At 38.3% G+C, this 72,089-nt stretch overlaps 1 protein-coding gene across 1 annotated transcript; it reads left to right on the forward strand.

Moving 5' to 3' along the window:
* Nucleotides 1-9,835: 9,835 nt before the first annotated feature.
* TM4SF18 (transmembrane 4 L six family member 18) lies at nucleotides 9,836-55,751 on the forward strand. The gene is made up of 5 exons (XM_053708996.1): nucleotides 9,836-10,012; nucleotides 38,665-38,760; nucleotides 44,853-44,995; nucleotides 55,295-55,475; nucleotides 55,677-55,751. Exons 1-5 carry the CDS (start codon nucleotides 9,836-9,838, stop codon nucleotides 55,689-55,691), a joined length of 612 nt encoding a protein of 203 aa, XP_053564971.1. The 3' UTR covers nucleotides 55,692-55,751.
* Nucleotides 55,752-72,089: the final 16,338 nt, after the last annotated feature.

Below are 72,089 nucleotides of genomic sequence, written 5' to 3' on the forward strand. Positions count from 1 at the left end.
AATGGGGGATTTTAGAGACAATGCTGAATCTAGTGCAAGGATATTGGGGCACTGGAATGAGCAGAACTGAGATCTACATGAAGGGTTGGTGAGTTTATTAGATTCTTAATAATAAGGAAAATGTCAGTTATACTAGGATGGCATTAGTTTTGACATTGAGGTGCATAAAAACAGAAGGTAAAAGTACTAGGTTAAAAAATAGATTTGGGTGTCATCAGTTTGAAGATTTATTGAAAACCAAGGGTACTTCTTAACCAAGTAAATATATTTGGGGACTTCATACCAAAAAAATAATATCTGTATTGCCATTTTAATAGTCCATGAGCCATAAATTACGATTGTGGAGATACCTACAATTTGTGGCTAGTGAGCTATTAACTGTATGTCTAATGAGCTAAACTCAAAGGGACACTGAACTCAAAAGGAATATTTACCATAAAATAATTATGAATAATTATAAAAAAAAACTTTGCAATATACTTTCATTATTTATTTTGCCTGTAAAAATGGTGGTACCCCTGAGCTGCTGTAGTGTATTTTAGGAAATGTAGAAACCTGACACCTGATACTCTCTGATGCATAAAAATAGGAATGTAAAAGACCATTAAATATAGTAGAATTGCCCATTCAACACATGTATAACAACAAAACAAGGCCATAGCACTTTTCAAATGAGCAGTATCTTTTTCTGACCAATTTTACAATTTGCTTATATTTTCTACCCCTTGTATCATGTGACAGCTATCAGCCAATCACAAAATGCATATACATATACACTATGAACTCCTGCACATGCTCAGTAGGATCTGGTGCCTTAGAAAGTGTAAAAATAAAAAGCTGGGGCACTATCTGATAATGGAAGTACATTAGAAAGTTGTTTGCCCTATCCATACATGAAGGTTTAATTTTGACTTTAGTGGTCCTTTAATGTTTCTTTAAAAACAGACATATTTTCAAACCATGGAATATTTTATATTTTTCAAGAAATTAAGCACCTTTATGTTTTCTAACAATGAGCAGGCTGTAGTGTGTTAATGCATAATTAACATTGTTTTTTTCTTCCAATTCTAGTCATACGTTTGCTGAGACATCACAAAAGAAGACAGAAGTTTCGCCTGAACCTTTCTGCAGATGAATTTGTTTAGTTGTAACATTTGTAAATTTAAATGTACAGATTTCTATATAGTTTTTTTTTTGCCAAACAAAGTTAACAATTCACATTGACATGACAACATGAAGTAGATTTTAAATGTACAAATAGAAATGTATTCCTAAGTTTTATACATATTATTATTATTATTATTATTATTATTAATAAACATATATGTAAAGAAAAAAAAAAGTCATTTTATTTTTTGTTGAAGATACAAAATAACATACTAATGCATATTGACATTTTTAAATAACTTTCTAATTTACTTCTATTATCACATTTGATTTGTATTCTTGGTATCCTTTGTTGATGAGTAAACCCAAATAAGCTCGGGAACAGCAATGTACTATTGGGTAGCAGCAGAAGGACAGGCACGCATTGCAGTTCATGATTTTACCTAGGTTTATTATTCAACAAAAAGATACTAAGAACAAAGCAAATTTGATAACAGAAGTAGAATGAAATGCTGTTTAAAAATGACATACTCTGTTTCACTGAATCATTAAAGTTTAATTTGAACTTAACTGCCAATTTATATCAACAATGGTATAAAACGGAACATAAAAGGTGCTGCTTTTGTTAATTAAAGATTGCATGTAAAATGTTACTCCTCTGTAGCTAGTTTTGTATTAATAAATCCAGACCTCCCAAGCATCTCAGATACTGCAGGATTGTCATGGGTTGGTAGGTCTTCATGCTTGCTTCAGCCAGGGTAAATGTCCAGGGTTTTAGGGACTGTCCAGGTTCTACCCAGGATCTGTGCCAGACTCAGCCCAGCCCCTCCCCACTCCATCCCGTTTCATACATGATGGTAGGTGGGGGTGACACAATGCTCCCCTAAAAATTCTTCCTTAGCCCCAACACTTCATCCCATATTTTTGCTACAACTGAGCAGCAATGTTACCCCTTGGCTGCCAGAAAAATACAGATGAATAATTTTATGCATTTTGCTGCCAGTAACATATATATATATATATATATATATATATATATATATATATATATATATATATATATATAAATATATATATACATATATATATATATATATATATATACAGAAGTAATTTAAGCCCCTTGACAGCCCATTATTTCTTTCTGCTCCATTTTTGTAATGTGTTAATGCACAGGATGACGTTTACATTTAGTAGCATTCAGTGGTTTTCAAAACTAGACATTTAAGTTTGTCTGAAGATTTTTCTGGACAGTTTGCTAAAATACTTAAACCTGGCAGCCCTTCCCCCAGTCCTTGGTCCCTCCCACAAAACGCTGGTGGGTCATCACCTACAAGGTTTGGTAAAGTGCCAACTTTGTACAATATTTCATAGTGTGCACTAATCTGTCTAATGACATCTCATCATGTACTGACACATAGACATCTATTGCAGTATACACTATCATATACCCTGCTTACAATTACAGTTGATGTCTTGGTGGATGTATTGCGCTATATGTTTATCATGATCTATTGCTTTTTATAAAGTATTAAACTTTACAACCCATATTCCTTTAACATAATATAAAATGTATGTGTTCCAGTAAAGAATTTGATGTTTGAATGTGCAGATTAGTATAACAGTTATGTTACTTGTGGTGCAGAGGAAGAGAGCAAAATAATCAAGGCAGGTGCTTGGATTTTTGGCTACACAGGCGACACATTTTGACAGCACACCAAATAAATTATATTACCAGAAAATACTGCTTTTTAACAAAATATTCTAAAGGTGTGTTAATCTGCTATTGATAACTTTATAACATCAGAGAAAATAGATTTTCGCTATCACAGCAAATTATTGTCTGTTAATCTGATTTATTATAACTATAATAGCTGGTGCAAAACATAGCAAATCAGTGGCAGCTCTGCACAACATAGCAAATCAGTGGTGGCTCTGCATAATAAATCAAACAGTGGTGATGATATATAAAACATAAAAACCTGGAGACAGGATGACCTATTTTCTTATTTTACAATTATACCTAGACTGATACTAGCATGTCTAACAGGAACATTTATCAAGCTGCAGAGAACTTGCCCAACTGCAACTACCAATTGGCAAAATGTAAGACTGCAGAAGAACTCTGGTGTTCAATCCTGCCCTTGCCTTTGGGCAACCAACTGCTTGAGAGCAGGGCCTGTCAATCACCCCAAACAAGTGAATTTGACGTAAATTATCTCTGCCATTATTATCTCGCTACATCTAATCATGTCCGCCCGGCACTTGTTAAATCTACCCCATAGTGTGACTTTATATCTGTATTGTACCACAAAGGGGACTAGCTGCTATTGAAAAGTATTTTGCAGTCCTGGTAATATCACCAATAACACGTGCACACATTATTACCAGTTCAAAAGCATATCCCTGTTTAAGAAAAAGCTATGGATTCCTCAATAATGTTTCTGATTAACAGAACCAGGCAGCTTATTTTTATTAAACAATATAAAATGATGATGAATATACTGCAATGTTTTATTGCTTGACCATGTAAACAACCAAGGGGTCGATCCGATATAAAGCGTCGCCCGCAAAAGCCGGCAACGCCAATATTTGCGCGGATTTGGTATCACATATACGGCGTAACCTAGAAGTTACGCGCGTATATTTCTGCCGTCGCCCGCAGTTTTTTGGGCCATAGGCAGGTATACCAAACCCGCGCAGTTTGGTATCCAATATGCAGCGTAAGGACTTACGTGGCGAAAATGGAGAAAACTTACTCCATTTTCACCTCGCCACAAAAAGCAGCCGTAAGAAGCCTTACGCTGACTATTGGAGCCCCGTAACTCCCTAAACTAACTAGAAAATAAACCTAACACCTAACACATGCGCAATGTCTATCTCCCTGTCAACCGCGATCTGCTAAAATAAACCTAACACCTAACGCATGCGCAATGTCTATCTACCTGTCAACCGCGATCCCCCCCCCCCCCCGAAATCCCTAATAAAGTTATTACCCCCTAAACCGCCGCTCCCGGACCCCGCCGCCATCTACATAAACTAACCCCCTACTGTGAGCCTCTAAAACCGCCGCCATCTACCTTATCTATCCCCTAATCTGACCCCTTACACCGCCGCCACCTATATAAAAATGATTAACCCCTAATGTAAGCCCCTTACACCGCCGCCATCTCTATTAAAATGATTAACCCCTAATTTAATCTACCTACCCCGCCGCCAGCTATATTATCTATATTAACCCTAAGTATATTATAGTTAATATAGGTATTACATTATATATATTAACTATATTAACCCTAATTATATTAGGGTTAATATAGTTACTATAGTATTTATATTAACTATATTAACTCTATCTAACCCTAACACCCCTAACTAAATTCTTATTAAATTAATCTAATTCATTTATAAACTAAAATGTTCCTATTTAAATCTAAATACTTACCTATAAAATAAACCCTAAGATAGCTACAATATAATTAATAATTACATTGTAGCTATGTTAGGGTTAATATTTATTTTACAGGTAAATTGTTAATTATTTTAACTAGGTATAATAGCTATTAAATAGTTATTAACTATTTAATATCTACCTAGTTAAAATAATTACCCAATTACCTGTAAAATAAATCCTAACCTAAGTTACAAATACACCTACACTATCAATAAATTAAATAAACTACAAACATCTATCTAAAAATACAATTAAATTAACTAAACTAAATTACAAAAACAAACAAACACTAAATTACAAAAAATAAAAAAAAGATTACAAGATATTTAAGCTAATTACACCTATTCTAAGCCCCATAATAAAATAATAAACCCCCAAAATAAAAAAAATTCCCTGCCCTATTCTAAATTCAACAAATTTCAAAGCTCTTTACCTTACCAGCCCTTAAAAGGGCCTTTTGTGGGGCATGCCCCAAAGAATTCAGCTCTTTTGCATACAAGAAATACAATACCCCCCCCCCCATTACAACCCACCACCCACATACCCCTATTCTAAACCCACCCAAACCCCCCTTAAAAAAGCCTAACACTACCCCCCTGAAGATCTCCCTACCTTGTCTTCACCACACCAGGCCGAACTCCTGATCCGATCCGGGCGATGTCTTCCTCCAAGCGGCAAAGAAGAATTCTTCCTCCGGCGATGTCTTCCTCCAAGCGGCAAAGAAGAATTCTTCCTCCGGCGACGTCTTCCTCCAAGCGGCAGCAAAGTCTTCATTCTTCCGGCGGCATCTTCAATCTTCTTTCTTCGCTCCGCCGCCACGGAGCATCCATCCCGGCCGACTGCTGAACTTGGAATGATGTACCTTTAAATGACGTCATCCAAGATGGCGTCCGCCGAATTCCGATTGGCTGATAGGATTCTATCAGCCAATCGGAATTAAGTTAAAAAAATCTGATTGGCTGATTCAATCAGCCAATCAGATTCAAGTTCAATCCGATTGGCTGATCCAATCAGCCAATCAGATTGAGCTCGCATTCTATTGGCTGATCGGAACAGCCAATAGAATGCGAGCTCAATCTGATTGGCTGATTGGATCAGCCAATCGGATTGAACTTGAATCTGATTGGCTGATTCAATCAGCCAATCAGATTTTTTTAACTTAATTCCGATTGGCTGATAGAATCCTATCAGCCAATCGGAATTCGGCGGACGCCATCTTGGATGACGTCATTTAAAGGTACATCATTCCAAGTTCAGCAGTCGGCCGGGATGGATGCTCCGCGGCGGCGGAGCGAAGAAAGAAGATTGAAGATGCCGCCGGAAGAATGAAGACTTTGCTGCCGCTTGGAGGAAGACGTCGCCGGAGGAAGAATTCTTCTTTGCCGCTTGGAGGAAGACATCGCCGGAGGAAGAATTCTTCTTTGCCGCTTGGAGGAAGACATCGCCCGGATCGGATCAGGAGTTCGGCCCGGTGTGGTGAAGACAAGGTAGGGAGATTTTCAGGGGGGTAGTGTTAGGCTTTTTTAAGGGGGGTTTGGGTGGGTTTAGAATAGGGGTATGTGGGTGGTGGGTTGTAATGGGGGGGGGGGGGTATTGTATTTCTTGTATGCAAAAGAGCGGAATTCTTTGGGACATGCCCCACAAAAGGCCCTTTTAAGGGCTGGTAAGGTAAAGAGCTTTGAAATTTGTTGAATTTAGAATAGGGCAGGGAATTTTTTTTATTTTGGGGGTTTATTATTTTATTAGGGGGCTTAGAATAGGTGTAATTAGCTTAAATATCTTGTAATCTTTTTTTTATTTTTTGTAATTTAGTGTTTGTTTTTTTTTTGTAATTTAGTTTAGTTAATTTAATTGTATTTTTAGATAGATGTTTGTAGTTTATTAAATTTATTGATAGTGTAGGTGTATTTGTAACTTAGGTTAGGATTTATTTTACAGGTAATTGGGTAATTATTTTAACTAGGTAGATATTAAATAGTTAATAACTATTTAATATCTATTATACCTAGTTAAAATAATTAACTATTTACCTGTAAAATAAATATTAACCCTAACATAGCTACAATGTAATTATTAATTATATTGTAGCTATCTTATGGTTTATTTTATAGGTAAGTATTTAGATTTAAATAGGAATATTTTAGTTTATAAATGAATTAGATTAATTTAATATAAATTTAGTTAGGGTTAGATAGAGTTAATATAGTTAATATAAATACTATAGTAACTATATTAACTATATTAACCCTAATATAATTAGGGTTAATATAGTTAATATATATAATGTAATACCTATATTAACTATAATATACTTAGGGTTAATATAGATAATATAGCTGGCGGCAGGGTAGGTAGATTAAATTAGGGGTTAATCATTTTAATAGAGATGGCGGCGGTGTAAGGGGCTTAGATTAGGGGTTAATAATTTTAATATAGATGGCGGCGGTGTTAAGGGCTCACTTTAGGGGGTTATAGATATAATATAGCTGGCGGCGGGGTACGGGAGCGGCGGTTTAGGGGTTAATAACTTTATTAGGTTGCGGCGGGGTAAAGGAGCGGCGGTTTAGGGGTTAATAGCTTTTTTATTGTTAGGATAGTGAGGGGGGAGAGCGGATAGAGGGTTAGACAGTGCGGGCTATGTTAGGGAGGCGTGTTAGACAGTGCGGGCTATGTTAGGGAGGCGTGTTAGACAGTGCGGGCTATGTTAGGGAGGCGTGTTAGACAGTGTGGGCTATGTTAGGGAGGCGTGTTAGACAGTGCGGGCTATGTTAGGGAGGCGTGTTAGACAGTGCGGGCTATGTTAGGGAGGCGTGTTAGACAGTGCGGGTGTTTTAGACTTTAGTCAGGTTTTATAGGCGCCGGCAGATTCTAACGTGGCGCAAGTCACTGGCGACGCCAGAAATTTGTACTTACGCAGATTTCTGGACATCGCTGGTTTGTGAGACTTACGGCACGTTAGCATCTGACGGCGACCTATATGGGATGGCTCGAGTTGCGAGCTGAAACTGCGGGCGACGCCGGTTCCCTCGCTTGCGCCGCAAACTGCGATCGATATCGGATCGCGCCCCTAGTTTTTCAAGAGGCCAAGCCTGCTACTCCAATCAAATGCTTTTAATGCTCAGAGATTTGCACCAAATGCTGTCTAAGCAGTGTTGTTTTATTTAACAGTATTGCAAGCTTCCTTAGCAAACTGTATAGCCCCTGAATAGTTTGCACTGGAATGTCCCTTTAATCTTGAATATGGTGCACTGCATGTGATTTTAGTGGGAGATAATGGGTCACAAAGCAAAAACAAACCAATGCTTAAAGGTACAGTGTACTGTAAATTTGTTTCCTATTAAAGGGACAGTCTACACCAGAATTGTTATTGCTTTAAAAGATAGATAATCCCTTTATTACCCATTCCCCAGTTTTGCATAACCAACACAGTTATATTTATATACTTTTTACCTCTGTGATTATCTTGTATCTAAGCCTCTGCAAACTGCCCCTTTATTTCAGTTCTTTTGACAGACTTGCAGTTTAGCCAATCAGTGCTGGCTCCCAGGTAACTTCACGTGCATGAGCACAGTGTTATCTATATGAAACACATGAACTAACACCCTCATGGTAAAAAACTGTGAAAATGCATTCTGAAAAGAGGCGGCCTTCAAGGTCTAAGAAATTAGCATATGAACCTCCTAGGTTAAGCTTTCAACTAAGAATACCAAGAGAACAAAGCAAAATTGGTGATAAAAGTAAATTGGAAAAATGTTTAAAATTACATGCCCTATCTGAATCATGAAAGTTTATTTTGGACTAGACTGTCCCTTTAATGTGTTTCTAATTACTTGTTATAGCAGCAGCAGAGTATAACATGTATGGGAAATTGTTCCTTTATGTTTATTTTAGTATGCAATGAAATTGATTATTTTAGTACCTATCTATCCCACCCCCATTGGGAGTGTGATTTCTTCTGCTGGTTTGTAGCCGTTACTGCAGTATTGAAATTGTCAGTAAAGGTGGCCATTCCAGCAGGCAAAAGTAGCTATCTCAAATGACAAATAAAACTAAATAATCTAATTGTGAGCTATTTGTAAATTCCTGCCGGTAAAATAGAGCATTGGGAACACATTAAAGGGAAGAACATTTTTACAGTACCATGTCCCTTTAAATCCCCTTAGAAAAGGGGATTACAGCCCTACTAAAGGAGTTTTAAACTACCCAAACTAGTTCTCTGCGATCTGAGATTTGAGAGAGATATAAATTAAAGGGACAGTCTAGTCAACATGAAACTTTCATGATTCAGATAGGGCATGCAACAAGTTTCCAATTAACTTTTATCATCAAATTTGCTTTGTTCTATTTGTATTCTTTGTTGAAAGCTAAACCTAGGTAGACTCATATGCTAATTTCTAATCCTTTGAAGGCCATCCCTTATCTCAGTGTATTTTGATAGTTTTTCACAGATAGACAGCACTAGTAAATGTGTGCATATAGCTAACATTGTGCTCACGCCCGTGGAGTTACCTAGGAGTCAGCACTGATTGGCTAAAATGCAAGTCTGACAAAAGAACTGAAAGAAGGGGGCAGTCTGCAGAAGCTTAGATACAAGGTAATCACAGAGGTAAAAAGTGTATTAATATAACCGTGCTGGTTATGCAAAACTGGGGAATCGGTAATAAAAGGATTATCTGTCTTTTTAAACAAAAAAAAACCCATCTTTAAGTATATTGTCCCTTCAAGTTGCTGTAACTTTAAGGTAAAAAGGAAAACATTGGATGTAATTACAATACAAGTATACCAGATACACAATTGTTATGCAATAAGGGGATATATCACTAGCACCTGCTTTTAATTGCCATTATTTTTAAAAAAAAAAAATCTTAACTTCTGAGGAATTACTTTGTGCAATATGTAAGTCATTATTACCCTTCCAAATAACATGTACTGCCTGGGCTGGAATTGGAAATCACTTTCATATTGTATCAGCCCATACATGGCAAGTACTTATTTTCCACTAGAAAAAGATTACAAAGCACTTATGTTAGCTGCACACACAATGCAGTTTTAAAAGGGTCATTGTGGTTAGATAATGTTTTGTTTGCAAGCTCCTGAAGAGTTTGTTTATTTACCGTATCCCAGCAACTAGCTGATGATCACTGTGTTCCACAACCAGTATAGAGAGACAGCACCAGCAGCAATTGAATTCATTTTCTACATACTATTTGCACCAAAAAAAATAATATATATATAATATAGGTAATTTATTTAAACCATTTTTACTCTCTTATGATGCCACTCAAGAACTGTTCAGATTATTTCAGTTTGGCCTTAATTCCTCTTGCTATATGTAGCATGACTGTGAATATTCTCTTATACTTTCCCAATGGGGACACTACATATGCAGCAAGCAGCCAGCTCACAAACTACGTGTGGTATTTTGAAGGGATTTGTTTTGGAGGTATTATGGTGAGTACTAAGAGGTAAAAATGATTGTTGTTTTTAAATGGTTAACCTTTTCACTACCAGAGGTCATGCATTAGCTCAATCTGCTGCAGGCCTATATGAGTTAAATTGAGTTTTGTTTTTTTAGTTGGGGGGGACCTCAATTATAGCAGGCAGTAACTATAACTAAGACTAGCTGGGAAGAGAGAGAACAAAATTGATCATTAAAGGGCTTTTTTCATATACATAGAATATTACTCCAAATGTTATAAACAAAAAATTATAATTAATAATCATTTATTAATACAAAATTTTTCAAAAGGGCTAGATTACAAGTGAGGCGCAAACATTTTTGCGATATTGTGTATCTGCAAGCAGTTTTAATTGTGCTAATATTACAAGTCAAGCGAAATACGCAATCACGATTTACTCTACAATTCTTACCGCAATCTCAGAGCTGTGGTTAACTGTTTTCCAAAACTAAAAATGGGTCATAAAACACATCAAAAATACATTACAAAGTACAGGTACACTCATATTAACACTGATGGCTTTAACATTGAGATACTTACATATTCATTGCTAAAGATGTATATGTATGTATATAGATATGTCTATATATATATATATATATATATATATATATATATATATATATATATATATATAAAAACATATGTATTTATGTTTATATAAGTATGTACAGACATATATACACATATAAACACATAAATATATAAGTACACATATATAGACATATATATAGAAGTGCATTGGAGCCCTTTGCAGTTGTGAGATGAAAACTTTATGCAATAGTCATATTTAATAAAGTTTTTAACTATGTTTTTACTGTAAATATTTCACATTCCAATGTTCTATAAGTATTTATAAACAGATATTCCCATATATATCTGTTTATATCTATACCTTTATATAATCACTTATATATATAAAGGTATAAATATATATTTGTTTTATAAACCATCAGATATATGTAGAAATATTTAATTATAAATAAATAGAACATTTTCTGTTAGGTAAAGAACATTGGAAAATGAAATATTCCTAAATTCATGTCAGGTTAGCGCTAATGAGAATATGCTATGTTGTTTGCGCGATATTGAGGTGTTAGGTTTTTTTACTTTTTACTTTTTCTTCTCCATTGATTTCTATGGGTAATGTGAATTTTATTGCAAGGACAGAGACTCCTATTTTGCTATGATCTTTTCACTTTACTGCAGACAACATTTTAATGAAAAGTAAAATTTACAGAACAAACAAAGAAAACAATAAATATAACATAGAAGCCAATGAGAACAAGGCTTGAGATGTAAGAGAAATAAAGGACCAATGAGAGAAGTCCAAATATCCATAAATTGACCAGTATGTAGCCTCTCTTTCTACCCAAAGGAGAAGATTAATTTTAAGGTGTATAGATCCTAAAAACACTGATTTCGTACCTACCAAGATGGGTCCCAAAGCGGACGGTTTATTATTTGGTGATGCTGGGCTTCAACAACTAAGCTCTTATGTTAATACTTTTAACTCTCTGAAAAAAAATAAGACTAATACAAAAAATATTTTTTACCAGTCTCAGCCTCAAATGGTTTTCAACAGGGCTGGAAAAGAAAGAGACTGCTTTTCCAGCCGCTATTCAAACATCTCCAGGGGGCCCATTTATCAAGCTCCAGATGGAACTGGAGGAACCGCTGCTCCATAACCCTGTCTGCCTGTTCTGAGCAGGCGGACACACATCACCGAAATTCAACCCGATCGAGTACGATCGGGTTGATTGACACCTCCCTGCTAGCGGACGATTGGCCGCGAATCTGCAGGGGGCGGCGTGGCATCAGCAGCTCACAAGAGCTGCTGGTGCAATGCTGAATACGGAGAGCGGACCTGATCCACACTGTCAGATCAGGTCCGCCAGACATTTGATAAATATCCCCCCAGGTCTCATTTCAATAACATTGCCCCCTGCACTTCTACGCATGCAAACTCTTTTCCATCAAGGCCTAGAATGTCAATCAGCATATCATTCAGATCTTTCAGGAATCCCAGGAGACCCTTCCAAGGTAAGTTCTCCCACCTTTCTTTCCACAAATTTTTATCATCAAAAAATAGGAGGCAGACTTATGTATTTTGTAATGGAATGGCAACAAATAACATCAGATCCATGGGTTCTTCAGGCAGTATCTGGCCTTCCTTTAGATTTCATTCAAATACCCTTTCAGAATTCCTTCCCTATACCAATAAAATTTTCACAAGAAGATCAAATTCTTTTAGACACAGAGATTTCAGATCTCATAGAAAAGAATGCTGTAGAAATTGCTCCTTCTCCAGAAGACTCATTTATTAGCAACATGTTTCTTGTAAAAAAGAAAGAAGGATCGTTCCGTCCTGTCATAAATTTAAGGGATTTAAATCAATTCCTGATTTTCAACCATTTCAAGATGGAGGGTATTCATCTTTTAAGAGATTGTCTTTACAACAAAGATTGGCTTGTAAGACTAGATCTAAAGGATGCATATCTTTCGGTACCCATTTATTAAGATTTTAGGAAATGCCTAAGATTTATTTGGAAAGATTCCCTTTGGCAATTTTCTTGTCTCCCCTTTGGTCTTTCGTCAGCACCTTGGGCCTTTACAAACATTTTAAAACTGATCACAGCTTGGTTAAAGAAAAGAGGAATTTGTCTGATAATTTATTTAAACAATATTCTTTTTATTCAGTATCAATTGTCCCTCACTATTCAACTTCTACAGAATTTGGGTTTTGTCATCAATTTAAAAAATGCAGCCTTAATTCCTTCCCAGAACTTGGTTTTCCTAGGTTTCAATATAGATACTATCTCAGCTACCCGCAGTTTTCCTCAAGAAAAGATCAAGAAATTTCAAGAAAGAAATTCTTTATCTTCTCAAGAAGGATTTATTTTCTATCCGTATTTTAGCCAGAGTCATCGGTCTTCTTTCTTCCTCCATTCAAGCAATCTTTCCAGCTCCTCTTCATTACAGAGCGCTTCAAAGATTGAATTTTTTTTTATCTTCTGAAGTTTTTTTTTATCATCACAAAATCTCCTTATTCGAGCAAGCTATGGATTGATTGAATTGATGGATCTTAAATATAGAAGCATGGAATGGGAAAGCAATTTTCGGAAATTCTACGGATCTTATAATAGAGTCGGATGCATGCAAATCCGGTTGGGGGGCAAGATGTGGTTACCTTATTACAGGAGGGAAATGGTCTCCTTTGGATGAAAACTTTTCATATCAATTGTCTAGAGCTTTTAGCAGGAGTCTTTGCAGTTCAGAGTTTTGTAAAACTCAACTATCCCATATTTGTTCTTCTTCGGATGGACAACATCATTATTATTATTATTATTGGTTATTTGTAGAGCGCCAACAGATTCCGCAGCGCTATAAACAAATGCGGAGTACAACAAAACAATTATATGGATCAAATGGGTTGTAGTCAGCTCTTAAGAAGGTGATCTACAAACAACTGGACTCTTAGGCTTACATGCTAAGGAGGTTCAGGGGATAGCGATGGAGGAGAGAAACTGGTATAAAGAAAGGTTAGTGTAGGTTGTATGCATCCCTGAACAGTAGAGTCTTTAGGGAGCGCTTGAAGCTTTCAAAACTAGGGGAGAGTCTTGTGGAGCGAGGCAGAGAGTTCCACAAGATGGGAGCCAGTCTGGAGAAGTCCTGTAAATGGGAGTGTGATGAGGTAACAAGAGAGGAGGAGAGTAGGAGGTCATGAGCAGAGAGAAGGGGATGGGAGGGAGAGTATCTGGAGACAAAGTCTGAGATATAGGGGGGGGGAGCAGTGCAGTTGAGGGCTTTGTATGTCAGAGTGAGAATTTTGTGTTTGATCCTAGAGGCAAGAGGAAGCCAGTAAAGGGATTGACAGAGAGGTGCAGCAGATGAAGAGCGACGTGTAGGAAAGATGAGCCTGGCAGAGGCATTCATTATGGATTGTAAAGGAGCTAGGCCGCAGGTGGGGAGACCAGAGAGGACAGAGTTGCAGTAAAGGATGAGAGAGTGAATTAAAATCTTAGTTGTGTCCTGTGTAAGGAAGTGTCTAATTTTAGAGATGTTTTTAAGGTGGAAGCAGCAGGCTTTAGCCAAGGACTGAATGTGAGGAGTGAAAGAAAGATCTGAGTCAAACGTGACCCCAAGACATCTGACATAACGAGGTAGGGGTAATGATGGAGTTGTCGACAGTTATAGAGAGATTGGGGGTGGAGATTTTGGAAGAAGGGGGGAAAATAAGGAGCTCAGTTTTGGAGAGATTTAGCTTGAGTTAGTGAGCGGACATCCAGGAGGAGATGTGAGAAAGACAGTTAGTGACACGGGTTAGCAAGGAAGGAGATAGGTCTGGTGCAGAGAAGTAGATTTGGTTGTCGTCAGCATACAAATGATATTGTAAACCGTGGGACTTTATTGGGGAACCTAGTGATGATGTGTAGATTGAGAAGAGAAGGGGACCGAGGACAGAGCCTTGCAGTACTTCGACAGAAAGTGGTGACGGGGCAGAGGAGGCCCCAGAGAAGGCTACACTAAAGGTACGGTTTGACAGGTAGGAAGAGAGCCACGAGAGGGCTGTGTCACAGATGCTGAAGGATTGAAGGGTTTGGAGCAAAAGAGGGTGATCAACAGTGTCAAAGGCTGCGGACAGATCAAGGAGGATAAGCAGAGAAAAGTGGCCTTTTGATTTTGCTGTAAGTAGGTCATTGGTAACCTTAACATTTGCTGTCTCTGTGGAGTGATGGGGATGAAATCCAGATTGCAGTGGGTCAAGAAGGGAGTTTGATATAAGGAAATGGGATAGGCGTGCATATACTAGTTTTTCAAGAAGCTTTGAGGCAAGAGGGAGGAGGGAAATAGGGTGGTAGTTGGATGGGGAGGTAGGATCAAGAGAAGGTTTTTTTCTGCAGTCCATTATAGCAACCATCTAGGAGGTACTGCTTCAAAATTTTTACCAGATTTAACAAAATGTTTAATTCACGATTGTTTATCTCAGAATATATCTATTTAAGCAAAATATATTCCAGGTCTAAACAAATCAGATGGCAGATTGGGGATCAAGATACCTCACAGACTTCAGCGATTGGAAGTTGAATTCGTCAATTTTTCAGAGAATTCAATCTCTAAGGGGTCCGTTTTCAATAGACCTGTTTGCTTCTCGTCTGAATCATCAGATTTTTCCTTATTTCAGTTGGAGACCGTATCCTCAAGATCTAGCAATAGATGCTTTTCTTCAACAGTGTCCCAATTCAGGAGCGTATGCCTTCCCTCCATTCTCGATGATTCTTCAAACTATTCTGTTTGTCAAGTGTCAACAGATATCCCTTTTGATAATAATGCCCTTTTGGCAGACTCAGGTTTGGTATCTTCTTCTTCTAGAATTGTCATTCCTTCATCCAATTTTATTACCAATTCAGTCAGATCTTCTCACAGACCCTTCAGGTCAATTCAATCCTCTAGTATTTCAAGTCAAATTACAGCTTATTGCTTGGATGATTTCAGGGGTTCCTGGTCTGGTGAAGGATTATCGGAGGAAGCTCGACTCCTCCTTCAAGACTCTTGGGCCCCTGGAACCAAGAAATGTTATTTATCCTCCTGGCTTAAATTGTCTAGCTGGTGCAATGCTAGGCACCTGGATCCCATTTCAGCACCTTTTAAAGCTGGAATGGCTTACAGGTCTATTAATGTTGCTAGATCAGCTATTTCTGCTAAACATGAATTACTTGGAAATATTTCTATAGGTCGACATCCTACTATTTGTAGACTTTTAAAATCTATTCATCTCAAAAGTCCTCCATCTTCCAAATATTCTTTCTTATGGGACGTAGATTTAGTCATCTCTCTTTTTAATTCTTGCCCTGATAATGAATGCCTTTCTCTCAAACAGCTTACTGTTAAATTGACTACTTTATTATGTCTTTTGTCTTGTAAACATGTATTTGATGTCAAAGCTATTGACTTTAATTCTAAATGTTTTTCTCCTCAATGAGTAATTTTTTTCTCTTTCTCATTGAACTTAAACTTTATCATCCTCTATTTTTTATCCTTATTTTTCGGAACATCCAAAACTTTGTGTTGTTCTTTGTCTTAAGTAATATGAACAAAGAACCTTACCTTTTAGATCATCTTCTCATAATCAACTTCTTATTTCTTATGCTTTGCTCCATTTACCTGTTTCTTCTCCTATCATTAGTAGATGGGTTAAATGGGTCATGACCCAAGCAGGTGTAGATAGTAATTTCTCTTCCCATTCTATTACAGGAGCTTCGGCTTCAAAATATTTTTCAAAATCAACCTCTCTTCAGGATATACTTAATGCTGCTGATTGGTCTTCAGATAAAGTTTTTAGACAATTTTATTTTAAACCTATTCATTCTATTCCATTTAATTTAGTTTCATAAATTATTTTACTTTAAACTAGCAAAATAGGAGTCTCTGTCCTTGCAATAAAATTCCGATTATCCTAACTTTGTGACGGAATAATCTAGATTTTATTAAAGAGACAGAGACGAGTATTTTCCCTCCACAAATTGTTATATATTTTTTTCCCTATTTCAAGGAAATTTCTAAGTCAAGCAGGGATGTTCTTCAATCAAGTTCTTCCAGACTTGATCCGTCTTCAAGCAAGTTTTCAAGTTCTTCGAGTTCAAAAAGATTGTTATTTTTCAATCAATCATCTCTTTCAGTTTTCCTGTTTATGTTTTTCAGCCTCATGTGTTTGGTACTGTTGTCAGGGCCGCCACTAGAAATTTTGGGGCCCCTGACTCAACCATTGATCAGGGCCCCCCCCCCCTCCTTTGACATGTGCAATTTTTGACCAAGTGACTAAAACGTATATGCACTTTATTCTTAATTGTCTATTTAAACTTGGAAATGTTGTAAAGGTAGTAACATACACACACACAGACACACTCTTACACTGAAACACACACACACACTCACACATAAGGATTAACATAGACACTCTAGCAGACACGCAAAGAAACACACTCAGACACAGACACCCAAACAGACACTCAGCACTTGTTTACATTGACCTGACAAGTAATGAGGTAAACTACAGTTTTGTAAAAAAAAAGGAGATTTAGAAAACAAAATATAGAGTTCTGATTATCTTTTTGTAAAGGAAGATGACAACTAAATTATGACAACAGCATGCAGTGGCTGAAAGGAAGGGCCCTGAACTGCCTAAACAATAATTTAAAGGTTAAATGGTGGAGTGGTTACTTCCGGAAAGGTCTTGTTAGTCTCAAAGTCTGTAGAAAGATGTGAATAATCAGTAGTAAGGTCAAAATGTCCTAAAAAGGAACAGACAATGGACACACACACACAAACTCAAACTTGCACATACACCCAAGGAAACACAGACAGAGACAGCCTCAGAAAACACACAAAGACATATACAAACATACACACACAGAGACACCCACAGAAAACACACAAAGACATACAGAGAGACAACCACATGAAAAACACAGAAAGACATACATACACACACCCTCACTGAGACATCCACAGAAAACACAGACATACATACACACAAACACCCTCAAAGAAACACCCATAGAAAAAACTCAAAGACATATGCACACACCCTCACAGACATCCACAGAAAATGCACAAAGACATACACACTCACCCTCACAGAGAGACCCACAGATAAAAAATACATACACATAGAGACACAAACCAAAGCACAAAGACATAAACACATACACCCACAGAAACACTCACAGGAGGAAACATTTATGCACCTCGCATCCCCTAAATCAACAGTGTGTGACATGCATGATAAAAAAAATGCACAAATTAAGAGATCACTTTTTAAAGAATCATATTTGTAAATGTGCAAACAAAAATAATTCTGTGAATTCAAAATTGTACATTAATGAGCTGGGTAGATGGCTAGATGAAGAAAAGTACCTTTAAAAGGTTGACATATGTTTGTTTGTTTTTTTCCCATTTTCCCCAACCAAGAGCACCACTTCAAATATAGTGTACAAATTTTCCCATCTGTCAGCTGTACTTATGGATTTTGAAAATGCTGTACTCTATATGGTCTTGGTGGGACCATAAGCTGTGGTACTCATACCATTAGATCTGGTTAAATGCAGGATTTAGGCTTGTTGGTATGTACTTCAAAACTAAGTCAGCTGTAGTGTAAACTGAACAGTTTTAAGTTAACCTGTCTCATTTCAAGCACTGAGCAATCTTAGTCTGAGAGTATAAAATTTTATGCAGATGTAAAAATCTTAGATAAAATGCCTCCTTGCATCTGGAAAGTGCTTGCATAAAGGGGCAGTAAACTGGAATGTTATATATATATATATATATATATATATATATATATATATATATATATATATATATATAAAATGCATATCTGCCAAAAGGGCATCTACCATTTGTGTATTGAGGAGGAAACATGTCTGCATGGTTTTAAATATAGAATTTCTACAGCATTGTCAAATAATCATAAATACACTGCTGCTAAAAAAAAAATGTTTTTATGGACCCCTGGCCCCACCATACAACTACTACCACACTGAAGTTACAATCCAAAATTGCACAAAGAAATAAAAAACATTTGCTAAGTAAGTCCTACCTCCTCTTCAAATGAAAGTGATCTGCCGTCTGACTCAGGCACACACTGTACAAAGTGCCAAGTCTGTCTCACACTGAGCATAGTGGTTTAGTGCACACTAAGAAATCCTCTCAAATGCTAATAACATTTCCCATGATCAATTAGCACTCTGCTGTAGTACCAACTGGGGGCTGCCAAAATTTAAAAAAAAAAATTTTTTTTTTTTTTTTTTTTAGTTCTTGCCTCATGGGGCCCCCCTGGCTCATTGGGCCCCTGACAGGAGTCACCCCTGTCACCCCCTGATGGCGGCCCTGACTGTTGTTATACCTTTCTTTAAATGTTTTTGGAGTATTTCGCATCAAAGATCAAAGAGGAGGAGTGGCTACGTACTGGTCAATTTATGGAAATTTGGACTTCTCTTATTGGTCCTTTATTTCTCTAACATCTCAAGCCTTGTTCCCATTGGCTTCTTCATTATATTTATTGTTTTCTTTGTTTGTTCTGTAAAGTATACTTTTCAATAAAATGCTGTCTGCAGTAAAGTGAAAAGATTATAGCAAAATACTCGTCTCTGTCTCTTTAATAAAATCTAGATTATTCCATCACAAAGTTAGGATAATCAGAATTTGCAATGTTGTTTGCGTGATAGTGAGGTGTTGGGTTTTTTTTCTTCATTTTTTTGCTCCATTGACTTCTATGGAGACTACGAATTTGTGAAAGTGTTTGCAGGATATTGAGTTGTAATGTGTTTAACTAAAACGTTACTAAAAAGAAATCTTGTGGTAATAAACTGTAATCAGATTATATGCACATAATTCAACTTTTTTTTTTTAAACACGATAATTTGAAAATGCAAAATAGAATAGAATAAAATGTATGAAAAGTGCAGTAAAGTGCTAGTTTAATATCTATGAAACCTTAGAAATAAAACTATTCAGTTAAAAGTAATAATAAGTACAGTTTTTAAATATAAAAATATTGTTAAAACAAGGGAGAGCACTCTCACTCAGTATAACTGTCAGGGTGCTAGTAAAGTTAAATACAGCTGAACCAAAGACTTACACTCTCTGGTCTTTCTTGAGAAAATCCTTTACTGTGAAAGTAGTGACGTTTTGGGGACAAAGTATCCCCTTCCTCAGACCAGTCTGAGGAAGGGGATACTTTGTTCCCGAAACGTCACTACTTTCACAGTAAAGCATTTTTCCAAGAAAGACCAGAGAGTGTAAGTCTTTTGTTCAGCTACTATTAAAAATATATAGATTTCAGAAGCTCCTGATGCTCTCCTCCCCAATACTAAGAAATGTTAGAATTATATGTTAAAGTGGCATTATACACTGCTAGCTTATGCGTAAAAAATTGTGGTTGTCCCATAAAAAGCAAATTTAGTCCGAAATTCCGTAACAAATAATCAAACATTAAAGGCCCCTATTTATCAAGGTCTGGTGGACCTGATCCGACAGTGTGGATCAGGTCCGCCAGACCTTGCTGAATACGGCGAGCAATACGCTCCCCGTATTCAGCATTGCACCAGCAGCTCACAAGAGCTGCTGGTGCAACGCCGCCCCCTGTAGACTCGCGGCCAATCGTCCGCCAGCAGGGGGGTGTCAATCAACACGATCGTACTCGATCGGGTTGATTTCCGGCGATGTCTGTCCGTCTGCTCAGAGCAGGCGGACAGGTTATGGAGCAGCGGTCTTTGTGACCGCTGCTTCATAACTGCTGTTTCTGGCGTGCCTGCAGGCTCGCCAGAAACACGGGGCATCAAGCTCCATTCGGAGCTTGATAAATATGCCCCTAAGACTTGAATATAAATGAAAAGAAGGTGGAACCAATTACCATTTTATAACAGATTTTTTGTATGGTGGCACTCTTTGTAACAGCACCAGATTTGCAAATGAACGTACACTATAGGATAAGGAAAAATCCATTAGCGCTATTAGCTGAAAGGGACACACCCACAAGTATGAAAAGTAGCTTTATCCAGAGGAGCATTCCTTTTAAGGAAACGTAATACATTATAGAACACTCCTTTAGATGCAGCAAATAACAAATTATCCCTGTGTCAGCATATTGGAAAACTAATGTTATAGTTTCTCCCACGCAGCTGCCACACTTCCTTCAAGCTACATGAAGTTCCGCAGCAGTCAGTGAGGGAAGCGGGATTAGGGATTAGGGCCAGCCTGGCAAGGCTTGCGTGTCCATCGCCTGGGGCAATTTCTGGGGCGACAAGACTCCTCCACCATCTCACACATAAATGTACTCACTGTGCCTGTGTGGGTCATATGGCAGGCTGGCAGCTATACACTATTTAGGATCCACTAGAGGCACTCATGTGGTGGGTGTAGGGAGCAGGTCTCTCCTCTCTCCGACTCCCAGTCTAATGCCGAGGTCCGCTCAGAGTGGCAGTGCGCGTAATAGTTGGTGCAGCAAAATGAGCATATGTTTCAGAGCGTTGCCATGGTAATCCATGGCAACGCTCTGATTTAAAACTGCTGCTGAAAAAAAACTGGAAAAAAAATGTTGTGTGCTGAAACTGCCCCCCCCCCCCCCGGAGGTTGGACCTGCCGGGCCCAGTCACAATTGTGACTTCTGCACCACCGGTAGTTCTGCCCCTGGTCTTGTGGTAACAATGTATCACCATTAAAGTCTATAGTGATGTTGTATGTTTCCACCAGTTTGCACAGTTTACAACAGTTTTAACACATGCAGCCTAGCAGGACTTTTAAATCAAAATTCTCTAAGGCACATGGTAATAACACTGTAACTTTGTGGTTATAGCCACTAGAAGCCAGCCAAACCATGGCAAAGTCTAAATTGATATCAGTTTAAACTGTAAAATAGTAAATTACAACTCAATGGGCCCATTTCAATCTTTCCAATATCTGCTCCCAATCATGAAGTTTCCGCCAATTTGAGAAGCAATTGTTTCCGAATGATCTTAATCCAAAATGGATTTGGCACCTAAAAGCCCACACTATAAATGTTCCCGAAAATGTGTTTTTGGTTGTTAAAGGGACACTCAGGCTTTATTAAATTTTCATGATTCAGATACAGCATGTCATTTTAAACAACTTTCCAATTTACTTCCATTAAAAAAAATGTGCACAGTCTTTTATATTTACACTTTTTTTGAGTCACCAGCTCCTACTGAGCATGTGCAAGAACTCAGACTATACGTATATGCATTTGTGATTGGCTGATTGCTATCACATGGTACAGGGGGAGTGGAAATATACATAACTTTAAAATGTGTTAGAAAATAATCTACTACTCATTTGAAATTCAGAGTAAATGCTATTGTATTGTCTTGTTATCTTGAATTTGTTGATTATGCAAATCTGCTGTGTTTATTGGTCCTTTAAGTAATTGTTATCAGGATCAAAACTGGGAATCCAACTAAAACAGTCATATACAATGGCCCTTTCCCACCTCTTAAAGGGACATAAAACCCAAAACTTTTCTTTCATGATTCAGACAGAGAATACAATTTTAAACAATTTTTCAAATGACTTCTATTATCAAATTTTCTTCTTTTTCCTGTTATCCTTTATTGAAAATCAGGAATGTAAGCTCAGGAGGGTGCATACGTCTGCAGCACTATATGGCAGCAGTTTTGCAACAATGTTATACATTGGCAAGAACACTAGATGGCAGCACTATTTCCTGTCACACAGTACTTCAGGCATCTGCACAGTACACCTACCTTGGTATCTCTTCAACAAAGAATAACATGAGAGTTAAATACATTTTAGAATTTAGAAGTAAATTGGAAACTTTTTTTAAAACTGTATTTTTTATCTGAATAATGAAAGAACATTTTTGGGTTTCATGTCCCTTTAAGGTTACATTGTAGCTGTTTTGAATGAGCCCTTTTGTTCAGTGTAAGGGAAATGATCATTTATATGTGTGAAATTAACTTGTTGATATACAAATCCATCCTGATAAATGATACGAATGCCATTTGTATATAGGCATGATGAGTATAGAGAGCGTGTATAATTTTTTAAAAGTATGTTTTTCTTCTTCTCATTGCTTTAGAGAGCACTGTTTTCCGGTTTGGCGATAAATACATCAGAAATCAAGAACAGTGCAGGAAATTAGTTTCATTTTCTAGAAGGTTCTCACACTGTAAATTGCAAAACTTCTAAGGGACAAGGTTTTAAATTTGCAGAACTCACTGTACAGAATGGGGTTTCTCTTTGCTGCATTTATAACAAGGTGTAACGGCAAACAGTGCAATTCTGGTAAAGATGAGATTCTGTTTGACATTTTGTTTATGAAGACAACAGTGCTGTAACTTTTGAGAATCACAATATGAGTGTGTATTAGATGTGGTGGCTGTAATTTCTGAGTTAAGGCTTTTCCTGCAGATCTTGTTAGGTTTAGAAGATATTACTTATTAAATACATATACATATGTAAATTTGTATCCTGCCCACTGCTGACGGACTATACAATAGGGCTCTGGTATATCTGTGTGAGATAGACTAGAATTCATCTCAGTAGCCACTATACCAAGGTGACCCTCCAGCTACGAACATGTGAGTAAGAACTTTATATAATTAAATGTTGTTTCCAAGTGAAATTGCTTTATGAACATTGTCAGCTCAGGGACAGTGCTATTGATATTCTAGAGATCAGAGGCCTTTATTAACCCCTATGATCAGAAGGGAAGTACTTTTTTTTTTTTTTAATCATTTATTTACATATCCAACAATGAGTACAGTCAAATAAATTTCCACCTTTACATACCACACAAGGTCAGGTGTCACAGAAACAGAAAAGCATGAGACACAAAATAAACAAGGAAAGGGCTTACTTTTCCATGAGTGAATTAACTGGCAGAGAAGAAAATACTCTCATATAGCAAAAAGAATTGTACAAAGTGTTGGACTTTTACAAAACTAAATAGAACATCATATATCCTACCCACATACTGACCACTCATACAAACAAAAACATAACACAGGAAAGAAAGGGAAAGGAAAAAGAAAAAAAAAAAAGAAAAAAAGGGGGGGGGGGGGACCCACTAATTTCTCTCTCAGTAATTTCAATCTTCAAGTTATCCTATATTCCACCAACACAGTTCGCCTTATATTTCTCTATAGTTAGTTATCCAAGAATGTGGAAAAAGATCTAGGGCTACAAAGTCCATAAAAGAGCTTGAAGACAAAAATGGGGTCAGAATAGTTTATTGTATAGCTAAGGGGTAGGATTTGATAATTGGTAGCCATCCTGCCATAAAGGTTTTTATTCTCTTTTCTGATGTAGTTTCTAGATGAGCTGACTCATATATAATTTGGGTTTGAATCTCCTGTAGGATCTGGGAAAATCCAGGAGCTACAGAAGCTTTCCAATGTTTGAGAATGTGATATCTGGCAGCTAGTATAATGGTATTTAAGATGTGGACATGAAAGCCCCTATTGCCAGCAACATCTACCCAGATTATCTCATCGAGTGATAATATGATAGTTGTCTTGTACTGTATATTGAAGCAATATTGCACCTTACGCCATAGTTGTATAATTTTTGGGCAATACCAAAACATATGTAAAATATCAGCTTTAGGTTTATTGCAGCGGGGACTTGTCCCGTTGCAGGTAGAATAAAACTTAGCTAATCTTATGGGGGATATGTAGTAATTATTAATAAGTTTTAAATGAGATTCTCTCCAACTCCTAGGAATTTCACATTTTTTTACATTTATCATGCTACGTTTAATTTTACCATGATCAATTAAAGGGAAAGAGAGGGTCCAAGATAATGTCAATTTGTCTAGACAAATTAATGTTTGTTTGGAGAGCATAATATCATACATAAGAATAATGGACGAATTTCCTGATACAAATTTTTGAAAAGATAAATTGAGATCCGACCATGCATTCAGTTTACTCATATCCCACTTTCGTGTATTAATAAAATGGCGCACCTGTAGATAGGCGAAGAAATTAGATCTAGCTAGCTGAAAATGTTGAGAAAGGATCCCATAAGAGATTGGTTGCCCGTCTTGAGGAAGGATCTGACAAATGTATTTGAGCTCTTTTTCAGCCCATTCTCTAAATACTGATTGTTTAAGCCCAGGAGAAAATTGATGATTTCCCCTAATCGGTAAAAATGCTTGAAAATGTAAAATCTACTTCCAATATTGTACAGCACTTCTGCCAAGCCGCCACAATATTTCTAATAGAGATTAGAGAAAATATCTTGTTTGGTAAAAGTTGTAGAGGACAATGTAATATTGCTTTTAAAGCACAAGGAGAAACCATATAAGTCTCCATCTCTAGAGATGACACTAACTCCTTTTCAACAATCCAATCCACCGCCGTTTTAATTAGACAAACCCAATTGTATAATTTAAAGTTAGGAAAAGCAAGGCCTGCTGCTTCAAAGTTTTGCATGAGTCTATCTAATTTACGCAAATCCTTACTAAGAATAAAGAGCTGAAGATTCTGAATGGGGATAAAGTAAGCGAGGAAAAATAAATGTCTTTATTAGATTAACGCGAGCCGTAATGGATAGTGGAAATGCCGTCCATAACTCCAAGTCCGATTTAACCTTTAGAAATAGTGGCGAGAGATTAAACCGATACCAGTTTTTTGGATTTTTATGTAATATTATACCTAAATATGTAATCGCTTCAACCTCTTTAAATGGATGGTCTTGTAAACTATTTCTGGATTTATTAATCCACATAAGTTCACTTTTATTAAAATTGATTTTGTAGCCCGCAAATGAACTGAACTCGTCTAAACATTGTAATGCAGCTGGAATTGAGTAAGATGAATTCTTTAAAAATAACAGTAAATCATCTGCGTACAGCAGGATCTTAAGAGTATAGGAGCCCATACTGATTCCCTCTAAGACATTTCTTAGACGAATAGCTAAGGGTTCCAATGCCAGGTTAAATAGGAGGGGAGACAACGGGCAGCCCTGCCTTGTTCCACGACCTAGGATGATTTTTTGAGAGAGATGACCATTAACAATAAGAAACTAAATTGGCTTTCTATAGATTTTCTGAATAAATTGCAAGAATTGATTCTTAAAGCCAAATTCCTGTAATACTCTAAATAAATGGGCCCATGAGATAGCATCGAATGCCTTTTCGGCATCTAAAGAAAGAATCGCGCAATCATTTACAAGATTCTTTTTTTCCTTCTCGTTTAAATAATGGAAATAATCCAGAAAAGTCACTATTTTCCGTATATTCTTTATGGATGGCCTAGATTTCATAAAACCAGTTTGATCTGTATAAATGATGTTACCCAGCAATAAGGAGAGCCTATCAGATATAATAGCAATCAAAATTTTATAATCTGTGTTCAACACAGATATAGGCCTATAAGAGGCTGGTTCTTCCGGGTTTTTGCCTTTTTTAAGAATTAAAGTAATGTTGGCAGCTGAAAAATAAAAAGAGATGGGACTATCCGACTGAAAATAGCTATTAAACAACCTTCCCAATATAGGAATGATTTCTGGGGCTAGTATCCTATAAAATTCTATCGGAAGGCAATCTGGGCCAGGAGCCTTATTTAATCGCATCTTATCTATCATTTTTTTTAATTTCATCTGCCTCAATTGGGGCATTAAGAGATATTAAGTCCTCTTTCTGAATTTGGGGTAGCTTTATTTTTTGACCAAAATCTATCTTGGATATATATATTACTATCCTGACTAGAATATAATTTCTGATAGTAGGCAAACAGGACTCTGCTAATTTCCCTTGAATCCGTATGGCATACATCGTTTTCTTTCATAGCCAAAATATAATTCTTTTTCTTTCTATTTTTTATTAGTTTTGCTAAATGTTTAGTTGAGTCGCCATAAAGACCTCTAAATTGACTGTTAATTTTTGATTCTTCAATTTGAGATTTCTGTTCTAAAAAGACATCTCTTTCTCTTCTCGCCTCCTGGTACTTGTTCCAATTACTTATGGAACGATCCTCGGAAAGTTTTCTATAAGAGTTTCTAACCCTGTTAGATAACTGGAGTTCTTGAGCCCTAGCCTTTTTTTTTACTATTTATTAGGTAACTCATAATTTCACCTCGTAGGACAGCCTTAGCAGCTTCCCAGAAAATCTCAATTCTATCGAGGTAAGCAATGTTATGTGTACAGTAGTCCTTCCATTTCTGCTTAAGCCAATTAGAGAATCTGGGATTATTCAAAATATACCGCGGAAAAAATAGGGATTGCGTTCTTTTTGAAAAATTAAATGAGGAGGGAAAAGTTAGGTAAATTATTGCATGATCGGATATCTAATATGTCACTAATTCCTGAAATAGTTTGGACAATCGATAGAGATTCAGATATTAAAAACAGATCGATCCTAGAAAAGGTTCTATGAGCTCTGGATTCACATGTACATGTCTAAGAATCTGGATGTTTAACTCTCCAGATATCAACCAGTTTTAGCTTTGAACAAAAAGTTCTAAAATATTTGGCTACTTTTTTATATTCTTTAGCATCTATATTGCAGAATCTGTCTAATTCTGGGAATAGTGTCATATTAAAATCCCGCGCTAGGATGAGATTCTCCCCTATGAAGGGAAAGATTTTAATTTTTATTTTTTCCCAAAAACTTTTACTATTTTTATTGGGCCCATACACATTGCATAGGACATATACCACCTGATTGATCTGAATTTGGAGTATGATATATCTAGCCTCAGGATCTTTCTCTATATGTAAAATTTTGTAATCAAGGTCTTTATGTAATAAAAACGCTACTCCACATTTCCTGTCTATACTTGCGGCGGCTACAACTTCACCCACCCATTTAATTTTAAGTTTTGCAGCTTCTATGTCAGTAAGATGGGTTTCTTGAATATAGACGATATCTGTTCTCTTTTTAGCAAGGGTTTTAATTATAAGTTTTCTCTTCATAGGGGAGGATATACCTCCTACATTCCAAGAGAGTATGTTTACTCCAGTCATTTCATCAGAAGAAACAAAATTTGTAGCTTAGTCATTCCTCCCTATCCTAAGACCTGGATTTAGCAATATTCCCATAGGCTCCTGTGCGAGGAGAGAAGGAAAAAAAGCGGGGGAGGGGAAAAAAAAAAAAAAAGAACAAAGAATACCCCATACACAAGCCTCATTCATCAACATACATACTACACACGTCCTGGCAGACATAAACATAGTCATGATAAAGCATAGATCCGTTTTATCAATTTTCAATTTGAAATTTTTAAACTAATAAACTTTTTGATATCTGCGACTTCCTGAAAGGTTAGTACAGAATCCCTATCCTCCACTATAACCTTAGCCGGGTAGACCATACAAGCCTTAAATCCATTATTTATTAGCTGTGAGCAAAATGGGGCCATTAACTTCCTCTTCATGGACGTCTCATTGGAGAAGTTCTGGAAGAGTAAGATCCTATTGTTACCCAACTGAAGAGGACCATTCTTTCTAAAAAGTTTCAGTAATTCCATTTTATCTTGGAACTTTAATACTTTAAATATGCACATACTGCTCCTTGCTACACTGTCGGACTGTGCTCTCTTAGGGCCTATCCTGTGTGCTCTTTCTATTATTAAAGGTAGAGACTCTGCTGGCATTCCTAACGCTAGAGGTAGCTCAGAAGAGGTGAATTTCATTAAATCCTCATATTCTATAGTTTCCGGAAGACCCACAATACGTATGTTATTATGCCTGGAGCGATCTTCCATGTCCTCAAGGCGCAATTGCATATTTTGGATTGTGGTATCCTGTCTTTGAATAATTACTTCCTGTGCATTTACACGATCTTCAAGGTCCGAAATTCTGTCCTCTGCTTCACCAATTCTAGCAGAAAACTGCCTGACTTCGGTGGAGAGAGTCGTCAATTCAGTGGCCATACCCGCAATTTCCTTTTTGATCATTTCAAATTGAGGTGAGAACACAGCTGATAGCTGTGTTATCAACATCTGAATATCAAAAGAGGGGAGAGATGACTCACTTAATGTGGAATCAAGACTGATATCACTTGGTTTAGATTTTTTATCCTTTACTTTGGCAGGCATTATAGGTGAATTTTTTTTCGTCAGTGTGACGAATTTTTCCATTAATTAAGTGTACAAGTGAAAGTTTAGTACTAGAACGTGAACCAAACTACTAACAGCCTCGCCGCAGCGAGGACTCATAAAACAAAACTTGTGAGTACAAAACTGTACAAAAATATAAGTGTAGGTCCTCTGGATCTCTTTTTTTTTTTTTCCCCCTTTTTTTTTTTTTCTTTCTTTCTTTTTTTTTTCTTTTTTTTAAGTGAGTGTGAATATCTGAATTTATAGAGTGCACCCCCTAGCTAGGGGGAGAAGAAAACAAATAAAAAGTGAAATAGGCCTGTCAAAGTAATTATACAAGCTAAATTTTCCACAGGAGAAACACTCCTCCTTTTATATTTTTATATATTGCTCTATAAAGAAGGTTAATATGGATGTTTTCTAGTTTGGTCGCTAGAAAAGATAGACTATGCACAGTGTTTAAAAACAAAGATCTCTACCAAAAAAAACAAAAAAAAACCCCCAAAAAAACCAATATATAAATCCTGGAGAGCAATGCACCACAGTATAAATTTTAAAGTCAGCTGTGCTTTTAACCCTTATGTATCAATACAGCAAGGAAATTTGCAGGCTACAAAGTTTGTCTGAATCATAGCAAGTCAGCCTAACAAGCAAATATAGCTTTATTATCAGGCTCAGCATAAAGAAACAGAAGTATAACCTGAATTGACATTTGTAACACATTCTAGGATATAGATAAACCCTGTGTTTAGCATGCATACATTGCAGTAGGTGTAAAAGTAACGTATAACGATAGCATGCAAACACATGAACTATGTTCAAGCGGAACCTTAGGATTTTACATATGTCAGAGAGATATTCTTAGGATCTTCAAGGATACAGTTCTTATGTCTCTTAATCAGCACCCTGCTGGTTTAGAAAACAGATTATCGGCTTTCCCTCTTTATTTCACCCTTGTCCTTTACTTTTTCCTTTTTCTCCAAACTTTACTTTTCCCATTAAGTATAAAAGGAAAGTCATCTCAGGATAGATAGGTTACCGAGGAATTTTACTAAAGTTAGCAAAGTAACCAAGTAGGAACAGCACACACATAAAAGAAAGAAAAAAAAAACAAGATGACCTGGATCACAATGCGAGCCTTTACAGTTTATCCGGCAAAAAGCATGGTAATGATAAACAGTTAATCCTTGTGCTAAATAACTGTCTCACTTCAGCCCTGCCGGCCCAGCATACCTATAGATAAAAAGGAGAGGCAATAACAAAAAGAAAATAAAGAGAGCGATACTTGCGACAGCAACAGTTTCTGCAAGTTTCAGAGCATCTTGATGCTGGCACCCAGATTTTTACAAACGAGCTGTGTTAGCTCCTAACGGTCCACAGGAACCCGGTCCGACGCCTTGATACTTTCGCCTATGCCCTGGTGAAGTCGGTCGGCCCAGCACGGATCCCTCTGCAAAGCGACAAACCTCCTCACCGGCACTGGCTTCTACACCGGCTTCCTGTCATGTGCTACAGGAAGCTGTCCTCGGCGTGTCGGGTCTTCTCCTCCGCACAGAAACAGCTTGCCGTGCGCTGGTTCCGGAACTTCGGCAATCAGGTAAGGGGTGCTAGGATAGTTTTTACCCCGATATGTTGCCTCTAAGACTATGCCTCTGCCAGGTACTCACTGCATTCAAGCAGACATCCACATCAAAAATGGCGACTTTCCAGCTTTCTCTTCAGCCAGAGTGTCCTAGCTGCGTGTACCACCACACTGAAGACCCCACATCATTGCTGGGATAAGTGGTAGGATAGCTTGGGAAGGATTTTCAGCGGTGCTTGGTCACCGCACAGATCTGGAGCATGCTGTTTCCAAGCTCCCCCCCAAACGGAAGTCAGTCCTCTCTCTCCCTTTCGCACTAATTGATCTCAAGTCTTAGTTTGAAATCCATGCCAGAAGGGAAGTACTTTGTATGCATTACTATACACTAGTGCTGAATATAGGTTTAATGAATTTAGACTATGGGGACAATTTATTAAATGTCGAACGGACATGATCCGCTCTAGCGACATCGCTAATGTTGTCAGCATTTAGCATTGCACAAACATTTCTAGTGAAATACTTGTGCAATGCTGCCCCCTGCACAGTTGTGGCCAATCGGCTGCTAGCAGGGGATGTCAATCATCCTGATCGTATCTGATCGAGATGATTGCGGTTCGCCACCTCAGAGGTGGCGGATGAGTTAAGGAGCAGTCCACTGCTTCTTAACGTTCTTGCGTCCACTGCTTCTTAACTCTTGTTTCCAGCGATCTGGAAACATTGGGGGTAGATTGCAGCATCCGCTGCTTGATAAATCTACCCCTATATGTTGCTATATACATCTAAAATGGTGCCTGAGACTATTTCATGGTGTCTTGCACATGTGCAAGATAATAAGATTAAATCCGGTGGAATATTTTAAAATATGTCATAAATCAAGTGTCTTTAGGTGTTTTAGGTACATTCAATAGATGTAAAATAATCTTAAAAACCTGTTGAAAAGTATCAAGAAAATGGATTGTAATTGTTTAGAACTCTTTGGTTACACACTTAAAAATGCAGCGATTGTGATTATGTTGAAACAGAAAGTGCCACTTTTTTGCCAAAAACAAATCACCCGATAGATTGGTATTGAAACCTCAATTAGAATATTTTTTTGTAATATGAAACAGTCGTGCATTGTTCCTTATTGTGTTACTATAGCCTATAGAAGATGCAAAACATCACTAAAGCTTCTCAATGACGCATTTGTGCTCCCAGCTGAATACAACATGCATTGCTGTACTTTTCAAATTTAATTTTAATTCCCTTTAATAATTTTCTCTTCAGGGCATAGACGACTCTAGCAATAATCAACATTTTTTTCGTCTTTTATTATTCAGCGTTTAATTTCACACATTATACAATTTAGCTCTAAATGATTTTGATTCAAGGATTTTTTGAATATCAAAATTGATAGCTTCAGTTTAGCCTGTACTGTGCTGTATTTATTACCGGCTCTCTCTGCTTCTCTGTAGGGGAGGCTGTGAGTCAACTGTCTCCTGCAGACGTACCACAAAATGGAATTTAAGAAACAGCCTATGTTTTATGAAGATCTTTAAACAATCTGGATATTTCTACATGCCAGCACAGTACTTCAAGCTCATATGTCATCTAACCAGTTTAAAATAAAAACAATTTTATTTAATATAAGTTTTAGATTCATTGGAATTAAAAATATTTTGTGTTACTTTTGGAATTGCTTATGCAACTGGGGCTATACAATTTAACAATTGAAACATTTACAGACTGATAACTTTAAAAAAAAAAAAAAAATTAAACATAGTTTTTAAAAACTCCCATTCATTCAGAATTCCTGCAGTACCCTCTACTGGTAGAACCTGAGTACTACAGATCTATCTGTTCAGTGAGTTGCCCAGAACATGTGATAACATAAATGGGTTTTAAGAAGTGAAGGATAAAAAAAAAACCAGAAAGAGAGAAGCAGTGTCCGACCCAGTGCTTGAGGGCCACACACGGACCAAGATTTAAGGCTATCCATTTTTAACAAAATGATAGTTCAGGGCTCTCCAGTGTTTTGTTTTGGTTCTCATTTCTCCCTTTTATTGTACTCTTTCATCTTTCCTGATTTGAAAATAATGCTTAAGCCCAGAGGCCTAATGTGCTAAAGGTCTCTGGGCTGGCAAGACTATTAAAGAATTCTCGCCAGAACTTCTATTTCCCTGGTGGAATGATCTAAAGCCACTTTTTACCCTGAGAGCAGGGTGTCTTGCTAAGGGGCATATACTGCATTCTCTTATAGGGAGGAGATGCAGATATTACAAAAGTGCACAATAAAATTTGTATTTTAAAGGGACACTGTACCCAAAATTTTTCTTTCGTGATTCAGATTGAGCATGACATTTTAAGCAACTTTCTAATTTACTCCTATTATCAAATGTTCTTCATTCTCTTGGTATCTTTATTTGAAATGCAAGAATGTAAGTTTAGATGCCGGCCCATTTTTGGTGAACAACCTGGGTTGTCCTTGCTGATTGGTGGATAAATTCATCCACCAATAAAAAAGTGCTGTCCAGAGTATTAAAACCAACAAAAGCTTAGATTCCTTCTTTTTCAAATAATGATAGCAAGAGAACGAAGAAAAATTGATAATAGGAGTAAATTAGAAAGTTGCTTAAAATTGCATGCTCTTTCTGAATTCCAAAAGAAAAAAATAGGGTTCAGTGTCCCTTTAACCCCTTAACGACTGAGGACGTGCAGGGTACGTCCTCAGAAAAAAGGCAGTTAATGCCTGAGAACGTACCCTGCACGTCCTCAGTGTGGAAAGCAGCTGGAAGCGATCCTGCTCGCTTCCAGCTGCTTTCCGGTTATTGCAGTGATGCCTCGATATGGAGGCATCCTGCAATAACCTTTTTAAGTAATCCGGTGCAGAGAGAGCCACTCTGTGGCCCTCTCTGCACCGGAGATCGGTGGCTACCTGCGTTGGTGGGTGGGAGCCGGACCGGGAGGCGGGTGGCGGCCATCGATGGCCATGTGGATGTGAAGGGGGGCGGGATCGTGGGCGGGGGTGGCTGGGGGCGCGCACGGGCGCGCGCGCGTGCACGGGAGGGTGGGGGCGGGCGCGTGCACGGGGAGGGAGCGGGTGGGAACCGCTACACTGCAGAAAATTTGAAAATAAAAAGATAAAAAATCAGCAAATCATTAAATCATTAAATAATCAGCAAGGTGGTGGGGGTTTGTCTGTGGTGGGGGGGGGGGGGAAGCTACACTACAGAAAAAAACAAAAAAAACATAAAAAAAGCACTTTTTATTGTAAACTGGGTACTGGCAGACAGCTGCCAGTACCCAAGATGGCCCCCAATAAGGCAGAGGGGAGGGTTAGAGAGCGGTTTTGGGGGGATCAGGGAGGTTGGGGGCTAAGGGGGGGATCCTACACAGTAGCATATGTAAATATGCTAAAAAAAAAATTCATTTTTTTTTAAAAACCCTTTTATTTTAGTACTGGCAGACTTTCTGCCAGTACTTAAGATGGCGGGGACAATTGTGGGGTGGGGGAGGGAAGGGAGCTGTTTGGGAGGGATCAGGGGGTGGGATGTGTCAGATGGGAGGCTGATCTCTACACTAAAGCTAAAATTAACCCTGCAAGCTCACTACAAACTCCCTAATTAACCCTTTCACTGCTAGCCATAATACACGTGTGAGGCGCAACAGGATTTAGTGGCCTTCTAATTACCAGAAAGCAACGCCAAAGTCATATATGTCTGCTATTTCTGAACAAAGGGGATCCCAGACAAGCATTTACAACCATTTGTGCCATAATTGCACAAGCTGTTTGTAAATGATTTCAGTGAGAAACCTAAAATTGTGAAAAATTTTACATTTTTTTTAATTTGATCGCATTTGGCGGTGAAATGGTGGCATGAAATATACCAAAATGTGCCTAGATCAATACTTGGGGTTGTCTACTACACTACACTAAAGCTAAAATTAACCCTACAAGCTCCCTAAAAGCTCCCTAATTAACCCCTTAACTGCTGGGCATGATACACTTGTGGTGCGCAGTGGCATTTAGCGGCCTTCTAATTACCAAAAAGCAACGCCAAAGCCATATATGTGTGCTATTTCTGAACAAAGGGGATCCCAGAGAAGAATTTACAACCATTTATGCCATAATTGCACAAGCTGTTTGTAAATGATTTCAGTGAGAAACCTAAAGTTTGTGAAAAAATTTGTGAAAAAGTGAACAATTTTTTGTATTTGATCGCATTTGGCGGTGAAATGGTGGTATGAAATATACCAAAATTGGCCTAGATCAATACTTTGGGATGTCTACTAAAAAAAAATATATACATGTCAAGGGATATTCAGGGATTCCTGAAAGATATCAGTGTTCTAATGTAACTAGCACTAATTTTGGAAAAAAAATGGTTTGGAAATAGCAAAGTGCTACTTGTATTTATGGCCCTATAACTTGCAAAAAAAGCAAAGAACATGTAAACATTGGGTATTTCTAAACTCAGGACAAAATTTAGAAACTATTTAGCATGGGTGTTTTTTGGTGGTTTTAGATATGTAACAGATTTTGGGGGTCAAAGTTAGAAAAAGTGTGTTTTTTTCAATTTTTCCTCATATTTTATCATTTTTTTTATAGTAAATTATAAGATATGATGAAAATAATGGTATCTTTAGAAAGTCCATTTAATGGCGAGAAAAACGGTATATAATATGTGTGGGTACAGTAAATGAGTAAGAAGAAAATTACAGCTAAACACAAACACCGCAAAAATGTAAAAATAGCCTTGGTCCCAAACGGACAGAAAATGGAAAAGTGCTCTGGTCACTAAGGGGTTAAGCATTATAAAAAAATGAATTATTTAACCATTCACACAAAAATACACAGGAAAAAATTGTATTGGATCAGCAATAAAATTGTTTTCTTGTGGCTTAGAATACCTTTATCAGGTTGTCTCATTGCAATGTGCTTATAGAATTGGGCAAAGCCACACGGAAAAAAACACAATAATCATTTTTAAAAGGATTATAATGTGGAAATCCCAACTTGAGAGACAATGTACATGGGTCTTCTAATGGATTACATTGGACCCTACAGTTCTCCCAATATCAGTTTTTTTTCTTTCTAAAATAACTTTATAGAAATCAATAAGAGTATATTATACAGATATGAAAGTTCACTAGTTGCCTTAAAGGGACATGAAATAGTTTGCCATTATAATTTAACATGTTAAATTTTGTACAATACTTTCATTATTTATTTTGCACCCTTTTCCTGTGATTTATCTCCGAAAATTGTGGGTTTTCTAGCTCCAGCATGAACTGAAAAAGCATAATCCAGACTACTTAAATGGACAGTATACTCTAAAATTGTTTTTCCCTTAATGTGTTTCCAATTACTTTTTTTTTACCAGCTGCAGAGTATAAAATGTATGAGATTTGCTTTTTTTAAAGCTTATTTGTGTACAGGAATTAGCTGATTTTGTGTTTTGAAGTCACAACCTAATAAAATGGACTGAGCTTGTAGGTATAATCATATATTATTACTTTATAACATTGTGTAAATATACCTGCTTCTTTATCTTATATCTGACCATAAACCAATCACCAATACTTGGAGAGAACAATGGAAAATTAACATTTTATTACCTTATCTCTTCTATAACCCACTGGGAGTGTAATTTCTTCTACTGTCTGTATTAACACAGCTTGGTCTTGAGGCCAAAAACTTTCAGGATGGGTGGGGATACCACAGGCTGAAACAACTATCTCAAATGCCAATATAAGGGCAATGGAAATACTTGGTAACAATTTAATACACTCCAGCAGGTAAAGTGCATTATTGGGAACAAATTAAAGGGGAGAACATTTTTGAGTAAACTGCCCCTTTAAGGCAGACATTGTTCGACACCTCATATATATATATCTCTATCTATTCTCAGCAGAGATCATACACACAGAAAATCAATACAAATTTTGCAAACAAAATTACAATGGCTAGACTAATTTATTCCAGAAACAAGTCCAGATTATTTCGTCCAAATAAGGCAACTGGTAAGAGGAGTCTGGCCATTGAAAATACATTTCTGAAAACAAAGGCCTAGATTTGGAGTTTGGCGGTAGCCGTGAAAACCAGCGTTAGAGGCTCCTAACTCTGGTTTTAGGCTACCGCTGGTATTTGGAGTCATTCAAAAAAGGGTCTAACGCTCACTTTTCAGCCGCGACTTTTCCATACCACAGATCCCCTTACGTAATTTGCGTATCCTATCTTTTCAATGGGATCTTTCTAACTCCGGTATTTAGAGTCGTGTCTGAAGTGAGCGTTAGAATTCTAACGACAAAACTCCAGCCGCAGAAAAAAGTCAGTAGTTAAGAGCTTTCTGGGCTAACGCCGGTTTATAAAGCTCTTAACTACTGTGCTCTAAAGTACACTAACACCCATAAACTACCTATGTACCCCTAAAGCGAGGTCCCCCCACATCGCCGCCACTCTATTAAAAATTTTTAACCCCTAATCTGCCGACCGCAAAGCGCCGCCACCTACATTATAGCTATGTACCCCTAATCTGCTGCCCCTAACACCGCCGACCCCTATATTATATTTATTAACCCCTAATCTGCCGCCCTCAACGTCGCCTCCACCTGCCTACAGTTATTAACCCCTAATTTGCCGACCGGACCGCACCGCTATTATAATAAAGTTATTAACCCCTAATCCGCCTCACTAACCCTATAATAAATAGTATTAACCCCTAATCTGCCCTCCCTAACATCGCCGACACCTAACTTCAAACATTAACCCCTAATCTGCCGACCGGAGCTCACCGCTATTCTAATAAATGCATTAACCCCTAAAGCTAAGTCTAACCCTAACACTAACACCCCCCTAACTTAAATATAATTTAAATCTAACGAAATTAATTAACTCTTATTAAATAAATTATTCCTATTTAAAGCTAAATACTTACCTGTAAAATAAATCCTAATATAGCTACAATATAAATTATAATTATATTATAGCTATTTTAGGATTTATATTTATTTTACAGGTAACTTTGTATTTATTTTAACCAGGTACAATAGCTATTAAATAGTTAAGAACTATTTAATAGCTACCTAGTTAAAATAATTACAAAATTACCTGTAAAATAAATCCTAACCTAAGTTACAATTAAACCTAACACTACACTATCAATAAATTAATTAAATAAAATACCTACAATTACCTACAATTAAACCTAACACTACACTATCAATAAATAAATTAAATACAATTCCTACAAATAACTACAATGAAATAAACTAACTAAAGTACAAAAAATAAAAAAGAACTAAGTTACAAAAAATAAAAATTTTTTACAAACATAAGAAAAATATTACAACAATTTTAAACTAATTACACCTACTCTAAGCCCCCTAATAAAATAACAAAGCCCCCAAAATAAAAAAATGCCCTACCCTATTCTAAATTACTAAAGTTCAAAGCTCTTTTACCTTACCAGCCTTGAACAGGGCCCTTTGCGGGGCATGCCCCAAGAAGTTCAGCTCTTTTGCCTGTAAAAAAAAACATACAATACCCCCCCCAACATTACAACCCACCACCTACATACCCCTAATCAAACCCAAACCCCCCTTAAATAAACCTAACACTAAGCCCCTGAAGATCTTCCTACCTTATCTTCACCATACCAGGTTCACTGATCGATCCAGAAGAGCTCCTCCGATGAAGAGGTCCATGATCCGGCTGAAGTCATCATCCAAGCGGGAGCTGAAGAGGTCCATGATCCGGCTGAAGTCTTCATCCAAGCGGGAGCTGAAGAGGTCCATGATCCGGATGACGTCTTCTATCAACGGCATCTTCAATCTTCTTTCTTCGGGAGCCATCATCTTCCATCCGACGCGGAACATCCTCTTCTCCCGACGCCTACTAGCCGAATGACGGTTCCTTTAAATGACGTCATCCAAGATGGCGTCCCTCGAATTCCGATTGGCTGATAGGATTCTATCAGCCAATCGGAATTAAGGTAGGAATATTCTGATTGGCTGATGGAATCAGCCAATCAGAATCAAGTTCAATCCGATTGGCTGATCCGATCAGCCAATCAGATTGAGCTCGCATTCTATTGGCTGATCGGAACAGCCAATAGAATGCGAGCTCAATCTGATTGGCTGATTGAATCAGCCAATCGGATTGAACTTGATTCTGATTGGCTGATATAATAATTATTATTATTATTATTATTATACTTTCTTTATGAGGCGCCAACATATTCCGCATTAATTATGGGTATAATTCATTTAAATAAAAGAATAATATAAAACTTGTAAGAGACAGGACAAAATTTTACAAACACATACAGGAGGAATTGAGGGTCCGATTCCCATGGGAACTTACAATCTTAAATGATTTTATATGCTCAATCAAAAAGGGAGATGCAAATTCTGAATGTCCTGTTATTGATGCCCTTCTAGAGTGCAATGTATTTGTATATTATACATTTTATAAATATTATATCTTTGTTTCTTTGCAGATGCTAATTATAGCTGTAGTTCTTCTCTTAGTAGATTACTACAACTGCTGTATACCGTCTCATATGGGGACAAAAACATTTGATGCAAGTTGTTCAGTAAGTATAAGCTCTTATTGCATACAACAATCTTATATATCCAGTTTTTATTTTTATGTCACTAACTTTATTTATTAGAAGGAGGATGTACAGGGTAAAGCTTTATACATTACTTTTTATGACTTTTTCTCACATTTCTTTCTTTCTTAAACATTTTTTTACTACTCATGACTGTATGCTGGGAATGTAAATACATTAATGAATTAATACACAGATAATTATGTTACTGATATAGATTATACATTCTTTCTCTCCTGATTATTGTCCTTTTACTCCTGCCTGATGATATTTTCCACCCCTGCAATTATATAGATTATAAAATATTCTGGCACTTTGCATTGATAACTTATGTTGTTAATGGTGACACATTAGACCCAGATAATAAATGAGGACAGTGACTGGGTTTGTTTTGGATTATTTCTGTAGCTTTGTGTTGCAATCAGTTGCATACATACCTATTTTCAGAATGAAATACAATAATGTTTCTTATATTCAGTAGCTCAGACATCCCAACTTGCAAAAACTCATTTCAGGGAGGTGGTTTCACCGGCTACTGTGCTGTAAGCCTCCCAAACAACCCCCCCCCCCCCCCGTGATATACTGGACACCTGGAAACCCTAAATAAGATAGAGACATAGGGGCATATGTATCAAGCTCACTCAGCCTATGCTGCAGCCGATGCTGCCTGCTGCTGATTCTCCTCCTCCCCCAAGAGCCTTATCGCCACTTCCAAACAGCAGTAGGGAGGGTGGCAGACACACAATATGCTGAAAGTAAAGAAAGACTTGCTGTGACAACGCCTTCCTGCTCGGTGACGTCACCGCAATTAAAGATATTCCTTAAAGAAACACTGTTTCTGGATTTAGGCCATGTTGGAACATGGTACTAGTTGTTTCAGGGAGATTGCATTTCATTTGCGGGTGTCAGGGTCCTATTACAATGAGGGAGACTCCCTGAACTTCAAGGAGAGTTTGGATGTCTTGTAGCAAGGCCCCTGCCTAGCACAGAAACATTTAAGGGGATAGCATATTTTAAGGGATAGTTTTACTGTATGATGCCCACACACTACTTTGGCCCCAAACATTTTATGTAATACCTTTATTACAAAACAATGATAATTGGTTTTCTTATGGTGACACATGACCCCTCCATGCTTTCCAGATTCCATTTTGAGGAATATTTGAGACAAATATGAGCTTAAATTGTTTGGGGTGGCATGGACGTCTGCAGAAATGTTTTCAGGGGGAACAAAAAATAAAATTGAAGCATAACAGTGGCAATGTGCATGGGGGACTGCAGATAAGAAGTGTGTGTATGTGTGTGCGATGTGTGTGTGTGATGTGTATGTCTGTGTGTGTGTGTTGTTTGTGTGTATGGCCTCTATTTATCAAGCCATCGACTTTCTTGCATTCGACAGCACCAATATGTTCGACTAAGTTCGCCTAACATCGCCGCCCCGGACCTGAATACGTTCGCCAAATTTATCAAGAAAGCTGTCAAAAAGCTGCGCACCAAGTACGGTGCGATGAGCAGCGGACTGTTGTTAACTAATAGTCATCGATCTCGCTGCTCTTCAGCTTATTCGAAGCTTTCTTACTATACTGTCACTAAGCACCCACACTATACTATACTGTTTTACCCCCTAAACCGCCGCTCCAGGAGCCCCCCGTAACTAAATAAAGTTATTAACCCCTAAACCGCCGCTCCCGGATCCCGCCGCAACTCTAATAAATGTATTAACCCCTAAACCGCCGCTCCCGGACCCCGCCGCCACCTACATTATACCTATTAACCCCTAATCTGCCGTCCCCCTATACCGCCGACACCTACATAAATGTATTAACCCCTATCCTGCCAATCCCGGACCCCGCCGCAACTAAATAAATTGTTTAACCCCTAAACCGCTGCTCCAGGAGCCCACCGCCACCTACTTTATATGTATTAACCCCTAATCTGCCCCCCCTATACCGCCGCCACTATAATAAACATATTAACCCCTAAACCTAAGTCTAGCCCTAAACCTAACACCCCCTAACTTAAATATAATTTAAAATAATCAAAATAAAATTACTACAATTAACTAAATAATTCCTATTTAAACTAAATACTTACCTGTAAAATAAACCATAAGATAGCTACAATATAACTAATAGTTACATTGTAGCTATCTAAGGGTTTATTTTTGTTTTACAGTCAACTTTGTATTTATATTAACTAGGTACAATAGTTAATAAATAGTTATTAACTATTTAATTACTACCTAGCTAAAATAAATACAAAAGTACCTGTAAAATAAATCCTAACCTAAGTCACAATTACACCTAACACTACACTATCATTAAAATAATTCAATAAATTAACTACAATTAAATAAAACTAATTACAATTAAATAAAATTAACTAAAGTACAAAAAAACAAACACTAAAGTACAAAAAACAAACAAACACTAAATTACAGAAAATAAAAAAATGATTACAAGAATTTTAAACTAATTGCACCTAATCTAATCCCCCTAATAGAATAAAAAAGCCCCCCAAAATAATAAAAATCCCTACCCTATACTAAATTACAAATAGCCCTTATTGCGGGGCATTGCCCCAAAGTAATCAGCTCTTTTACCTGTAAAAAAAAATACAATACCCCCCAACATTAAAACCCACCACCCACACACCCAACCCTACTCTAAAACCCACCCAATCCCCCCTTAATAAAACCTAACACTAACCCCTTGAAGATCACCCTACCTTGAGCCGTCTTAACCCAGCCGGGCTCAAGTGGACCTCCAGAGGGGCAGAAGTCTTCATCTGATCCGGGCAGAAGAGGACCTCCAGACGGGCAGAAGGCTTCATCCAGACGGCATCTTCTATCTTCATCCATCTGGAGCGGAGCGGGTCCTTCTTCAAGCCAGCCGACACGGAGCATCCTCTTCTTCCGATGACTCCCGACGAATGAAGGTTCCTTTAAATGATGTCATCCAAGATGGCGTTCCTTGAATTCCGAATGGCTGATAGAATTCTATCAGCCAATCGGAATTAAGGTAGGAAAAATCCTATTGGTTGATGCAATCAGCCAATATAATTGAGCTTGCATTCTATTGGCTGTTCCAATCAGTCAATTGAATGCGAGCTCAATCCTATTGGCTGATTGGATCAGCCAATAGGATTGAACTTCAATCCTATTGGCTGATCCAATCAGCCAATAGGATTGACTCGCATTCTATTGACTGATTGGAACAGCCAATAGAATGCAAGCTCAATTCTATTGGCTGATTGCATCAGCCAATACGATTTTTCCTACCTTAATCCCGATTGGCTGATAGAATCCTATCGGAATTCAAGGAACGCCATCTTGGATGATGTCATTTAAAGGAACCTTCATTCATCGGGAGTCATCAGAAGAAGAGGATGCTCCGTGTCGGCTGGCTTGAAGATGGACCCGCTCCGCTCCGGATGGATGAAGATAGAAGATGCCGCCTGGATGAAGCCTTCTGCCCGTCTGGAGGTCCTCTTTTGCCCTGATCGGATGAAGACTTCTGCCCCTCTGGAGGTCCACTTGTGCCCGGCTGGGTGAAGACGGCTGAAGGTAGGGTGATCTTCAAGGGGTTAGTGTTAGGTTTTATTAAGGGGGGATTGGGTGGGTTTTAGAGTAGGGTTGGGTGTGTGGGTGGTGGGTTTTAATGTTGGGGGGTATTGTATTTCTTTTTACAGGTAAAAGAGCTGATTACTTTGGGGCAATGCCCCGCAAAAAGCCCTTTTAAGGGCTATTTGTAATTTAGTATAGGGTAGGGATTTTCATTATTTTTTGGGGGGGTTATTTTATTAGGGGGATTAGATTAGGTGTAATTAGTTTAAAATTCTTGTTATTATTTTTTTATTTTCTGAAATTTTGTGTTGGTATTTTTTTTGTACTTTAGTTAATTTTATTTAATTGTAATTAGTTTTATTTAATTGTAGTTAATTTATTTAATTATTTTAATTATAGTGTAATTGTAACTTAGGTTAGGTTTTATTTTATAGGTACTTTTGTATTTATTTTAGCTGGGTAGTTATTAAATAGTTAATAACTATTTAATAACTATTGTACCTAGTTAAAATAAATACAAAGTTGCCTGTAAAATAAAAATAAACCCTAAGATAGCTAAAATGTAACTATTAGTTATATTGTAGCTTTCTTATGGTTTAATTTACAGATAAGTATTTAGTTTTAAATAGGAATAATTTAGTAAATTATAGTAATTTTATTTAGAGTTATTTAAATTATATTTAAGTTAGTGGGTGTTAGGTTTAGGGTTAGACTTAGGTTTAGGGTTTAATATGTTTATTATAGTGGCGGCGGTGTAGGGGGACATATTAGGGATTAATAGGTATAATGTAGGTGGCGGCGGGGTCCGGGAGCGGCGGCTTAGGGGTTAATACATTTATTAGAGTTGCGGCAGGGTCCGGGAGCGGCGGTTTAGGGGTTAATAAGTATAATGTAGGTTGCGGCGGTGTAGGGGTGTTTAGACTCGGGGTACATATTAGGGTGTTAGGTGTAGACATTTCCCATAGGAATCAATGGGATATCGGGCAGCAGCGAACATATGGCATCTGCCGCCTCCAGGGCGGCGGATTGAAAACCAGGTTCTTTGATAACTTCCAAAAGTAGACTTTGATAACTTCCAAAAGTAGTCAGATTGTGACGAACTTGCGTTCGGAACATCTGGAGTGACGTAACCATCGATCTGTGTCGGACTGAGTCCGGTGGATCGTATGTTACGTCACTAAATTCTACTTTTGCCAGCCTGTAGGGTTTGATACCTACGGCGAATCAGACTCGCCACAAATACGCTGCGGAATTCCAGCATATTTGCGGTTGACAGCTTAATAAATAGAGGCCTATGTGTGTGTTTAGTGTGTGTGTGTGTGTTTATGTGTATGTGTGTTTGTGTGTGAGGTGTGTGTTTGTGTGCATGGGTGTGTGTGTTTATGTGTGTGTCTGTGTGTTTTGTGTGTGTGGTGTGTTTATGTATATATGCACTATTTATTATCATCACTCAAAGAACTTGATAAATACTATTATTTACTACTTAATAAACAAGTTGTATCAATTCCTGTGAGTGCTAGTGCAAGTCTGTTGAGTGCTAGTGATATATAGTGTTAGTTTACATAACTGCCACAGAATAAAAAGGCAAAAGTTTTAATAATGTTTTACTTTTTGATGGAAATCAATTCTTCAGCAATTCTCAGTCATTCCAACCTCACTGTCAGTGACACTTCTGACTCCTCTCCAAATTGACCTGTTCCTTCCTACCTCCACACATGTGCCTGCCTAGTACCACAATACACTGGAGCAAGTTGAGTGGGTCAGTAATGCAGAGGCAGCCAATAGAAGCTAATCTCTAAGACTGTTAGCCTATTATAGACATCCTATTTTTAATGGGGTTTTCACATTTTTTTTTTAACACACTGTACCATTGCATTCAGAACTTTTTGAAAGGATGTCCCTTTTTCATTATGACTGTTTACTTATTTAATTTTTATTATCTATGTGCACAGCTTGTGCAGGTATTATTTTTATGTCCATCACAGCGCTATGGCATGTGATATCTGCAGCTGTAAAACATATCAGGCCCTGTATTTATAGGCTAAATCTACAAACTTGTGCTCTCAAGTATTTTGATCCCTGAAACATGATTAATGGTTAATAATGTCATATGTGTAAAATAGGTAAAATAATAAAAGAAGCTCAGATTACATCTGACAAAAAAGAGTTAACAGTGCAGAATATATGATACATATTTAATAGGATGTTTGCCTACGAGCACAACTGCTTTGTAGATAACCTTCATCAAAGCTGATTTACAACAATAAAACTCCTGGCAGGGCCCTCTATCCCTTTATCTCCCACAATTGTTTCCTTGCATATTAGTATTTATTGCTGCAGAATCTGTTGGTGCTCTACAAATAACTGATAAAAATAATAATAATATTAATAATAATGTACAGTATATGTGAAAGACCTTCTGACCTTCTTGTATATAGTCACATTCTAAAAGCTACTAAAGAAATAGTTAAAACATGTTTGTATTAAATGTGTTTTTGTTTTCTTGCAGAAGCTGGGATCCCCTGTGTTTGCTATACTAGGTGTAGCCTTCTCCGGATATTCTCTAATTATCTCCTCACTAGGATTATCTCAAGGTCCATTTTGCAGAACATTGGATGGCTGGGTGTACCCATTTAAAGATACATCAGTAGGGTATGATGCAATATTGTCAGTGGGTCTAAGTTATCTATAAGACTTTAACTTCCCATAAGAAATTGCAATGGTTCATTGTTACTTGTAATGGTTCATTGTTATTAGTAATGGTTCATTGTTACTTGTAATGGTTCATTGTTACTAGTAATGGTTCATTGTTACTTGTAATGGTTCATTGTTATTAGTAATGGTTCATTGTTATTAGTAATGGTTCATTGTTACTTGTAATGGTTCATTGTTATTAGTAATGGTTCATTGTTACTAGTAATGGTTCATTGTTACTTGCAATGGTTCATTGTTATTAGTAATGGTTCATTGTTACTAGTAATGGTTCATTGTTACTAGTAATGGTTCATTGTTACTTGTAATGGTTCATTGTTATTAGTAATGGTTCATTGTTACTAGTAATGGTTCATTGTTACTAGTAATGGTTCTTTGTTATTAGTAATGGTTCATTGAAATGTAAATTGATTTCCAATCACTTAAAGCAATGATACCTATATGTTAAATCACTTAAATGTGGTGCAGCATATCTGTAACAAGCTGAAACATCTCTATAATAAATAATATATATTCAGCTTACTAGAGCTACTCATTTTAGTGTCATCATTGTGAAACAAACAAAAAAAAAAAAACAACTTAATCAGTGCTTAGTTCACACTTTGATTTGTTGTGATTGCAAATGATTTCACTGAAATCTCACAATAGTTCATAGTAAACTTTGCAATAGAAAGTGGCTTCTGAGGAAAATGTTGAGGTAAAATATCTTCCATTTTTATTTATAGATGTTCATGTTATATATTCTAGTTAGCTTTTTACAGATATGCTGCATCGCTTTCAAGCGGTTCAACATTTGGGTATCATGTCTAAAAGAATATTTGCTAAAATTAACAAAGATCTATAAGTCTTAGTACTAACTTGAAGTTGCTGCTGTGGTGATTGATATTTTTTTGAAGGTCAATGGACAGCTAAAATGGCACACTACCCCTTATTTAATGAATGATAGGACACCCCTCTTTCAAATGCGAGGTTTAATTATATATTTTTGTAGTAAAGGGGTATTATCGAAGACAATCATCCAGCAGCTGGGCAGACATAGAGACACTCATTTTAACAAGAAGAATGGGCTCTTAAAAATATTTGAGAAATCCATCAAATAAAGCTACCTATGGAACTCTGGTTGGTTTCCAGATCTCTTGGAGTTTAGGGGTAAACCAGGCTTCTTACCACAAGTAAACTTACTGGTCTAAGCTCGTTTTAATAGAGTATTCTTTTTATTTTCAGACAGTGTTTCTGATTTAAAGTATTTCCCTGTCTGAGCATTGATCAATCCTTCACAATTGTTTAGTTACTAACAGATAGATTTAAAAATATCAATGTGGTTTCTGTAAGCATAACTGCAACAATCTGCTTGTCTGGCAAAGCGTGGTATACCTGGTAACCTGTTTTTTTCATACTATTATGAATTCAGTATAGGAACTAAAAAAAGGATAACAAATTTAGTACTCAATTTCCCCTTAATGTCCTTATGTATTTGTACAGGTATGGTATGCATTAATAGAACAACTACAGACACAATAGGGTTCCTCACTATATAACTTCTTGATATTGGAGTATGGTCCTAAAGAGCTTGATCAATACTATACAAAATAAATAACAACAGCAATGATGGCAATCTGTCTCATTGAGTAGCACTAGACCTTTTGATTAAGTAGGTTAATGGTGAAACATGCAATAGGAGGAATGGGGGTTTATTGGGGGCTTTCTACATTTTACTTTAACGCACAATCAACAGAGGATGTCTATGATTAAATATATACTTATGGCGGTTGCGCATATAAAGAGTGATATTAAATAACATAATATACAATAGCAATAACTCAGTATCTTAGTATTTAGTTAAAAAGGACAGTCTAGTCAAAATTAAACTTTCTCAATTCAGATAGGGCATGACATTTTAAACTACTTTCCAATTTACTTTTATCATCAAATTTGGTTAGTTCTATTGGTATTTTTAGTTGAAAGCTAATTTCTAAGCCTTTGAAGGTCACCTCTTATCTAAATGTATTTGATAGTTTTTCACACCTAGTGGGCGTTAGTTCATGTGTGCCATATAGATAACATTGTGCTCACGCCCATGGAGTTACCTAGGAGTCAGTACTGGTTGGTTAAAATGTGAGTCTGTCAAAAGAACTGAAATAAGGGGGCAGTCTGAAGAGGCTTAGATACAAGGTAATCACAGAGGTTAAAAGTGTATTAATATAATAACATTGTTGGTTATGCAAAACTGGGGAATGGGTAATAATGGGATTATATATCTTTTAAAAAAATAAAAATTCTGGAGTAGACTGTCCCTTTAAACACTAACCAATTATGGATTGATAATTCCAGGTTCTATGTAAGAAATAAAACTGAGATTGAGGCCATTAAGGAACAAAACCTACATGTATTAATGGAGAATAAGAGTCAGGAATGGGTGTCTAAACTTGATCATTTAGTTACTAAATATCGTAATGATCTCATTGCTTTCAAAAATAAAAAACTCAGTACTGTTGAAAATGATTACAGAGATAAACATGTATATTAATGGTTATATGGGAAAGATGAAGTGACATATAATAGGCGCCGCAGAAAGACCGCTGCTCCATAACCTGTCCGCCTGCTCTGAGCAGGCGGACAGACATTGCCACAATACAACCCGATCAAGTATGATTGGGTTGATTGACATCCCCCTGCTAGCGGCCCATTGGCCGCGAGTCTGCAGGGGGCGGCGTTGCACCAGCAGCTCTTGTGAGCTGCTGGTGCAATGCTGAATACGGCAAGCGTATTGCTCATCGTATTCAGCGAGGTCTGGCGGACCTGATCCGCAGTGTCGGATAAGGTCTGCCAGACCTTGATAAATATGCCCTATAGTGTTTAACTTAAGTAACAGGCCACTTAGTGAAGTGGAGAAAACTTTATTGAACCGTGGTTTATCTTTCATTCCCACCCCTAAGACTGACCCTTTTGATATGTTGGTTGATGTGCATAGACTGCAACGTCAATTAAAACTTAAGGACCATTTCAGGGATCAGACACCTGTACCTGCCACCTTTAAGAAAACTTCCACTTTTGAACCTCCCAATACCTATACATAAATCAGAAGCTTCACACGCCTGCTTAGCCATGACATTAAGGAGACCTCACAGCAACATATTTATCCTAATCTCAGCACTGATGAATCTAAGGCCCTGTTGGACCTGAGCAATGATACTTCCATCATTGTCCGCCCTGCGGATAAGGGTGGATCCATTGTGAACCAACACTTTACTGATTACAGACATGATGCGCTCAGGCAGTTATCTGATGCCAATGTAAATGTAAAGTTGAGGGGTAATCCTACAACATCTTTTAAAAACACAATTGATGAAGCAGGTATACTCAGTGATCAGGAACTATCATTTCTGGTCACTGAATATCCAAAGGTACCAATATTGTACTTGTTACTGAAGGTACACAAAATCTTGGTAAATCCACCTGGCAGACCGATTGTGTCTGCCAGGGGTTTTGTACTGTCAAGTTTAGCCATCTATATTGACTTTCACCTTCAGCAAGTTGTTAAAAACACCCAGGCTTATCTTCAGGATTCAAAACACAAAGGATATTCCAGCCTCCAAAATTTGAAAAGAACCTTTATTTCCACATGGGGTCCTCAGAAGAAAACATACAACGTTTCAAGCCTATTGAAGGCTCTTAGTCATGTATAATTGAACATACACAGGTAAATGCCTTTATATACCCTCACCTGTTATTCATCTTCATGTGATAAACTGATTACACAACAGTGACATCTTGTGGATGTAAAAATTAATGCATCACATAATTATTTTCATCACAGGAAGAGAACAAGTATATACAAAAAAAATTGAAAAAAACATAAAACCCATGTATATTTTTAAAAAGAGGTATAATGCACATTATTAGCAGAAAAAAAACAAACAACACTTTTGTTTTTACATATTATCATTACAACTGAATGAATTAAGAAAAATAGACTCCAATCAAAATCCTTATTCATCCCTTTGGGCATCAATGTCTCTAACTTATATATCCAGAACATCTCTCTGGTTTTTAACAATCATTCCCTATCTCCACCTCTCATTGGCCTATCCACCTGTTCTATGATTTGAAATCTAAGTTGGCTGATGTTATGACCCAAAGAGAGGAAGTGAGAGGAGACTTGATTGGAGTCTATTTTTCTAAATTCATTCAGTTGTAATGATAATATGTAAAAACAAAAGTGTTGTTTGTTTTTTTCTGCTAATAATGTGCAATATACCTCTTTTTAAATATATACATGGGATTTATGTTTTTTTTTTTTTTTTTTTTGTATATAAAGTACTTGTTCTCTTCCTGTGATGAAAATAATTCTATGATGAATTAATTTTTACATCCACAAGATGTCACTGTTGTGTAATTAGTTTATCACATGAAGATGAATAACAGGTGAGGGTATATAAAGGCATTTACCTGTGTATGTTCAATTATACATGACTAAGAGCCTTCAATAGGCATGAAACATTGTATGTTTTCTTCTGAGGACCCCATGTGGAAATTAAGGCTCTTTTTAAATTTTGGAGGCTGGAATATCCTTTGTGTTTTGGATTGTGCTTTGGGACTTGGCAGGTCCTTTTATTCCGTGCCCCACAAGGACTGGTGTGCTGCTTTTCCAAACTTCTCAAGTAATTATCTTCAGGATTCCTCTAGTATGATTAAAATACTTATGGATTACACAAATTTACAAGGTAATGATGTCCTGGTCACCATGGACGTTGGCAGTTTGTACACTGTGATCCCCCATGCAGAAGGGGTCGAAAGCTGTCAGGTCCATGGTGACTGGGAACACTTCATACAGTGGTCCCCCGATTGAGTTCTTGTGTGAATTATTAACACTCTGTCTAGAGAAAAATTACTTTAAATTCAAAGGCGACTATTTCTTCCAGGTTGCAGGCACCTCCATTGGTTCAAACGTGGCACCCACTTACGCTAATTTGTACATGGCTTGGTATGAGCAAGAACTTATGAAACCATTTGGCCATCCTAATGTACAGTATTACACACGTTACATCGACGATGACTTCTTAGTGTGTAGAGGTAGCGAATGTGAGCTACATTCACATTTGAACTCCATGGCAAGTCCTATCAGATTCAAACTTAAACATGATTTATGCACTGTGCACCTTTTGGATCTCAATATCTTTAAGATTGATGCCTGTGATCAATACCAGTTTGGTACATCGTTATATACAAAACTGACGGATCACAAATCTTTGTTAGATGCTAGAAGTTTTCATCCCAGGCATCAAAAGAAGGGGATTATTACCTCGCAGCTCACCCGGGTTATCAGGAATAACAGTGAGAAACCAATTATGCAGACACAATTGATGGAGATGGGTGAGAAACTCTCTTCAAGGGGCTATGCTAGAGAAAAGATCGGAGCCATCCAGGAGAGGTTGCTGAACACTGATGTTGTTGTGAATACCAATAACATAGCCACAGTTAATTCTGGACCACAACTTAATCTGATCACCACATATGTACCCAGATGTGACACCCTGGCAAAGGCTGTGCGGTGACAATGGCCGATTGTGGAGACGGACACTACACTTCCATTTCAGAGGACGACTGCCCTCAGGATAGTGTATCGTAGGGCGAGCAACCTAAGAGATCTGTTGGTCAAAACCGACCCTGTAAATCACTACAATAAGAAAAAATGGTTGAAATCAGCTAAGATGGGCTGTTTCCCATGTGGTAGTTGTATTACCTGCAATGGTATGCTTAGGGGCACCTAGTTCCAACACACAACAACCACAGATATACGATACACCATAGGTTGTCCTGCACTTGTAAATTTGTGGTTTACATGCTGATATGCCCATGTTCGAGGGTATACATCAGGAAGATGGTAACTACCTTCCATGAGCGGATGGCCTGTGCTATTTGTGAGGCATTTACTAAGGGTGAATCTGACCAGCCTGTGGCACGCCACTTCATCAAGTTCAAACATGGAGTTTCAAGCCTACGATCCATGTTGCTCGACCATGTAACCCCCATGACTAGGGGTGGCAACCGAGCAAAAAAACTGCTACAATTGGAAAGCAAGTGGATCTATCGAATGGACACACAAATCCTAAGGGGCCTCAATACCTCATTGGATTTCAGCCCCTTTTATTAAGAGAAGTGATATATGAGCTGAATACAGAATGGGTCCTCACTGTTTGAGAAAGTTTCTATACATGCTCTATTGGGCTTTGGAGTAGTCCAAAGTACTCAATACAGATTTAGGGTGTATATGCAATATACTGTCTTTATGGTTGGTGATGTGGCCACATATTTATAAAAATTGGCTTCATAAATTTAGCCCCACTTTTCATCCGGCGTGTTTGTATAACATATCCCATCATGTTTGGTACTATTTGGTATATGGGCCTCAGATTGGGTGTGTTTATAGCGTGCACGGTTTGTATTTTCATTGCACACTGTTTGCTGTCTTACCTGTGGGGCTTTATTTAAGGCACTAGTGATTCATAATAATGCAACATGCTGATTATAATGTGTTACATGTTAAGCGCTTATGCAATGTTACTCCCCACAGCCTTTTAAGTAACAGCAACAATGTGTGTTATGAGGGTATATATGTGTATACTATACTATACTATACTGTATACTTTTCCTTTAGTACCATAATAGCCAGCATTGTATACTCTGAAGTTGTGTACACCACGTTGCTATGGCAATGTAGTCACGTACGTTATGATGTCGTGAGCGATGGCGCTCGTGGATGACGTCACTCACATGTGCTGAATGGCGGTACGCTATTGCTGTATGATGGGTATAAAAGGTCAGGTTTTATGTATGTTTGTCATTGCTTTTAGGTTTTCTTTGCTGTATTTTGACATTTGACAAAGGCGCAGCAATGTGCCGAAACGTTATGTCGTTTTAACTTTAACTCAACAAACTGTTTTTTTATTCAAGACCATTGAGTGCCTGTGCATTTGGACTGTGCTATATATATATACAGTATATATATATATATATATATATATATATATATATATATATATATATATATATATATATAGTGAGTCAGGTGCACTCTCACAAACAGTTCTTTAAATGCCAGGGTGCTAGAGAAAGGATAAGATATGGCAAGTAGGAAACAGCACTCTCTGGTCTTCGTAAATAAGTAAATTTATTAAGTGACGTTTTGGGGAATGCTCCCCTTCATCAGGTCATTAATTTTAAGAGATTGTAATCTAGATATAGGGGCTTTTCTGGATTATCCAATGCCAGCCTATAGAGAGAATGAAAAAGTGAGACATATTTGTCAAAGGGAGTAGGAGATTTTTTTTTTATCTGATACATAGATTAACAAATGCTGTATATTTAATAAATGCCCATGTGGGTTAATTTATATAGGAGAGACCAGTAGAGAGATAAGAGAGCAAATAAATGAACATAAATGGTATATTAGATGCAAAAATATAGAGGCCCCTATCTTACTTATTAAATTCTGACTCCAACAGCAGTCAACTTAGATTTCAAGTGGTTGAGAGTTGATATTCCAAAGAGGGGAGGCGACAGGTAACACCTATTAAAGGTCAGATAAATGTATTAGCTATATCATCTTCGAACATTAACTCTGAAGTACCTTTATCAAGATTTTTACTGATCTTTGTTTGTATAGATTAATTTGATGCTGTGCAAAATTTACTCAACTTTTAATAATGTAAATATATGTTTTATTAAAATGTTTTTATAGATAATATATTTATTTTATTTGAGGTATTAGTACACAAACTGGTTAAAATAATAAAATAACTTTTTTCTTGGTGGTTATAATAATTTTGACCTTGTGGTGCAGCTGCTACAGCAGAAATTGTGAAACATAAGAGACTATAAAAGGCATAAGTGAATGTGTAGTCAAAAAGACTGTATAGCAGTTGTTATGCAAATTTGTTTGTGGGTTGGTGGGAACTCCATTATATATTCTCAGACAATTATAAATTCATTGATAGTACCATTTTTTATAGCCGACTTATTGATGATTTGATATTTATTACTGATAATTTGAGCTGTGACCATTTTACTCTTGCTAATTTCTTGTATTATCTTAATGATAATATTGCAGAACTGAAATTCACTGGGGAAATTTATGTCAAAGTGAATTTCTTGGATCTTACACTTGTCAGTGAAGCAGAAACAGGTAGTATAGTCTCCAGTACTTATCAAAAACCAACAGCGGGTAATACCATACTCCATGCTCAGTCAGCTCATCCCCACACTTGTTGAACTCCATTCCTAAGAGTCAGTTCCTCAGATTGAGAAGGAATACAAATAATGAGAGTATATACAACCAATCAGAGGAACTAAAATCTAGGCTTCTCAAAAGAGGGTATAAAGAGTCATTGCTTAACTCAGCCCAGGAGGAAGCGAGAGATGGCCATACATTAAATAAGAAACATAGCAACTAATTTACAGAAGGATTGGTAGTCTTTTGTACTCCATATTCTATACATTATGATAAGGTCATTTATATTGTAAAGAAAGATTTGAAACTTTTGAGTAATGACAATTATCTGGCACCGTATGTTAGTAAATGTAAATTTGTTTCTAGAAAACTGGAAAGCTTAGGTTCCAAATTATCGCCAAGTATGGTTCAAACAAACAAAAATACTAATACTAGAAAGTGGTTACATAGGAAAGATAACTTTAAATGTAACAATTTCAATTGCATAGCCTGCCAAATAGTAACATTGGGTAACAGTTTTGCTTCCTCAGTAACTAATAGGTCATTTGAAATCAATTTTTATGCATCATGCAGAACCAAAAGGGTCATAAACCTAATTACTTGTAATCATTGTAATTCACCATATGTTGGCCAAATCTCTTGTGAATTCGGAGATAGGGTAAGGGAACATAATAGGGACGTCAAGAACTTTAAAGGGACACTGAACCCAGATTTTTTTTCTTTTGTGATTCAGATAGAGCATGACATTTTAAGCAACTTTCTAATTTACTCCTATTATCAATTTTTCTTCATTCTATTGGTATCTTTATTTGAAATGCAAAAATGTAAATTTAGATGCTGGCCCTTTTTGGTGAACAACATGTTTCAGCATCTTATCATACTTAGACATTTGTTTACTTTTTCTCATTTAAACTGATGCTGCAGGGATGGGGCTCCTTAAATTGGCATGTTTCAATTTCAAATGTATTGTGCCCTTTCCTTTTGTATACCTCTTTTAAGGTTTTATTTAACTATTTACAGCGTATCCTATTCCAAAGTTGTTATAATACCATGAACAAGTTTTTCTAGGATTTTGTTCTATAAGTTTTATTTCAATTAATGTTTTTACTTCTTTATCTCACAATACCACCTTTTGCCTTGAAGGGGGTTTGGCCGGTCATGGACCGGATCTTGTGCCTGATTGGCTGTACCCTCTTTAAAGGTGTGAGTTGGATTGTGCTTACCATATCCTATGACTAAGCGCCGATAGAGGCTCGAAACGCGTCAGGATAGCCTTTATCCTAGACCCCTGCTTGTATCTTGCATCATTTATGCATTTTTAAATCTTTTTTTAAATAAAACTATTTTTATTCCCCTTCGAGTGCACAGGATTTCCATTTTTTCAAGACTGTATAGCAGGCTCAAAATGTCTTTTTTTTTTGTTTGTTCAGACGCTGATGAAGTGAAACTGAAATAAAGGTCTATTTCTAAAGAATATATAAAGCTGAAACATTGGATTAATTTGTAAACATTTCAAAACGCACAGATTTCCAAAACTTTACTTGTCATTGGGCAAAATAAATAATGTAATAACTTACAAGTTTTTCTTCTTTGCATGATTACGAGTTTTATAAGGTTTAAAATGTGAATTTTAATGTTTCTTCATGGCACACCAATTTATTTGTTCTGCATTTCATTTTTATATCTGTAACAAATATGTTCCTCATTAGGTATGTTATATGTTCCTCATTAGGTATGTTATATGTTCCTCATTAGGTATGTTATATGTTCCTCATTAGGTATATTATATGTTTTTCATTAGGTATGTTATATGTTCATATGTTTCTCATTAGGTATGTTAAATGTTCCTTATTAAGTATGTTATATGTTCCTCATTAGGTATGTTATATGTTCCTCATTAGGTATGTTATATGTTCATATGTTTCTCATTAGGTATGTTATATGTTCATATGTTTCTCATTAGGTATGTTATATGTTCCTCATTTGGTATGTTATATGTTCCTCATTAGGTATCTTTCTCAGTCTTCCACCTGGTCTCAGTGTATAGAGCCAGCCAATGTTGTGGAATGGAATATCATCTTGTTCTCCATCCTGATAGCCCTCAGTGCTCTTCAAGTGATCATCTGCCTACTCAAAGTAATATATGATCTTAAAATCATTCTGTGTGGAACACATTCAATTTTAGTCCATGTAAGTGGTTTATTGTATCCGTTGATTCACTGCATTCTGTAAAATTACACTATTTGAGTAAATGTAGCTCATTGATACAACTAACGTAAAGAAAGATAGATAGACAGATATACAAAATTGATAAATAATTAGATAGATACTTCATATAGCAAATGCAAATTATTATGTTAATACTTAAATATTTTCAATTCTCTGTTTCAGCCAGAAGCCGTCTAATGTTGTAAGAAACCTTTAGATAAATGACACTGTTGCCTTCATCTTTCAACTGATTTCATGCCAAGAAAACACACAAACATATATAAATTATTTCAATTAGTTCAAGGGTGGTTTCACATGTTATGGAGCATGTTTAACCCTCAGCAAGTTTATACACACTGTCAAAATATGAAATAAATGTAATTGTGTGATTTAAATGTCATATAAACATACTGTATAGTGTTTGACATAATTTGGTATCCTGTAACAAATTCATACTGGGGTTAGTTTTCCCCATTTTACATTTCAAATATTTAGAATAACTTTATTTAATTAGCTTTAATCCAGAGTAGGCATTTTAATGCCAGAGGGTTCCTCCGTTCCTTTATTGGTGTTCCCCAGTTCCACAAATTCTGTAATTGCCTCAAACTGGGTAATTTGAAGCTGTTTCATTGGAACTCTGCTATACAATCTGTTTCTGTGCAGCACATAGGTTAAAGTCAGCCTTTTGCATGTGATCCCACAAAACTCACTTGCCTGTCCCATGTGTTCTCCTCTCAGCAGCTAGTACATTCCAATGCATTAGCCTGGTTCTTTGTGTATACTTTGTCGTGTGGTACCCTTGCAAGATTCGCATCGCTAAACTTTAGCCAACTGAAGTTCCTTTTAAAGTGATTGGAAAGTCAAAATTAAACTTGCCTGATTCAGATAGAGCATGTCATTTTAAAGTGATGGTAAATCCTAGCGTTTCTGAAATGCTAAGATTTACCATTGGACCAAATAAAGGGGTCTTTCAGTCATGAAGTATAAAATACTCTATACTGAAAGATCCTTTATTTGTTTACAGCTTTCACCGCACTGAGCTGCTAATGCAGCCCACTGCAGAACGCTATTTGACTGAGAGGTGACGTTTCCACCTCTTAGCCAATAGCTATGCGGGAAATCGTCCTCTTTATTTGTTCCAATGGTTAATCCTAGCAAACGCTAGGATTTACCATCACTTTAACAGGCCCATTTATCAAGCTCCGTATGGAACTTGAAGGGCCGTGTTTCTGGCGAGTCTTCAGACTCGCCAGAAACACAAGTTATGAAGCAGCGGTCTAAAGACCGCTGCTTCATAACCCTGTCCGCCTGCTCTGAGCAGGCGGACAGGAACCGCCGGAAATCAACCCGATCGAATACGATCGGGTTGATTGACAGCTCCCTGCTGGCGGCCGATTGGCCGCGAGTCAGCAGGGGGCGGCGTTGCACCAGCAGCTCTTGTGAGCTGCTGGTGCAATGTTAAATGTGGAGAGCGTATTGCTCTCCGCATTTAGCGAGGTCTTGCGGACCTGATCCGCAGTGTCGGATCAGGTCCGCAAGCCCTTTGATAAATGGGCCCCCAGGACACTTTAAATTCACTTCTATTTTCAAATGTGCTTTGTTCTCTTGGTATCCCTTGTTGAAAACAAAATAAGCACATATTCTAGATAGCTGCTGATTGGTGACTGCACACATTTGTCTCTTGTGATTGGCTAACTAGATGTGTTCAGCTAGCTGCCAGTAGTGCAATGCTGTCTTTCAGCAAAGAATAACAAGATAATGAAGCAAATTTGATAATAGAAGTAAATTAGAAAGGTGTTTAAAAGTGTATGTTCACTTCAAATCATGAAATAAAATTATGAGGTTTTTTGTCCCTTTAAATATTAGATTTTCTTAATTTTGTTGAAACATACATACAATGCCCTAGGACCAAAAGGTTAAAAAACGTTAATATTGGCAGCATAGCATGCAATGGCACAAAGCACAGACACCTCGTTGAACATCTGCAAATTATATTCTTAATTCAATACAAAACTAGCATCCTTTTTCAGCATCCCTGATGCAAATGTGCTATTCCATCATAAATGCACACCAAAGACTATATGATAAAAGATAGCTCGGACTTTGCAGAATATTTCTGTCCCTTCATATTAAAAAAACATGAAACCTTAACAGGTATGTATATACTGTATATTATTGATGAAACAAGTCTAAAACATATTATAATAAAAAGTGGTTACCAAAACTGTGAAAATGCAATTGTTTCTTTAATTCATACCATATAGAGAGTATTCAGGTTGAAAAGACAAAAACACAGCGCATCCCGATCTAAGAGTAAAAGTTTTTAATAAACCAAAATAGAGCGCAAAGTGAAATAACACTTCCAAGCTGTAAAATAAAATCAGGCATGTATAAAAGCTCCGCATATCAGTGAGTCCGAGGATCACCAGGAGAAGATGGAACAGTTCAGAAAGCCACATCCATGGTGTGCGCAATACCCGGGTGTTGTCAGTATTTCCTGGTGCGTCGGAGTGTCTCAGTGACGTAGGAGCGTGATGACCTCAATGTGTTTCGTCCGATAACGTTCAGACTTTCTCAAGAGGGGTATGTGCAATGCCAGAGCAGTGAACTATAAGTAGGCGCAATCAATATCTGTTTGCCCTGTCTCAGGGAGGGATGATGAATTGGTGCTGCCTGGCTGGTGAGGGTATCTCCTCTGCTTCCCCTATTCAGGTAAAGTTGAAGTTTTATGAATATATTGTTTTGAGTTAGTGTTCCACAGCAGCAGTCTACACCCACTGCAATGTCAGGCTTGTAGTCCATTTCCCCTTTCTTACTCAATCAGAAAGGGGGTTAAACATATAGTTAAAGTACTGTTTGGGAGCTGCAGAAAACTGCTGGTCCTGGGCAGGTACAGCCAATTGGTAGTAGCAGTCACAAGACCCAATTAAAATTGGGATTAAAGACATTGCAGGGTCGCTAATGCTAAAATTGCATGGTCTAACAAATTAGAGCATCTAACTAATTGTTGCACTATAATGTCCCTTTTTGTTACAGTGTGCTATGTACGTGTCAGCAAATGTATTGGCTCCTTATGACTGGGTGCCATGGATAGCTGACCCCAGCCTCTATAATACTGCTAACAGTGTTTTAGCCCTCTATCTCTAACTGCAGACTGGTACTCATGGATGACCAGACTCCTATTTTGCAATAAACCCTATACCTGACCCTTAACCATTCCCATTAACGTATGTCTAATATGCTTGACACCATTATTAATCCTTTATGAGACCTGCTCCCACTTGTTAGCATTTTAAATTACCTGGTCCACATTCTCTGCTTGCACTATTTGCAACCCAGTCCCCCCACTACATACGCCACTGAACAACACATAATCCCCCATAAGTACTTTATTGTTATACAAGATCCTCCTGCACCACAAAAGTCTGAAACAGTGCTCTTGCTGTAGTGTATGAAACAGTGCTCCTGTTGAAAGTGTGTATGAAATATTGCTCCTGTTGTATTGTGTATGAAACAGTGCTCCTGCTGTAGTGTGTATGAAACAGTGCTCCTGCTGTAGTGTGTATGAAACAGTGCTCCTGCTGTAGTGTGTATGAAACAGTGCTCCTGCTGTAGTGTGTATGAACCAGTGCTCCTGCTGTAGTGTGTATAAAACAGTGCTCCTGCTGTAATGTGTATAAAACAGTGCTCCTGCTGTAATGTGTATAAAACAGTGCTCCTGTTGTAGTGTGTATAAAACAGTGCTCCTGCTGTAGTGTGTATAAAACAGTGCTCCTGCTGTAATGTGTATAAAACAGTGCTCCTGCTGTAATGTGTATAAAACAGTGCTCCTGCTGTAGTGTGTATAAAACAGTGCTCCTGCTGTAGTGTGTATAAAACAGTGCTCCTGCTGTAGTGTGTATAAAACAGTGCTCCTGCTGTAGTGTGTATGAACCAGTGCTCCTGCTGTAGTATGTATAAAACAGTGCTCCTGCTGTATTGTGTATAAAACAGTGCTCCTGCTGTAATGTGTATAAAACAGTGCTCCTGCTGTAGTGTGTATAAAACAGTGCTCCTGCTGTAATGTGTATAAAACAGTGCTCCTGCTGTAATGTGTATAAAACAGTGCTCCTGCTGTAATGTGTATGAAACAGTGCTCCTGCTGTAATGTGTATAAAACAGTGCTCCTGCTGTAATGTGTATGAAACAGTGCTCCTGCTGTAATGTGTATAAAACAGTGCTCCTGCTGTAGTGTGTATGAAACAGTGCTCCTGTTGTATTGTGTATAAAACAGTGCTCCTGCTGTAATGTGTATAAAACAGTGCTCCTGCTGTAGTGTGTATAAAACAGTGCTCCTGCTGTAGTGTGTATGAAACAGTGCTCCTGCTGTAGTGTGTATGAAACAGTGCTCCTGCTGTAGTGTGTATGAAACAGTGCTCCTGCTGTAATGTGTATAAAACAGTGCTCCTGCTGTAGTGTGTATGAAACAGTGCTCCTGCTGTAGTGTGTATGAAACAGTGCTCCTGCTGTAGTGTGTATGAAACAGTGCTCCTGCTGTAGTGTGTATGAAACAGTGCTCCTGCTGTAGTGTGTATGAAACAGTGCTCCTGCTGTAGTGTGTATGAAACAGTGCTCCTGTTGTATTGTGTATAAAACAGTGCTCCTGCTGTAATGTGTATAAAACAGTGCTCCTGCTGTAGTGTGTATAAAACAGTGCTCCTGCTGTAGTGTGTATAAAACAGTGCTCCTGCTGTAGTGTGTATAAAACAGTGCTCCTGCTGTAGTGTGTATGAAACAGTGCTCCTGCTGTAATGTGTATGAAACAGTGCTCCTGCTGTAATGTGTATAAAACAGTGCTCCTGCTGTAGTGTGTATAAAACAGTGCTCCTGCTGTAGTGTGTATGAAACAGTGCTCCTGCTGTAGTGTGTATGAAACAGTGCTCCTGCTGTAATGTGTATAAAACAGTGCTCCTGTTGTAGTGTGTATAAAACAGTGCTCCTGCTGTAGTGTGTATGAAACAGTGCTCCTGCTGTAGTGTGTATGAAACAGTGCTCCTGCTGTAGTGTGTATGAAACATTGCTCCTGCTGTAGTGTGTATGAAACAGTGCTCCTGTTGTAATGTGTATGAAACATTGCTCCTGCTGTAGTGTGTATAAAACAGTGCTCCTGCTGTAGTGTGTATGAAACAGTGCTCCTGCTGTAGTGTGTATGAACCAGTGCTCATGCTGTAGTAGTGTGTATAAACCAGTGCTCCTGTTGTAGTGTGTATGAAACAGTGCTCCTGCTGTAGTGTGTATGAAACAGTGCTCCTGCTGTAGTGTGTATAAAACAGTGCTCCTGCTGTAGTGTGTATAAAACAGTGCTCCTGCTGTAGTGTGTATAAAACAGTGCTCCTGCTGTAGTGTGTATGAAACAGTGCTCCTGCTGTAGTGTGTATAAAACAGTGCTCCTGCTGTAGTGTGTATAAAACAGTGCTCCTGCTGTAGTGTGTATAAAAAAGTGCTCCTGCTGTAGTGTGTATAAAACAGTGCTCCTGCTGTAGTGTGTATAAAACAGTGCTCCTGCTGTTGTAGTGTGTATAAAACAGTGCTCCTGCTGTAGTGTGTATAAAACAGTGCTCCTGCTGTAGTGTGTATGAAACAGTGCTCCTGCTGTAGTGTGTATAAAACAGTGCTCCTGCTGTAGTGTGTATAAAACAGTGCTCCTGCTGTTGTAGTGTGTATAAAACAGTGCTCCTGCTGTAGTGTGTATAAAACAGTGCTCCTGCTGTAGTGTGTATAAAACAGTGCTCCTGCTGTTGTAGTGTGTATAAAACAGTGCTCCTGCTGTAGTGTGTATAAAACAGTGCTCCTGCTGTAGTGTGTATAAAACAGTGCTCCTGCTGTAGTAGTGTGTATAAAACAGTGCTCCTGCTGTAGTGTGTATGAAACAGTGCTCCTGCTGTAGTGTGTATAAAACAGTGCTCCTGCTGTAGTGTGTATGAAACAGTGCTCCTGCTGTAGTGTGTATAAAACAGTGCTCCTGCTGTAGTGTGTATAAAACAGTGCTCCTGCTGTAGTGTGTATGAAACAGTGCTCCTGCTGTAGTGTGTATAAAACAGTGCTCCTGCTGTAGTGTGTATAAAACAGTGCTCCTGCTGTAATGTGTATAAAACAGTGCTCCTGCTGTAGTGTGTATGAAACAGTGCTCCTGCTGTAGTGTGTATAAAACAGTGCTCCTGCTGTAGTGTGTATAAAACAGTGCTTCTGCTGTAATGTGTATAAAACAGTGCTCCTGCTGTAGTGTGTATGAAACAGTGCTCCTGCTGTAGTGTGTATGAAACAGTGCTCCTGCTGTAGTGTGTATGAAACAGTGCTCCTGCTGTAATGTGTATAAAACAGTGCTCCTGCTGTAGTGTGTATGAAACAGTGCTCCTGCTGTAATGTGTATAAAACAGTGCTCCTGCTGTAGTGTGTATGAAACAGTGCTCCTGCTGTAGTGTGTATAAAACAGTGCTCCTGCTGTAGTGTGTATAAAACAGTGATCCTGCTGTAGTGTGTATGAAACAGTGCTCCTGCTGTAGTGTGTATAAAACAGTCCTCCTGCTGTAGTGTGTATGAAACAGTGCTCCTGCTGTAGTGTGTATGAAACAGTGCTCCTGCTGTAGTGTGTATGAAACAGTGCTCCTGCTGTAGTGTGTATGAAACAGTGCTCCTGTTGTAGTGTGTATAAAACAGTGCTCCTGCTGTAGTGTGTATAAAACAGTGCTCCTGCTGTAGTGTGTATAAAACAGTGCTCCTGCTGTAGTGTGTATAAAACAGTGCTCCTGCTGTAATGTGTATGAAACAGTGCTCCTGCTGTAGTGTGTATGAAACAGTGCTCCTGCTGTAGTGTGTATGAAACAGTGCTCCTGCTGTAGTGTGCATGAAACAGTGCTCCTGCTGTAGTGTGTATGAAACAGTGCTCCTGCTGTAGTGTGTATGAAACAGTGCTCCTGCTGTAGTGTGTATGAAACAGTGCTCCTGCTGTAGTGTGTATGAAACAGTGCTCCTGCTGTAGTGTGCATGAAACAGTGCTCCTGCTGTAGTGTGTATGAAACAGTGCTCCTGCTGTAGTGTGTATGAAACGGTGCTCCTGCTGTAGTGTGTATGAAACGGTGCTCCTGCTGTAGTGTGTATGAAACGGTGCTCCTGCTGTAGTGTGTATGAAACAGTGCTCCTGCTGTAGTGTGTATAAAACAGTGCACCTGCTGTAGTGTGTATGAAACAGTGCTCCTGCTGTAATGTGTATAAAACAGTGCTCCTGTTGTAATGTGTATAAAACAGTGCTCCTGTTGTATTGTGTATAAAACAGTGCTCCTGCTGTAATGTGTATAAAACAGTGCTCCTGTTGTAGTGTGTATGAAACAGTGCTCCTGCTGTAGTGTGTATGAAACAGTGCTCCTGCTGTAGTGTGTATGAAACAGTGCTCCTGCTGTAGTGTGTATAAAACAGTGCTCCTGCTGTATTGTGTATAAAACAGTGCTCCTGCTGTAATGTGTATAAAACAGTGCTCCTGCTGTAGTGTGTATGAAACAGTGCTCCTGCTGTAGTGTGTATAAAACAGTGCTCCTGCTGTATTGTGTATAAAACAGTGCTCCTGCTGTAATGTGTATAAAACAGTGCTCCTGCTGTAGTGTGTATAAAACAGTGCTCCTGCTGTAATGTGTATAAAACAGTGCTCCTGCTGTAATGTGTATGAAACAGTGCTCCTGCTGTAATGTGTATAAAACAGTGCTCCTGCTGTAATGTGTATGAAACAGTGCTCCTGCTGTAATGTGTATGAAACAGTGCTCCTGTTGTATTGTGTATAAAACAGTGCTCCTGCTGTAGTGTGTATGAAACAGTGCTCCTGCTGTAGTGTGTATGAAACAGTGCTCCTGCTGTAGTGTGTATGAAACAGTGCTCCTGCTGTAGTGTGTATGAAACAGTGCTCCTGCTGTAGTGTGTATGAAACAGTGCTCCTGCTGTAGTGTGTATGAAACAGTGCTCCTGTTGTATTGTGTATAAAACAGTGCTCCTGCTGTAATGTGTATAAAACAGTGCTCCTGCTGTAGTGTGTATAAAACAGTGCTCCTGCTGTAGTGTGTATAAAACAGTGCTCCTGCTGTAGTGTGTATAAAACAGTGCTCCTGCTGTAGTGTGTATGAAACAGTGCTCCTGCTGTAATGTGTATGAAACAGTGCTCCTGCTGTAGTGTGTATAAAACAGCGCTCCTGCTGTAGTGTGTATAAAACAGTGCTCCTGTTGTAGTGTGTATAAAACAGTGCTCCTGCTGTAATGTGTATAAAACAGTGCTCCTGTTGTAGTGTGTATGAAACAGTGCTCCTGCTGTAGTGTGTATAAAACAGTGCTCCTGCTGTAATGTGTATAAAACAGTGCTCCTGCTGTAGTGTGTATAAAACAGTGCTTCTGCTGTAATGTGTATAAAACAGTGCTCCTGCTGTAGTGTGTATGAAACAGTGCTCCTGCTGTAGTGTGTATGAAACAGTGCTCCTGCTGTAGTGTGTATGAAACAGTGCTCCTGCTGTAGTGTGTATGAAACAGTGCTCCTGCTGTAATGTGTATAAAACAGTGCTCCTGCTGTAGTGTGTATGAAACAGTGCTCCTGCTGTAGTGTGTATAAAACAGTGCTCCTGCTGTAGTGTGTATAAAACAGTGCTCCTGCTGTAGTGTGTATGAAACAGTGCTCCTGCTGTAGTGTGTATAAAACAGTCCTCCTGCTGTAGTGTGTATGAAACAGTGCTCCTGCTGTAGTGTGTATGAAACAGTGCTCCTGCTGTAGTGTGTATGAAACAGTGCTCCTGCTGTAGTGTGTATGAAACAGTGCTCCTGTTGTAGTGTGTATAAAACAGTGCTCCTGCTGTAGTGTGTATAAAACAGTGCTCCTGCTGTAGTGTGTATGAAACAGTGCTCCTGCTGTAGTGTGTATAAAACAGTGCTCCTGCTGTAGTGTGTATAAAACAGTGCTCCTGCTGTAGTGTGTATAAAACAGTGCTCCTGCTGTAATGTGTATGAAACAGTGCTCCTGCTGTAGTGTGTATGAAACAGTGCTCCTGCTGTAGTGTGTATGAAACAGTGCTCCTGCTGTAGTGTGCATGAAACAGTGCTCCTGCTGTAGTGTGTATGAAACAGTGCTCCTGCTGTAGTGTGTATGAAACAGTGCTCCTGCTGTAGTGTGTATGAAACAGTGCTCCTGCTGTAGTGTGTATGAAACAGTGCTCCTGCTGTAGTGTGCATGAAACAGTGCTCCTGCTGTAGTGTGTATGAAACAGTGCTCCTGCTGTAGTGTGTATGAAACAGTGCTCCTGCTGTAGTGTGTATGAAACGGTGCTCCTGCTGTAGTGTGTATGAAACGGTGCTCCTGCTGTAGTGTGTATGAAACAGTGCTCCTGCTGTAGTGTGTATAAAACAGTGCACCTGCTGTAATGTGTATAAAACAGTGCTCCTGCTGTAATGTGTATAAAACAGTGCTCCTGCTGTAGTGTGTATAAAACAGTGCTCCTGCTGTAATGTGTATAAAACAGTGCTCCTGCTGTAATGTGTATAAAACAGTGTTCCTGCTGTAATGTGTATGAAACAGTGCTCCTGCTGTAATGTGTATAAAACAGTGCTCCTGTTGTAATGTGTATAAAACAGTGCTCCTGTTGTATTGTGTATAAAACAGTGCTCCTGCTGTAATGTGTATAAAACAGTGCTCCTGTTGTAGTGTGTATGAAACAGTGCTCCTGCTGTAGTGTGTATGAAACAGTGCTCCTGCTGTAGTGTGTATGAAACAGTGCTCCTGCTGTAGTGTGTATAAAACAGTGCTCCTGCTGTATTGTGTATAAAACAGTGCTCCTGCTGTAATGTGTATAAAACAGTGCTCCTGCTGTAGTGTGTATGAAACAGTGCTCCTGCTGTAGTGTGTATAAAACAGTGCTCCTGCTGTATTGTGTATAAAACAGTGCTCCTGCTGTAATGTGTATAAAACAGTGCTCCTGCTGTAGTGTGTATAAAACAGTGCTCCTGCTGTAATGTGTATAAAACAGTGCTCCTGCTGTAATGTGTATGAAACAGTGCTCCTGCTGTAATGTGTATAAAACAGTGCTCCTGCTGTAATGTGTATGAAACAGTGCTCCTGCTGTAATGTGTATGAAACAGTGCTCCTGTTGTATTGTGTATAAAACAGTGCTCCTGCTGTAATGTGTATAAAACAGTGCTCCTGCTGTAGTGTGTATGAAACAGTGCTCCTGCTGTAATGTGTATAAAACAGTGCTCCTGCTGTAGTGTGTATGAAACAGTGCTCCTGCTGTATTGTGTATAAAACAGTGCTCCTGCTGTAGTGTGTATAAAACAGTGCTCCTGCTGTAGTGTGTATGAAACAGTGCTCCTGCTGTAGTGTGTATAAAACAGTGCTCCTGCTGTAATGTGTATAAAACAGTGCTCCTGCTGTAGTGTGTATAAAACAGTGCTCCTGCTGTAGTGTGTATAAAACAGTGCTCCTGCTGTAGTGTGTATAAAACAGTGCTCCTGCTGTAGTGTGTATGAAACAGTGCTCCTGCTGTAATGTGTATGAAACAGTGCTCCTGCTGTAGTGTGTATGAAACAGTGCTCCTGCTGTAGTGTGTATAAAACAGTGCTCCTGCTGTAATGTGTATAAAACAGTGCTCCTGCTGTAGTGTGTATAAAACAGTGCTCCTGCTGTAGTGTGTATGAAACAGTGCTCCTGCTGTAGTGTGTATGAAACAGTGCTCCTGCTGTAATGTGTATAAAACAGTGCTCCTGCTGTAGTGTGTATAAAACAGTGCTCCTGCTGTAGTGTGTATGAAACAGTGCTCCTGCTGTAGTGTGTATGAAACAGTGCTCCTGCTGTAATGTGTATAAAACAGTGCTCCTGTTGTAGTGTGTATAAAACAGTGCTCCTGCTGTAGTGTGTATGAAACAGTGCTCCTGCTGTAGTGTGTATGAAACAGTGCTCCTGCTGTAGTGTGTATGAAACATTGCTCCTGCTGTAGTGTGTATGAAACAGTGCTCCTGCTGTAGTGTGTATGAAACAGTGCTCCTGCTGTAGTGTGTATGAAACAGTGCTCCTGCTGTAGTGTGTATAAAACAGTGCTCCTGTTGTATTGTTTATGAAACAGTGCTCCTGTTGTATTGTGTATGAAAGAGTGCTCTTGTTGTAAGTGTGTATGAAGCAGTGCTTCTGTTGTAATGTGTATGAAACAGTGCTCCTGCTGTAGTGTGTATGAAACAGTGCTCCTGCTGTAGTGTGTATGAAACAGTGCTCCTGCTGTAGTGTGTATGAAACAGTGCTCCTGCTGTAATGTGTATGAAACAGTGCTCCTGCTGTAGTGTGTATGAAACAGTGCTCCTGCTGTAGTGTGTATGAAACAGTGCTCCTGCTGTAGTGTGTATAAAACAGTGCTCCTGCTGTAGTGTGTATGAAACAGTGCTCCTGTTGTATTGTTTATGAAGCAGTGCTCCTGTTGTAAGTGTATATTAAACAGTGCTCCTGTTGTATTGTGTATGAAAGAGTGCTCTTGTTGTAAGTGTGTATGAAGCAGTGCTTCTGTTGTAGTGTGTATGAAACAGTGCTCCTGTTGTATTGGGTATGAAACAGTGCTCTTGCTGTAATGTGTATCAAACAGTGCTCCTGCCGTAATGTGTATAAAACAGTGCTCCTGTTGTAATGTGTATGAAACAGTGCTCCTGCTGTATTGTGTATGAACCAGTGCTTCTGCTGTATTGTGTATGAACCAGTGCTCCTGCTGTAGTGTGTATAAAACAGTGCTCCTGTCGTATTGTGTATAAAACAGTGCTCCTGCTGTATTGTGTATGAACCAGTGCTTCTGCTGTATTGTGTATGAACCAGTGCTCCTGCTGTAGTGTGTATGAAACAGTGCTCCTGCTGTAATGTGTATGAAACAGTGCTCCTGCTGTAGTGTGTATGAAACAGTGTTCCTGCTGTAGTGTGTATGAAACAGTGCTCTTGCTGTAGTGTGTATGAAACAGTGCTCTTGCTGTACTGTGTATGAAACAGTGCTCCTGCTGTAGTGTGTATAAAACAGTGCTCCTGCTGTAATGTGTATAAAACAGTGCTCCTGCTGTAATGTGTATAAAACAGTGCTCCTGCTGTAATGTGTATAAAACAGTGCTCCTGCTGTAATGTGTATAAAACATTGCTCCTGCTGTAGTGTGTATGAAACAGTGCTCCTGCTGTAGTGTGTATGAAACAGTGCTCCTGCTGTAGTGTGTATGAAGCGGTGCTCCTGCTGTAGTTTGTATGAAACAGTGCTCCTGCTGTAGTATGTATAAAACAGTGCTCCTGTTGTATTGTGTATGAACCAATGCTCCAGCTGTAGTGTGTATGAAACAGTGCTCCTGCTGTAGTGTGTATGAAACAGTGCTCCTGTTGTAATGTGTATAAAACAGTGCTCCTGTTGTAGTGTGTATGAAACAGTGCTCCTACTGTAGTGTGTATGAAACAGTGCTCCTGCTGTAGTGTGTATGAAACAGTGCTCCTGTTGTAATGTGTATGAAACAGTACTCCTGCTGTAGTGTGTATGAAACAGTGCTCTTGTTGTATTGTGTATAAAACAGTGCTCCTGCTGTATTGTGTATAAAACAGTGCTCCTGCTGTAGTGTGTATGAAACAGTGCTCCTGTTGTATTGTATATGAAGCAGTGCTGCTGTTGTGTGTATGAAACAGTGCTCCTGTTGTATTGTGTATGAAACAGTGCTCTTGTTGTAAGTGTGTATGAAGCAGTGCTTCTGTTGTAGTGTGTATGAAACAGTGCTCCTGTTGTATTGGGTATGAAACAGTGCTCTTGCTGTAATGTGTATCAAACAGTGCTCCTGCCGTAATGTGTATAAAACAGTGCTCCTGTTGTAATGTGTATGAAACAGTGCTCCTGCTGTAGTGTGTATAAAACAGTGCTCCTGTCGTATTGTGTATAAAACAGTGCTCCTGCTGTATTGTGTATGAACCAGTGCTTCTGCTGTATTGTGTATGAACCAGTGCTCCTGCTGTAGTGTGTATGAAACAGTGCTCCTGCTGTAATGTGTATGAAACAGTGCTCCTGCTGTAGTGTGTATGAAACAGTGTTCCTGCTGTAGTGTGTATGAAACAGTGCTCTTGCTGTAGTGTGTATGAAACAGTGCTCTTGCTGTACTGTGTATGAAACAGTGCTCCTGCTGTAGTGTGTATAAAACAGTGCTCCTGCTGTAATGTGTATAAAACAGTGCTCCTGCTGTAATGTGTATAAAACAGTGCTCCTGCTGTAATGTGTATAAAACAGTGCTCCTGCTGTAATGTGTATAAAACATTGCTCCTGCTGTAGTGTGTATGAAACAGTGCTCCTGCTGTAGTGTGTATGAAACAGTGCTCCTGCTGTAGTGTGTATGAAGCGGTGCTCCTGCTGTAGTTTGTATGAAACAGTGCTCCTGCTGTAGTATGTATAAAACAGTGCTCCTGTTGTATTGTGTATGAACCAATGCTCCAGCTGTAGTGTGTATGAAACAGTGCTCCTGCTGTAGTGTGTATGAAACAGTGCTCCTGTTGTAATGTGTATAAAACAGTGCTCCTGTTGTAGTGTGTATGAAACAGTGCTCCTACTGTAGTGTGTATGAAACAGTGCTCCTGCTGTAGTGTGTATGAAACAGTGCTCCTGTTGTAATGTGTATGAAACAGTACTCCTGCTGTAGTGTGTATGAAACAGTGCTCCTGCTGTAGTGTGTATGAAACAGTGCTCCTGTTGTATTGTATATGAAGCAGTGCTGCTGTTGTGTGTATGAAACAGTGCTCCTGTTGTATTGTGTATGAAACAGTGCTCTTGTTGTAAGTGTGTATGAAGCAGTGCTCCTGTTGTAGTGTGTATGAAACAGTGCTCCTGTTGTATTGGGTATGAAACAGTGCTCTTGCTGTAATGTGTATGAAACAGTGCTCCTGCTGTAGTGTGTATAAAACAGTGCTCCTGCTGTAGTGTGTATAAAACAGTGCTCCTGCTGTAGTGTGTAAGAAACAGTGCTCCTGCTGTAGTGTGTATGAAACAGTGCTCCTGCTGTAATGTGTATGAAACAGTGCTCCTGCTGTAACGTGCATGAAACAGTGCTCCTGCTGTAGTGTGTATGAAACAGTGCTCCTGTTGTATTGGGTATGAAACAGTGCTCTTGCTGTAATGTGTATGAAACAGTGCTCCTGTCGTATTGTGTATGAAACAGTGCTCCTGCTGTAGTGTGTATGAAACAGTGCTCCTGTTGTATTGTGTATGAAACAGTGCTCCTGCTGTAGTGTGTAAGAAACAGTGCTCCTGCTGTAGTGTGTATGAAACAGTGCTCCTGCTGTAGTGTGCATGAAACAGTGCTCCTGCTGTAGTGTGTATGAAACAGTGCTCCTGCTGTAGTGTGTATGAAACAGTGCTCCTGCTGTAGTGTGTATGAACCAGTGCTCCTGCTGTAGTAGTGTGTATGAACCAGTGCTCCTGCTGTAGTAGTGTGTATGATCAAGTGCTCCTGCTGTAGTGTGTATGAAACAGTGCTCCTGTTGTAATGTGTATGAAACATTGCTCCTGCTGTAGTGTGTATGAACCAGTGCTCCTGCTGTAGTAGTGTGTATGAACCAGTGCTCCTGCTGTAGTAGTGTGTATGAACCAGTGCTCTTGCTGTAGTGTGTATGAAACAGTGCTCCTGTTGTAATGTGTATGAAACATTGCTCCTGCTGTAGTGTGTATAAAACAGTGCTCCTGCTGTAGTGTGTATGAAACAGTGCTCCTGCTGTAGTGTGTATGAACCAGTGCTCATGCTGTAGTAGTGTGTATAAACCAGTGCTCCTGTTGTAGTGTGTATGAAACAGTGCTCCTGCTGTAGTGTGTATGAAACAGTGCTCCTGCTGTAGTGTGTATAAAACAGTGCTCCTGCTGTAGTGTGTATAAAACAGTGCTCCTGCTGTAGTGTGTATAAAACAGTGCTCCTGCTGTAGTGTGTATGAAACAGTGCTCCTGCTGTAGTGTGTATAAAACAGTGCTCCTGCTGTAGTGTGTATAAAACAGTGCTCCTGCTGTAGTGTGTATAAAACAGTGCTCCTGCTGTAGTGTGTATAAAACAGTGCTCCTGCTGTAGTGTGTATAAAACAGTGCTCCTGCTGTAGTGTGTATAAAACAGTGCTCCTGCTGTTGTAGTGTGTATAAAACAGTGCTCCTGCTGTAGTGTGTATAAAACAGTGCACCTGCTGTAGTGTGTATGAAACAGTGCTCCTGCTGTAGTGTGTATAAAACAGTGCTCCTGCTGTAGTGTGTATAAAACAGTGCTCCTGCTGTAGTGTGTATAAAACAGTGCTCCTGCTGTAGTGTGTATAAAACAGTGCTCCTGCTGTTGTAGTGTGTATAAAACAGTGCTCCTGCTGTAGTGTGTATAAAACAGTGCTCCTGCTGTAGTGTGTATAAAACAGTGCTCCTGCTGTTGTAGTGTGTATAAAACAGTGCTCCTGCTGTAGTGTGTATAAAACAGTGCTCCTGCTGTAGTGTGTATAAAACAGTGCTCCTGCTGTAGTGTGTATGAACCAGTGCTCCTGCTGTAATGTGTATAAAACAGTGCTCCTGCTGTAGTGTGTATAAAACAGTGCTCCTGCTGTAGTGTGTATGAAACAGTGCTCCTGCTGTAGTGTGTATAAAACAGTGCTCCTGCTGTAGTGTGTATAAAACAGTGCTCCTGCTGTAATGTGTATAAAACAGTGCTCCTGCTGTAGTGTGTATGAAACAGTGCTCCTGCTGTAGTGTGTATAAAACAGTGCTCCTGCTGTAGTGTGTATAAAACAGTGCTCCTGCTGTAATGTGTATAAAACATTGCTCCTGATGTAGTGTGTATGAAACAGTGCTCCTGCTGTAGTGTGTATAAAACAGTGCTCCTGATGTAGTGTGTATGAAACAGTGCTCCTGCTGTAATGTGTATAAAACAGTGCTCCTGTTGTAGTGTGTATAAAACAGTGCTCCTGCTGTAGTGTGTATAAAACAGTGCTCCTGATGTAGTAGTGTGTATAAAACAGTGCTCCTGCTGTAATGTGTATAAAACAGTGCTCCTGCTGTAGTGTGTATAAAACAGTGCTCCTGCTGTAGTGTGTATAAAACAGTGCTCCTGCTGTAGTGTGTATAAAACAGTGCTCCTGCTGTAGTGTGTATAAAACAGTGCTCCTGCTGTAGTGTGTATAAAACAGTGCTCCTGCTGTAGTGTGTATAAAACAGTGCTCCTGCTGTAGTGTGTATAAAACAGTGCTCCTGATGTAGTGTGTATAAAACAGTGCTCCTGCTGTAGTGTGTATGAAACAGTGCTCCTGCTGTAGTGTGTATAAAACAGTGCTCCTGCTGTAGTGTGTATAAAACAGTGCTCCTGTTGTAGTGTGTATGAAACAGTGCTCCTGCTGTAGTAGTGTGTATAAAACAGTGCTCCTGCTGTAGTGTGTATAAAACAGTGCTCCTGTTGTAGTGTGTATGAAACAGTGCTCCTGCTGTAGTAGTGTGTATAAAACAGTGCTCCTGCTGTAGTGTGTATAAAACAGTGCTCCTGCTGTAGTGTGTATAAAACAGTGCTCCTGCTGTAATGTGTATAAAACAGTGCTCCTGTTGT

Source organism: Bombina bombina, chromosome 4, assembly GCF_027579735.1.
Source record: "Bombina bombina isolate aBomBom1 chromosome 4, aBomBom1.pri, whole genome shotgun sequence".
Taxonomy (NCBI): domain Eukaryota; kingdom Metazoa; phylum Chordata; class Amphibia; order Anura; family Bombinatoridae; genus Bombina; species Bombina bombina.

What these genes read in the sequence shown, in the direction of transcription:
- TM4SF18 (XM_053708996.1), top strand. Translation starts at nt 9,836, where the DNA reads ATGCCACTCAAGAACTGTTCAGATTATTTCAGTTTGGCCTTAATTCCT. An exon ending in TTTGTTTTGGAGGTATTATG is followed by an intron (nt 10,013 to 38,664) that starts GTGAGTACTAAG and finishes GTTTCTTTGCAG; the next exon opens with ATGCTAATTATAGCTGTAGT. An exon ending in TTTAAAGATACATCAGTAGG is followed by an intron (nt 44,996 to 55,294) that starts GTATGATGCAAT and finishes GTTCCTCATTAG; the next exon opens with GTATCTTTCTCAGTCTTCCA.